The following is a 71,555-nucleotide window of genomic DNA, read 5'->3' on the forward strand; positions in this document are numbered from 1 at the left end:
CACCTCCAGCTCCTTGGGATGCTCCACTGAGTGGTGCTGCATACCAGGACCAACCTGGGATGCTCCATTGCATGATGCTGCACACCAAGACCACTCCAGGCTCTTGATTCCCCACACCTCAGCCAGCCCAGGTGTTCACCAGCCCAGATAAGCTGTTCCCAAAGAGCAGCAAGGTAATTGCTGTCGCTTTATGAGTCATTTAATTACCATGTGTTATGAGGATGATTATATTTGATTTATACAAAAGTGACTCAGATTACACATAAAATTATTAAGTGATAAAATTTGCTGTAATTAAATTTGTACAGCAAGATTTTTAATTTATATTTTTGATGCCTGGCTGATATTCTGCTCTCAAGAAGAACCGAAACAAGCTGAACTGTAACAATGCCCATTCTTTAGCAGCTAAGCCCGTCTCAGAAGCACTGAAGGAGCCGGGGAGGAAGGAGCCATTGGCTTGGGGGAGGATGGAGCAGCCTGGGAGCAGCAGGAGGTGACATTTCCTACTCTTGCCCCCAGGTATTGCCTTCATCCCTGCAGGGTTAGGGCTGCAGGGTGCATTATGTGGGGCTGCTGCTGGGGCAGTGACTGCTGGCTGTGTGCGGGCAGCAGCTGCTGCTGGGTTTCCTGGTGTGTGTGCATTTATCAGAGGCGTTTGTACACGTTTCAAGAAGTAAAAATGATCAAGTGCCGCTCTGCCGGAGATGATAAATGCCTGATGATAAGTGTGCGCCGAGGCCTGCAGCATTTGAATCACTCTGAATAATGAGGAAATACAACTTCATTGCATTCTCTTCCAAAACTGAGAATAACCCATTCCCTTACATGACAACCCAAAACAAAGACATCCAAAATCTTCTTTTATTCAGTACAGAGGAAGGTGGAAACAATAACAACAAGCAATTTTTCATGTAGCAATGTAAGCCAGGCCTTTACCCCAGAATACACCATTGTCAATAACAGCAGAATTGGGTGCACCAAGGCTGCGTGAGACAGGGAGGAAGGTTTTGTTTTCCTACGGGCTGTGAGTGATGCTCCTTGCAGGATGGCAGGGAACTGAGCTTATGTATGAGCACAAAGGAACAACGCTTCCGGGTTTGGCAGCAGCTGTGCAAGGCGCCGGGTTTAATTTCATCAGGGCTGGACAATAGGCAGGATTTTCTCATCTGCAGTTGAGCTCAGATTACTGCTATCTACCCCTGGAGTTATTTCACATGGATGCTCCGTGCAGCATTCATGCAGCACCAGGCGGGAGCTGGGGTTTGTGTGTTGCAGTAAGCAGCTCGGCCAGCTCTGCAGTGACATTCTCAGCCCTGCTCCTCGTGATGCATGGCACACGAGGGAATAAAAAGGAGGATAAATTATATGCCAAGAAGACAGAGGATGATGTAAGCCAAGACTTTTAAGCCTTTTCATAGCACAGGGCACATCTTCGGGGAGACTGTTTTACATTCCATCCATCCCCAGCCCCCATGGCAGCAGGAGCAATTCTATGAATGAGCAATACTAGGAAACTACCAATGCACTCCAGCCACTGGCACAAGTTTGGCCATGGTGAGAGACACTGACAAGAGAAGACCAGGCACAACGCATTGGCATGTCCCAGGTCCCAGAAATCCCATCCCCATTAGGGCTGAAGGTGTAAAACCCTTACACCCTGTGTCAGCATCAGCACATGCGCAGAGATGGGCTCAGCATTTGAGCTGTGCATTGCCGGGCAATACATGAACAAGAAGGAGCCTTTGGTGGGATTTAAAATAGGGTTGCTTATCTATAGAAATGAAGGAAAATGAAGTAAATATTTATCTTGTAGATTTATTAGACTTCCCAGTGACTTGGAACCAAAAGAAGGTTTGAATTGAACTGAAGGAGGAATCACACATCGGCCAAAGCCAAAGGGATGCTCTACATGGGCGCTCAGAAACAGGTAGATTGCAGCTGCACAGGTTGGATCCCACCTACCATTGGTGTGCTGACCAAAAACACCATTAATGCTGGTGTCCAGAATCTCCAGGCAGGACATCACATCAGAGAGCTGTGACGTTTTCTCCAGCATGTGTCTACCAAGCAAGGCGTGCTGTCTGCAGGGCTTAAGGTGAGGTACAAATTGAAAATCACTAATGGAACACTGTGCAGTTTGTTCATGCTATGAGCAGTCAAGAATCATGCATAATGTAACAGTGCAACTGCTAACAGCAGGCTCACACAAGATAATTTAACCATGAGGAAATGGTCTTTGAAGTGGTCCCTGATGAGATTGTGCTTGTTCCTAAGAGAATCCAGATGTATTCCAGAACAGCATTTTAAAACCACTTTCTAAAATTACACCCCCTCCCCGTCATTACGGTGCATTATAGTGACACTCTGCAGTTGGAATTTTACAGGAAAATTACTTCCGAGTCGTGTTTCTGTGCTACATCTCCCCCACCACCCCAGCTCTGCCCCACACCATGCCCAGCCGCGTGCTGCCTCCTGTGAAACCCAATAGAGATTATTAATCCCGGCTTCACTGGGGTTATGCTATGGTAACTGAGGGCAGAAGTTGGCCCCACCAGTTGTAATTCCAGCCTGAAATGTTCACTTGTGGTTTTTACAGCCGCAGAGTGCAGCAAAGGGGAACCGGGCATCCTCCTCTTGGCTGCTGGAAGAGAAGGGAAATGAAGGGATCATTAAAGGGCTCCTTGGTTTTGCACATTGCCGGGTATTTCCCTGAGAAGCCACAGAGCAGACAGCTCGGGAGGCTTGCAAGCAAGGAATATATAATTTGAATATCTGCTCTGTGCATTGCTTTGTCTCAGCAGCAATAGAAACCATGTGCTGGATGGAACAGTTATGTCAGGGATATCAGAGCAGAAACAGGGATGCAGCCAACAGCCACTGTCTGAAGAGTGCCCAGTGCTCTCCAGCCTGGGCTTTAATTAGCGTTCATTAATTTACTGGTGTTTGAAGGACAACACAATGGGCTCCTCCCATTTAATGAAGAGCTGAAATTCCTGCAGCACTGGCGGGGTGCCCCCATAGCGCACCCTACGCCCTGCCAGGAAGGGGCCAAGGCCCTGCAGGTTTATAGTCCTTAAAAGACTTGGCCTGCAGGAGGAAATTCATGGGCAATGCTACCAATAACATGCAAATCTCTGCTAAGTGCTGTGGGAAGCTGTTGAGCTGAGAACATTGATTTCCCCTCAGAAGCGCAAACAGACCCGGAGAGGGATTTTATTTCCTTGTAAGATTCTTATATTCAGTGCCAATATTATTTAAATCCCTTTGAAAGGAGATGCACTCTGCAACGTCTCATTACAGAGCAAAATCACCTGCCTGGCCAAGCTCTGCCCAAACCATTGCTTTGCAGCGTGGTCTCCTTGCAGTCCAGGGTTGGCTGGGAGGGATGCACATCTATCACAGCAGCTCTGCGAGCAGGGGGAAGAAAGGGAGAACAACATGTTGCAACAAATGTGAGTGCTTCTGCCTGCAAAATCCCCAAAGCTGTAAGGGTTCAGCTCAAACACATGGGATTTTGTATTTTCACGCACTGCTTTAGGAGCCTTCAGAGAGTTTCATACATTAAACATAGGTTCCGTGCTTAATCTATTTGCACTGGCTGTTTCCTATCCTTCTGGTACCTGTCAGGATTTTAAAATCATCTGAAATGTGGTCATTTCTTTCCACAGCGCATTACTCAGCACGCGAACAGCACTTATCACCTGCTAACACACCTGCAGGACTGGCACCGCCGCATTTGTGGAACTAAGCACATTTTGCACAAGTGAGTAAGTAACACAGCCTCCTGCAGCTTCCCTCGTGCTTAGCCAAGAAAGCAGCTCCACTGTCGTGTATCTTTTCACTTTTTTCCCCCTGTAAAGTCTTCTGCCAAGCCCCTCCTTCCCGCTGAGCATGGTGCTTGGTGGGCTGGAGGAAAGATTTGTGCCTCCCCTGTTGTGACCCATGGGTGAGTGCTGAGGATTTTATGGCTCCAAGCCGTGCTGCCTCCTTCACATCTCTGTTTGCAGTCCTCCAGCTCAGATGGCAGCAATTAGACAGGTTTTATTTCGTTTTGAGTGCGGGGATCAGGGAAGAAAATATATGATTCTGTGTTACAAAGATCATCATGCCAATGGGAAACAAAGCTTTCACAGGATAACCAAGAAAACATGTTCTTCAGGAGTTACCGCAGCCATGCAATTTGTTCCTTGTCAGGCTTGCAGACAACAAGAGCAATGGGAAGACTGATAAATAACAGGGCAAACTGCCCAGCTGGGAGCACCTCCATCACTCAGCACACCCACACATTAAGAGCACAGACAGCACAGACACCAGGAGTCAGGGCACGTGAGACCCAGCTGAGCACCGGATCAAGTGCTGCTGAGCACAGTGCACCTCTGTGGCCAGCAGTTCTTGGATGCACAAGGAAGGTTAAGAGGAGGGAGGTGAGCTTTGTAAAACTGTTACAGGAAAATCTCCAGCTCCCTTCACCTATAAGGTGCTGGTAGACCAAAGTGGTGCAGTGTTCCCTTCAAAATGCATTTTTATAGCAAAAGACTGAAGCTCAGTAGATAAATCTTCTCATCATGGAAAATGTTAGCAAGTGACCTGGGTATAATCTGCAAGTACTTACCTGGTGCTCTGGAATCTTATAGGAGACCACTCTTCAATCAAGCAGGCAAACTTATCAAGAGTTCTCAGAGCTGGAAGTCAACATTTAGCCTGGCACGATTTAAACTGATTCATTTCCCATCTCAAGAGCTCTTAATAAAGGCAGCAATTTACACAGGATGGCAGTATCTTCTCCATCACTGCAAAAATAAACTTCAGGATATTCTCACCCTAATGTGAACATGTCCCAGACCTGCAGCTCTCCCCAGCTCATGGTATCCATGCCCTGCCTCAAGTCCTGGCTGTAGACAGGGCAGAAGGAAGAAGCTCCACTTCTTCAACTGCCCTGTGGGCAAATAGAGATTTCCAAACTCCTTTCTGCCCTGTCAGCTATTTGTGTGATTAATGGCAGGAGTGAGAAGCTGGACGGGGAGAGCAGAGGAGTCCTGCTTCCTGAAATGCGGCTGCCCTGCTGGCAGATGGATGAGGTTGCAGCACTCCTGCACAGGGAGCCAACAGGCCATGCTGAAATCCCATCCCAAACCAGCGTTTAATATTTATAGCTGGGCTACGGCACCAGGAGGCAAAATCACGCACAGGTTTTGTATTACTCGTGTGTTTTCCCCACTCTGTCCTCTCCCCCTTGATCAGCAGCAGCAGCAGTGCCTCCATATGGAAACATCCCAGCTCGTCATCCAGCCAGAGCTGCAGACAGAAAGCAATTTGCCAGTCAACATATGCATTAACGAGAAAATCCCTCCGGGCAAAATTCCGACATGAGACTCAATGAGCTGCAGATACCGTAACAGAGTCCCCCAGCTCTCCAACGACTACGTTTTAATAACTTTAATAACCCCAATGCTGCAAGCTAAGGTTAAAGATTACTTCTGCAGTTTTTATTGTACTTATTTGGGTGCAGGAGTGTTTTGAATATCCTGCAAACGGCTTTAGTGATTTTCCTTGTCGGGATGCTCACCTTGGGCTCACAGGTCAATGCTCATTGCAGTCGCTTCACCTTAACAATTTATTTCATTTTCCTGACCTCTTTAGTTTTCAAAATAGCCCCAGATTGCAAACTGGAAAATAGAGAAATATCTATTTTAACATGCATTTAAAGTTCACCAGGAGGGAACACTCCCAGCCAACACCAGCCCCTTAGGAGAAGGAAGAGGCAAAGCAAAAGCGAAATGGTAAATTATCTCTATTCTAACATGAACGTGTTGAGTCACACGTTAATTAACAGTACACTGCATGAGAAAACTCCATCATGAGACTTCAGAATCTCTGAGTCAGTCGCCCACAGGGTGGAGGAGGGATGCACAATGGGGGAAAGCAGCTTGCAGAGGAGTGTTGTGAGGAGCGAGTCCTGGAGGAAGCAGCTCTCCACTCATCACACAGCTCCCAAGATGAGCATGATCAGAGATGCCAGTGATCATAAATAAATACATAAGAAAATAATAATAATTTAAAAAAACCCAAACAACACAGAACTTCACAAACAACAGTTTGCCAGAGTGGGTGAAACAGCCCAGAGAGGGAGTAGTCTGATTCACATTTTTTCTCACTTTCTTCATTAATTTTAAATGCCAAAACTTACACAGAGGAAAGACATTAAAGAATAAAAACAGATTAACTCTTTATTTTCTATAGGAATAAAGACAGGGTTTTTTTCTAATGCTGTCTCCATCTCATTTAAGAGGACCTGGCCAGAGGCAGCAGCCTGCTGGAAGAGCAGACACCAGTGACACAGACAGCTGCGGAGACTGACACAGGGAGCTGGGCCAGCCTAGATCAGACTTGGTGCCCAGCACAAGCAATATCTCTGGCTGGGGAGATCTGGGGGAAACCTCAGAATCATCAGATAGCACTTCTTTCCTTCACAGGGTGGCTCAGAGGGCAGTGATAAACTTTTCCTCCCATCACAGATCACTTCATCCACTCACCACACTCCTTTCCTTTCTCTTGTCTCTTCTGTATATGAAGCCCACGGCAGCTGTTTGATTAATGACATCATAAATCACTGGGGTTTATTGCATTCTGCATTTCCCACAGGTGCTGCAGGAGTCGGTCCTGAAGGATTTGCCACCTTCTGCAGGAACAGAGCTCTATAAGATGTCTACCCATCAGTGGAAATGCCAGCAACTGCTACAAGGATGCTCAGACCAAGTGACAGCAGCCAAGGCTATGAGAAATGCCTCAAGCAGTGCCAAGCTGATAAAGATCACCAATGTGAAAATTGCATTTCTTTCACCTAGTCCATGCTGGAAGATGCACTGGTATCTCATAAGGACATTTCTCTTCCTGCTCTGACCCCAGCACACTCTGCCTCGCCCCATGCTGATCATACAGGAGGATTATCATGAAGACGAGACCCACATAACTCCAGCCCATAGAAAGCAGCTGGCTTTCATCTCCCCAACAAGCACTGATCCATACATTCCCAAGTTGTTTTCATGCAAAATTCTCTTTGAGTGAATATAAAGGTACAATGCTCAGAGCCTATCTGAATTCCAGCTGAAACCCATACCAGGGTGCTTCAGGTCATTTATTATGAGACATATAGGCCAGCTGGAACCCTCATCCTGCAGCACCCTTCATTTCAGCCAGTGGCAATGCTCTGATGGAGGCCACGGTCACAGAAGACACTTTTTGTTTCAAAGCCAGAAGGAATTTCCCAAGGATGAACTGAAGGTTTTTTAGTTCCTATTTACACATCCCTACATTAGAAAATGAAGCTGGGAGTGAGCAGTGAGGACACACGCTCCTGGGTGCTCTGGCTTTCGTCTGGACTTTCACATTTTTTTTTCCACCAATGAAAGCATGATGAGAAAAAGGCAGGAAAGAACAATTCCTGTTCAATATCTGTTTCCATAGAAACACTGAAATTAAGAGAAAGAAAAGGCTCCCAACATCATCCTGTCCATACACCTGCCAGCACAGCAGTGAGCAACAGCCCTGGAGTTTCCTTCAGCACCTCTTTTCCATTAAGGTTTATATTTAGTCGGCTCTCCAAAGCCCACAAGGCCACTGCTCTGCTTTCTCTCATATGCAAAGAAGTTATTTATTTCTGCCTGTTAAATCACTGTGGAGTTTGAGTCTGCATTTAAGGAGTGCCAAATCAAAAGCTTCCCATGGCTTATATACCTCCTTTCCTTGCACTTTGCTTATTTCTTGGCATTCTATCAGCACGACTTCTTGTATAGAAGACTTTAAACTTACTAAAAGAAGGCCCTTCTGGAAATTAAGCAGATTTATGCATATCTCATATTGTTTTTTTCCTCCCTGATCCCATTGCATGGGGCAACCAAGGAGAGCACAGATTGCTCCTCTGGCCTCGGCAGAGCCATACACGGCTCCAGATGTGCCATAAAAAGGCTGGGTGATGATTTAGGGAGATGCTCTTCCTGACCCCAGCATCTGAGGCTCAGTCACACCACAGCTGGCAGCTCCGAGGCCTGTTCAACATGGCCCACAGACCCAAAGCCTGCTGACTCTGGCACACAGCCCCAGAACCTGCTCACTATGATGGACAGCCCCAAAGGCTGCTCACCATAATGGACAGCCCTGAGGTTTGCTCACACCACAGCTGGCAGGCCACACTTTGGGGTCATGCCATCCACTGTGTGCACCATTGCCCCCAGGGTGGACCTTCTGTAGGATCTTATCTCAGTCAATGGCTTCCATCCTTTCCGAGTGAGAGATGGGGATTTAAAAAGATTAAGGAGTACATGCACAAATTGCTGCGGATTAATCCCATGGTAATTTTACAGATGTAATCATGAGGCTGACTCGAGACCTGTCCCAAACACCGCTGTGATTTAATCGGGGAGGACACACTTTATGTGACCATTCCTCAAGGACACTTCTTGGGCTCCCAGAGAGCAGTGACAGCACCAGACACCCTCACATGCAGCCTTTGCCTCGGGAGCCCACATATATACTTAACTGACAAGACACATAAAAATCACTCACTGAGCAACGTGAGCATGGGAGTTGTTTGGACAGGGTTAGCAGGTTTTGCAGTCCCCAGATGGAGCACAAAGCTCCTCCAAGAATGTGAATATCATCGGGTTTTTTGAGCAAATTAATACAGGCCACGAGCCAAACTGTGTCAACAAGTACACTCACATACGGGAAGCAACCATGTTGCTGCCCTTTGTCCTAATACACCATCAGAACATTTCCCTTTGCTGATGATTTCAGAGCTAGAGCAAACTTAAAAGGCAGATTACCAGCCTCCTCCTGACACCGAGGCCCAGGGATCTCTGTGGCTATAATACACGTACCCCACTGATGGCTAGGAAGAAGGAATTTCATATTCTCCTTTGCATCTCATGTGAACGCTTGGAAATGAAAACATATGCACCAAGAAATCCCCCAAGCATTAATGAAAACTGGATGCTACTTCTTGTTACTTTCTAAATTTGATATATAACAGGAACACTGAAAAATGTGCAAAGGAATGTTCTTCCCCCTCCGCTCAACGCCAACAAGTTTTCTTCTAGTAGTTTGCAATGCTGTCTCTGTTCCATAAAAACACAATAAAAATCACAGTGAGAAATACTAGATGAGACTGACAGAGTAAAATAGGAACAAAGTACGAAGCTGAAAGCATCAAGGGTAAGCTCTTAAGTCTCTTCTTCCTAATCTGCCCAATGATCTCCTCCACTGCTCCGTTTTATTGCCTCTCAGAAGGGTTTTAGCTTTAATATATATTGGAATTGCTAGGGAAAGGAAACATTTTAAATATATAAGCACCCTAACTCTTTCAAGAGAGCTTTCTTAACCTTTAATCCCCATTCCTCCACCCGCAGGCCATGCGGCATGCACGGCAGAAGGTCAGCAGTGTGGACAAAGCAGAGCAGTCTGAGTTCTGCCTACATTCATTTTATCCATGCAATCTGTTCACAAAACACATCCCCGATGTTTACTGCTGTTAAGGGCCGGCGTGCACAAATTCAAACCCTTGTAATTATTTAAATGACCTAAGGCCTGTATGTATGGGAGCATGCAGGCAGCCCTGGCTCAGCTATAGGGAGAGAAGCACTAAGGGCAGACTGTGGGGCTGGATCTCCTCCCCGGTACCTCACAGCTCACAAACCAGATCCTCAGCTGATGTGACTTTCTGGGGTCTTTGTCTGAGAGGTTGGTTTGTCCGTCATCACTCTGCCCTGAGGTCAGCAGCCCCCGAGCTGCTGGCCAGGCTCATTAGGGGCAAGAGCTGTCATGAATGTGATGATAGCTATGGGGTCTATGCTAGGATGCCTGCTGTGGCACCCTGTCACCGCCGTGCACTGAAACATTTCATCTGTGTTTTTGGATGTTTCCTGTCATGCATTTCGAAAGTAAACATCAGCAGAAAAATCAGTTCCAGACCCTTAAGGCTGGGCAGCTTGATAGAAATGCTTAGCACTTCCACAATAAATATTCAAGAAGTGCTGCAGGGTACAGAGCTTTCATTTCCTCTGCCCTCTCACTCAAGGGATGACAGCCATGGCCACACAGTGCTGCCCTGCACAAACTATGGACACCTTCTGCACATCATCAAGAAGGCCAGAGGGACTGCCAAGCTTAAAGAGAGACTGTCAGGCCATAATGTGGCACAACGAGACAAGCATACACTACAGCCTCCCCGTCTCAGTGACCTTTCAAACTAAATTTACGTTTTCTGTTCCATAATGTCATCCACTTGTGCCCACCCTCACAAGAAATGTTGCTTTCTCCACAAGTCACTTCAGTCCTGACAGATCGCCCAAGGAACGGCATGGATGAGTGAACCAGGTGCACCTGGTGGCAGACAAGAGATGGAGTGGAAGAACCAACTGGCTCCATGCAGCCTGCCACAGAGCTTCTTCCTGATGAAAAACTGAACATAACCAAAGAGAACAAAGCTCAAAGGCCCTTCCCAAAGGAGAGATTCAGCCCATCTGTTGGTTATCCAGTACACCATCACCAAGCTCATTTACTCAGCTGAATATTTTGCCCCAAAGAATTATTCCACCAAGTCTCTCTGCTTTCCCTCGAGCTACACGTTGTTGTACACATTGATCTGAACAGGCCGTGAGTAGCTGCACTGGGTTTGTTGGTGGTTTGTTGCTGTCTTTGGAGAAGCCTTTAATGAGCTCACAACCCACGGAGTAAATCACCATAGTTGGTGATGAGCAACTTTGGAAGCACTGTAGGGAGATGAAAAAAGATACAAACTTGAACATTCAAATACTCGAAGCTATGCTTGATGTTGCCTCCTGTTAGACACCCAGTCATTGATTTGTACTCGCTGTCAAAAGGGAGCTAGAGTTATGAAGACAGAATGAAATGTTGGGTCTGCAGAGTGGATCTTAAATAAAGCTACATGTTCAAGAAAATCATGTGTGTTGCTGTTTCTCTGGGTCTTGATCCACAGATCTTGAACAAACCATCATTCAGCACCAGCTGATAGTTCAGCTGCCATTACACCTACCTCAGATGAAGAGGTGAATGTCAGTGCTGTGCATCAGCTGTGGCCTTGGCCTCCTTGTGAAGTTATGGCAGCTGCAACTGAAGATCCAGCAGGGAATCAGTAAATATGCATCACGAAGGATGACTTCCAAGGTGACACAGCAGCTTTGTCCTCACTAGCCGCATTTCTTCCGGCCAACATTTACCCAAGAGAGGAAAACAGAGTCAACTGACAACCTACACCAAGCTGCCGTTGTTGTTTCTTTAATACACTGACAAACAAAACTGAAAAGAGATCCGTGCTGAGTAAGAGTTAAGCTCTTCTTTGCAGGTTTAACTTCAAAACGCAGCGTGTGGACTCATAGCATTTTATGGTTTTCATCACACGAGCGTTTTCAGCTAACTTTCATTTTCCTTTGATCATCTTACATGTCTCATCTGTTCCTATCTTAACTTTTGAAGAAGACGTCTGATGTTTTCTTCTGAAGTTCATGTAGGAGAGTGAAGAGTCTTTATTTTAGGTTAGCTTTAAAAAGGAAGAGGGTTGACACATGCAAAATGTAGCTTTCAGGCATTTGTTTTAGTCATTTCAACAAGAGAAAACGAATCTGTCAGTGGCAAATTGGTAAGTTGTTTGTTATTCCTAAAATGGTAAAAGAGAATATTAAATCTACCAGCAACGTGATCTGAAAATAAAACAATTTCTTATTTTTTTCTAAAGCACAAATAGATGCTGTGTCATGGAACTAGGCCAAAAATACATTAGCAAAATAGCAAAGTAGGAACAAGGGCTTGGTGACAGAAATATGTAATAGTACCAAGGCAGATTTGTCAGCAGAAGCGTTTTGCTCTAAACAATAAATATGCTCTCAAAGTTAATAGGTTTAGCTCTAGATACATTACAAGGCAAAATGTAATGGCTGGAACGATTATTCATACCACTGCCTCTACCTGAGGCTATTCTACTGAAATAATTTTACCCCCTCAGTACCAGATGGTTTTTGTGGGATCCCGGACAGGAACATCACACCTGGATCCTGTCTCACTTCATGACTCACGTTAAGAAATATCCAGGGAAATGCTGATATAGGACATCTCTTAATGTCTATTTTTTATCTGATTTTTACTAAAGTCATTGGAAGGTCTTCTGTTGACTTTAATAGGCCCTGAATGTGGGTTTAAAACAAACAAACAAACAAACAAACTTTAAAAGAAGTTTTCATGGACTGATCTCTCAAGTTCTGGGCACTACCCATTTCTGTCCATGCAGAACCAAGTTGTGGGTTGCTCACACAGCACAGGACAAAAGAGGCCATGCTTTTAAGCACTCCTGCTATCGTGTGGCAGCAGCGTACCTCATCGTGACTGATTTCTTCAAGCTTCCAGCCAGAAGATTTTTGGTTAAGCTCAGAACATTTTTTATAGGAAGGGCCTCCAACCGTCCTGACTTACTTGTCAAAAGAGATACTTATCACAACATCCATCACACACTCCATCTCCTCAAAGTGGGAAGTTTTGTGATATCTGCTTTTACATCCAGCCAGATGTTGGGCTCTTTCATTCACTGCCAGACAGGAACAGGGTCTAATAATTCATAGGCAACACACGACGCCATAAACCTTTTTGCGAGAGATTCTTCATAACCATGAGGGTTAAAAAGTATGACCCCATATATTTAAAAAACAATAAGCGAGGAATCTCATGGAGTAAGTAGTCCATTAGGGATGGCACTATGGTTAAGCATGAATTTTAACTTCTCAGATTTTCTGAAAGAACAGCTTCCAGGTGGAAAAATATTTACCCAAATAAACATGCCCTATAAAAGCATGGATTTTTATACACTTCTGATGGCAACTTGTCTCCTTCCCTGCCACTTAGCACATCTGGCATGCAGGCCCCAAAGCAAGCGCCCAGAAGACCACATTTCAGAGCAGATGAGGGCTGAGGACCACTGTGGCCAAAAGCCAGGGCTTGGAGCACATCCAGCCCACCGAGCCCACTGTACTCCCACCAGGAGACCTGTAGGGAGAGCTCCAGCCCCTCCTCATCGATTGCTCCATCCAAGACCTGGACAGCTGGACTCCAGTTAAGCAGGACAGCTCTCCATGTGGTCCTGATGCAAAGCTGTCCTTTTTCCAACTTCAGTGCAACAAATCCAGGTCACACAAAATCTACTCCAGGCAAATTAATGGTTTCTCAAAGCTCAGTGTGCCCCTCCTCAATAGAATATTAAAAGCACCAATAAGAACTGAGATGCATTAACACCCACCTGGGCAGCCTCAGGTGGGTTTGGATAACCACATATCCCAGTGTAATAGCATCGACATTTCTCTCTTTGAAGAAAACATAAGCTGGTAGTTGACAGAGAGAGAGGAAAGTATGCTGGGCTATACAGATTTACAGCAAAGCTCCCAACGTTGCAACTGAATTAGACCCAATTTGGCTATCGGGGAAACACTCACTTCCTCCATCTGTTCCCTTCAGAGATGCATTCGGAGCAGGAGAACTGAAAGAGCCACAGAGCAATGCCCAGAGATAAAGGAGGAAATCCCTTTCACGTTCATGGAAACAAATCCTGGGGGTGTCTTTCCAAAAAGAAAACAATCCATGAGAAGATTAATCTCGTGCTTTTGCACCACTTACTAAAAAGTCATTTTCCCAGAGGTAGTGAACAAATCTCCCAGCCTAGTATCTGGAAATGCCAGAAGAAAAGAGATTGTTCATATAAACACACACATTTCCAGGGGAAGTTTACCCTTCCTATAGCCAGAGGATGTTTACTTTTCTAGAAAAAGAGTATGTTAAAACCTTTCCTCCCTTCTGCTTCACCACTATTTCATTAGCACTCAGGAACAGACACTCCTCATTTCAAACACAGGGCTTAGCAGGGCAAGTGAAGGGTGAGCCACGCTTGTATATTCAAGAAAAAATAAATGCAGGGAATTAAGCGAATAAACGAAGAGGCTGAATTAGAACTGAAAGATGAGAAGTTTTCTGCAGAGCAGTGACACACACAGGTGATGCAAAGGGATGGCTGAAGTGCATCAATGCAAAGAGCAGGAGTGCAGGGCTGAGCCTTGCAAGCAGACCCACAGCTCTCCTAACATCAGGGGCTGCAGGTGGGGACCCTCCACCTCCCCCTGCCCTCATTTATGAAATGCATTTGAGGCGTGGGGGAATGGCAGTGAGACCAAGAGCAGGCTGGCTTTTGGTATGCTCAGTTACAGATTTGCTGCGAGCGGGTTTTGGAGATCAAAAATCAATGTCAACGATCTGAACTGCAGTTTAACAAAGTCCTAATGAAGTTTAATGGATGCCATTAGGTAAATTGCAAGCACCGGCCCAGTTCATCATTGCACAGAGCGGAGATACTTTACAGTGCTTTTTAGAGTTTCTTATATAAGTACAATGGGAATAAAGAATGTCTCGTTGTTTTTATGACCACTTAACAAGCTTCTGCAGTATTAAGATAAGCTCCTACAACTGAAACATTACTGCTCTCACAGTCAGGTACATTCTGATGCCTCCAGATGAATTACACCCCATTAAGCACAAGGTGCACTGGGCCATATAAGCAGCAAGGACCAACATAAAGGATGAAACCCCGGCTGTGGGAAAACAGGCATAAAGCTGCAACTCTAATGCTCGTGGACAAATTCCAACGGCCTCTGCTTGAATGGGATTAAAAATATTTAACCTTCCAGCTAATGAATAAAGATGAGGATGAAGAGGTATTGATTACAGTTCTGTTGCTCCGAAAAGTGAGAACAGAAGGTCTCACAACAGGGCTTTCTGTATCAACAAACAGGACAGAAATGGAGGTCCATCACTTGTAACTCAAGGCAGCACGCAGTGCCAGCAGTATCATGGAGCCAAGCAGATTCTGAAGCCACCACATCCAGCCATACCCGTGCAGGTGCTGGCTGGCTCACAGATGCTAAAGCAGCTGGGAGCATTTGATGTTTGTGTGAGAAGTCTGTTGATTTTCATGAGAACAGAAGCACCTGATGACAGGAAATGCAGCATTTCCATTCTGGATGTCTGGAAGCCTCCAGCCCAACCCCAGCAATGCAGACCACCAAGGATAGCGTTTCTTCATTTTCCCTGGGCCCTGGAAAGGGTAAGAAGAGCTGAAGATTCATCCTTGGCTTTCCTTAGCTGCCAAAACTGCTTTTTGGAGGCATTTCTGATTCCTCTGCTTGCAAACCAGAGAATCCAGCAGGTTTGGAGATGGTGAACATCAGCCAGGGCTTGGAGTTCAGGTTTTTGGGCAGAGCAGAGCACTGACTGGGAAGTTTCCCATAATGTGCCTCCTGTTACAACTCTTTCCCAGGCCACATCTTGTCCAAACCACTGAGAAGCCACTGACACCAACCAGCAGGCTGAGAAGGAACAAGACCATCTCAGCACGGAAAGCCAGGCTGTGCATTGCAGGTATCATCATTAAACCTGCTCCAGCTTCCTGGGCAGGCTGAGATTCTCCTGTCTTCATAGAAAGAACAAGTGATCAGTTAATAGAACCTGCACGTATTTTTTTCACCAAAAGAAAAATAAAACAATTAAAATGAGGATTTAGGTATCATCGTGTCTGCATTCCTTTCTCAAACTGAGAAAAGTAATCTCCGAGGGAAGAATTTAATCAAAGCCAGCTGCTAATTACTTTCCTGACACCAGGGAAGAAGAATGTTGGCCTCCAAAAGATCTGGGAGATTTTCATGATTAATATTTGATAAATCTGTAATTGGATCATTTGATTTCATAGTCTCCTTTGAATACAAGTAGAAACTTTATTGAAATTAATGTTTATGAATTCAGGCCACAAACTTCGGGGGATGATAACTCATTGATTGATTGGAGTATCTTGAAGAGCTAACCCAGGAGAGGGAAAATGGGGATTGCTTGAGGACAAGTCAATACAGACTGAATGTAATCCAGACTGTTTTCTTATTAGACCAAACAAATGGCATTCTGCAAATAGTTAAAGTTCTGTTTCTCTAGGATTATTTTTTTTTCCCCAAAGTTCAGCTTCAGCATGAATGTTTAATTTAGACACAAATGAGAACTAAGAGTGCTAGCTTTGAATTCATAGCTGGGATGTGTGAGCAAATAGCTGGCAAGAGTGAGCAAATGTTCCCCATGAAGAAAATCCAAAACATGAAAATTGCAATGCTGTACTCCTCTAATGCAAAAGATTGTCTGCAATTGAATTCTGCCATGCTCTTAAAAGAGAAAGCAGAAATTTATTAAAGTAAGGGCACTGTGGAGCTGAATATTATTTATTATTACTATTAACAAGAAAAAATACTTTCTTGCTCTTATTTTTGTCTATTATGCATTCAGACCTTTAGAACTGGTTTATTTTAGCAACCCAGCTGCAAAGCAGAAACAAATGTTGTCCAGAAAGATGTTTAATAACATATGAAATTACAACAGGGTAAATTAAGCTGTGATTTGAACACTCAGCTTTCTACTTTGAAGGCAAGAGATTAAACTTCCCTTAGCCAACATCACTGCTTTGAACAGGCAGCAAAGAAATGGCAAAAAAAAAAATAAGAAAGAAGGGTCTAATCTTCATGTTCCAGTGCAGCTTGCATGTTTTTCCTCTCCTGCAGAAGCAAACAGCGATACAGCTCTTTTATATTAGCTTTAAAGGAGATCAGGTTTGGGGCACCTCTCCCCTGACTATTTTAATTCAGGCATTTAAATTGTTCCATTAGCATGCACAGCAGTTTGCACGTCTGCAAGTAGGGAGGCTTGCACCTCAAAGAGTTCACGATCTAAATTAAATCGCAATATTGGAAGAAGGATGAAAAAAAAAACAAAAAGGCACCTGAAAACAAAACACTGAGTCTTCAGCTGGCTACAAAGCTCTCCCCCTTCCCTTTTCAGGGGTGATATATGGGCAGTGGGGCTGCTCAGTGGTTGGGCTGACAAGCAAATGTCACCCCAGATCCCAAAAGCTGGGGGCTGGGGAGGAAGGGCTGCTTATAAACATCATAGAATCATAGAATGGCCTGGGTTGCAAAGGCCCACAGTGCTCACCCAGCTCCAACCCACTGCTCGTGTGCTCCCCCAACCTCCCTACTGGCCCCCATAGAGGCCCCACCCCGAGACCCCCCCCATAGAGCCCCATAGAGGCCCCACCCCCAGTGCGCCCCTAGAACCCCTCACCCCCATTCCCGCCCCATAGACCCCTCCCGTGCCCCCCCGCATAGGTGCTGTTATTAGTTGGGGGTCCCGATTCCAACACCCCCCCATAGAGACCCCAACCAGCAGCCCAGGCTGCCCAGAGCCACATCCAGCCTGGCCTTGAATGCCTGCAGGGGGCACTACTGCCCCCTATGGGCCCGACGCGGTACTGCACACCGCCATCACTGATCTATGGCTCAGTAAATGGCTGCTCAGGTCTGTCAGCCCATGGGGTGAGGGCGGGGCGGCAGTGGCCGCCGCCATTTTGTAGGAAGGGCCGTGCTGGGTTTATTGCCGTGTGAGGGGAAGCGGGGGAGCATCCCGGGGCATCAGGGGACGCTGAGTTCGCTTCTCTTGCAGGGGGAGCCGGAGCGCTGGGCGAGGGGTGGCTGAGTGTCTGCCATGGCCAACGTGAGTAACCCAGGCCTGATGCGGGGGGTGCGGCTCAGGTGGTGGTGGGCCCCAGTCGTACTGGCTCTGGTTTTAATGCTGTGAGTTCAATAGGACTCTCAGGCTGAGGGGCAGCGCCCATTGCTGTCCTCGTTTTGCCATACAGGCTGATGGGCAGCACCCGTTGTTGGTGTCGTTTTGCCCCACAGGCCGCTGTAAAACCTTGGTCTCTGGGGTGTTTTTCAGTGCTGCAGTGTCAGGTGTGTAAATATTTGCAGAACTGAGCAGGATCAACACGGCTGTGTCACAATACTGGGTCTATCTGGGTCCCTTCCAGCTTGGGGTGTCCTGTTATGTATGGGTTGTAAAGGCCACAGTGCTCACCCAGCTCCAACCCCCTGCTGTGTGCAGGGTCACCAACCAGCAGCCCAGGCTGCCCAGAGCCACATCCAGCCTGGCCTTGAATGCCTGCAGGGATGGGGCATCCACAGCCTCCTTGGGCAACCTGTTCCTGTCATGAGGTTTCAGAGCTGACTGAATCAGCTTCTGATAGGAGCTGATAGTGATGTTGATGGCATAAGGCCGTGGCATGAAGCAGATTTGCTGGTTTATTGCAGCAGAATTCATAAAGGTTTTATGACTCGTTGGCAGCTTGCCTGGGGTGCTGAACTAATCTGTTTGCAGCAATGCTTGTTTATAAATATGTGAATGCGCTGAATTTGCGAATCTAACGTTGGTTGCACTAGCTTAAGTTTTGCACGTGTTAAATATTTATGGATTTCAAGTGTAAAATACAGAAGTAGAAATTACCATACCCACCTGCTTTCATATGCATGTCTCCTTGAATCCTTTGCTTCGCTGCCAAAGAAGCGTGTGTATGCACATATGTGTGCTCCTAGATTAAAGATACAGGATGTGTCTGTAGTGTTATTATCTGGTGTCTCCACAAGTCTTTTAGGAAGCGTGTATGTGGACCAGCTAATGTTTGTGCTAGCTTTCAAAGCAGAGGTCGTGGATATCAGCACTCAATTAACAGCACTTCTGATCACGATTGAATTGTGATGATCCTGGGAATGAGGCTGGATGCATTATTTTTGTACCTCTATAACTCAGAGCATTTGAGTGGTGCTACAAGGACTTTCACTAAGTGCTTTCAAGGCTTTTCTTTTGCGTAGAAAGCTATTGCTAAGAAAAGATTAAAAAATAATAATGTATTGTTAAAATTCTATGTTATAGAAATAATTGCTGGTAGTTAACTTTACAGTTTTAATTACGGAGTGAAGTTTTATGATATACAGAACTGTGCTTAAACTAGTAATTCTGTTAGCAGTATATAATACTTGCTTTTGTTTTTGTCTTCTCAGGTGCTCTGTAACAGAGCAAGATTGGTCACCTACCTCCCAGGGTTTTATTCCTTAGTCAAAAGAGTTGTAAATCCCAAGGCTTTTTCTACAGCAGGTTCCTCTGGCTCAGACGAGCCTCATGTTGCTGCTACACCTCCTGATTTATGTAAGAACAAGCAAATTCATTTTCTTTGAATTGATGTGCTAATCAGAACTGTACGCTCCATATAAAACTAGGAATTCTGGAGTGTGTCTTTATTATGGCAGGACACTGTGTTCTGCTTGCCTTGGTTTTGTGCTTGTGATCACATAAAGATATTTGAGATTTTCTCTTTTTTAATTCCTTTTTAAATATCACTACAACTAAAGCAAGGCCTTGACTTTTACAGGTCCAAGAACTGTATGGCCCGATGAAGTAATGGGTCCGTTTGGTCCCCAGGACCAGAGATTCCAGTTGCCGGGTAACATTGGTTTTGACTGTCACCTGAATGGTACTGCTGCTCAGAGGAAAAGCCAAGCCTCAAAAAGTCTACCTGATATATTAGCAGAGCCCTCACCGAATGAAAGGCATGAATTTGTAATGGCACAATACATAAATGAATTTCAGGTAAGAACAAGCTTCTGTGCAAAGCTGATGTTTCTCGTCCAGGAGAAATGTAATCATTGTGTCTTCCTTCTGTAAAAAGATATTGCTGATATTTCAGCTGGCTCTGAAAGATGAACTTCAGGTGAGGTAAGGAAGCCGGTGTAGCAACTTTGACTTACATGGATGTGTGAAAACTTCAGTATCAAAATGTACTGCTTGCAAAGTGTCACCACCTTTTATCAAATAAGAGCAGTAGATTCTGACTTAAGTATTTCATTGAATGGATTTGGCCTTGCATAGTTTAGACAGTGTACTCAAACCTGCCTGTTTAATTCTGACTCCCCTGGAGTTCAGACATGACAAGCAGACCAATGTAGCTCAACCTCAAGTCTCAATATGAGGATACATTTTGGCACTGGCAAAACTTGTAGCCACTCAGATGCCTTGTTAATGACAGGCAGGTTGTTAATTACTAGTTTGACTTGCATGCTCAGACTGTTTCAATAAATGTTTATTGCTACCAGCTGCTGACTCAGCTTTCCAATCTCTGAGTTCTTGACATGTTCAGACTTCAGGTGTCAGCTAGTAAATCTCTGTTGTGAAAGTGCCGTGTAGTGTTTTCTTTTTAAATGTAACGTAGGTTTCTGGTGAGTTCCCAAAAGTCTGTTTTCAGTGTGTATGAATCATAACTGAAGTTAAAAAGCCAACAAAAAAAGCCTAGCCTTTGGTTTACTTAACACAAACCAGGTGTATTGGTGGCATGTCTGCATTCTAGAAGGATTGCTTGTATAATAAAGTCATCGATGCACCTGCTGCTGACTGGGTGGAATGGAGAAACTGGAAAGGTTTCACAACTGATATTCAGAAGGCAGTTAACAAGAATCAGCTTGTTTAATACCAGTGTTGCTCAGGAATCTGTGAGCAGTGCTTAGATAGTGAAAATGCTGAACTACTTAAAGAGAAGACCCAAATCTGGACTGAATACAAACTCCTTACATGAGTTGCTACATTAGGCAGGAGAAAAGCTTGGTGCTGCTGAAGCTCAGGTTCCTGTGCTTGAACAGTCAGAGGAATTCTGTTTGCATAAAACTAATATAAATGAACCTACCGACCTATTAATGGGAAAATATGGCATAGCTCTTTGGAAAATGGCTGTAGCCTCTTAATTATAGTGTAGGTGGTAAGTGTGTGTGCTATGAGTTGTCTTTAGCTGAATAGAATGGGAGCAGTGGACAAGAAATCAAGATCAGCCATTGCATTACCATTCTCTGTAAGGGAAACATCCAGTGATTAGGAAGAAATGGTATAGCAGCATAACTGAATGATTTGTCAGGCTTGAAATACCAGCTGATCTGTCCCAACAACTTTACAGTCATAATGTAAAATACAAGTGGGAATGTGTGTACTGAAGTGCAGTTAGTGTCTGGTTTTGGTCTGTGTGTTTGTTTTCTGTTTTCCGCCTACCACTGTTCATATATAGGAGTTTAAAAATAAGTCAGCTATGCTGCGTGTTCAGTGGAATAGTTTCCTCTAGGTAGAACTTGTCGTTACAAACTGGTGCTAGATGGGACTTGATGTACTACGCAACATTAAAGTCTCAAGTTGCTGAAATTGCTTTTAAGCTAAGGCACAGTTATAGCTACTAAAGCTGTTTCTAAGGATTCTGCACCTATGTTACCTAACAGTTACTATCCCGAGCTGCTTTAAGTATCTTCTTAATTATGTTATAAGCTTAAATTCTGTGTATCTGACTGTATCTGCTGGATTTTTAATGTACCCACAAGAATAAGATTTTTTTTAATAGAAACTACAGAAAATAAAACTGGTATTATTGGGAAACAGTTCTGGTTTTCAAGCTGTAACAGTTCTGTCTTAAAGGCTACGAATCAAATGCTTGCAGGCCATTGCTTCAAATGGGTACTTTTCAAAAGCTTCCCTATTGGTTAAGGCTTTGGATGGTGCTGTTTGGAGTTTCTGTTCAGATAATAGACTGTGTGTACTTGTTCTAACTTCAATATGTTAAAATGAGTTGTAAGCAATAGCAAATCATCATCTTTCTGTGAGACTTCTTGGGTGTATCAGTAGGCATACAGTCACAAAAATGCAGTCTGGTGTGCTACTACATGATGTTATTCCTGCTGTATATTAAAGAGTAGGAAAAGTGATCTTTATTTCTTTTTTCCCTCTACAGGGTTCTGATGTTCAACAGAAACAGCAAGTAAATAATGCTGAAACGTATTTTGAAAATGCAAAAGTGGAATGTGCAGTACAAGCTTGTCCTGAGCTGCTACGGAAAGGTATAGCAGAGGTTAACTTTTTTGGATGATTACATAACAAACTGCAAACTTAGAAGTAAAAATATGTAGAGTAAAAGGCTTTAGTGAAATTGACCTCATAGAACATGTCCGAAGTTTGTATTTCACAAAAGAAAAGGGCCTGTAAAACGAAGGCTGAAATTTTGCTGTCGGTGGTGCTTTGAGTTTCATGCTGAACTTAGTGCTCTGCTCTCATAAATGATGTAGTGGAAGAATCATGATGGTTTCGGCCCTTTCTGTGAGTGCTGTTGTGTCCTAGGAGCAGTCAGAAGCAGATCTGCGACGTTTCTACTGGAGGGTTTGAAGTAAGAAATGAATGTGTGTGAAATTTGCTGGCTTAACCAGATCTGTGCACCTCATGCAGTGAACCGGAGTTCATGCATTTCAAAATGAACAATTTTACTAGGTATTATCTTTTTGCAGAGAGAGTTACTTGTTTGCATATTCTAAAATTTACGGAATACTGAGGCCTTAATTAACTTGCAGTTAAAGAGGAGGTCTTGAAATAGCAAATTCCAGTCCATAAGAAGCTGTTCATAGGGCCTTACCAATGTACACTACTTTCCGTGAAGCAGTGTGGGCATTTCACATTTCTTATCTAAATGAATGAAGTGAAGGTTCTCAATTAGGTTTGATAATTTATCTATAACTGAAAAATCTTTAAGAGCAAACTATAAAATCCTGGTTTCTCTTTCAGACTTTGAATCAATGTTTCCAGAAGTGAATGCCAACCATTTAACGGTACTGACTGTTACCCAGAAGACTAAAAATGATATGACTGTATGGAGTCAAGAAGTGGAAGATGAGAGAGAAATGCTGTTAGAAAATGTAAGTAGTTGACATAAGTATCATTTTATTTTTGTAGGTGAATCTTCTGTGTGTTATATGTATATTCTGGTTTATTTCTAGCTCAGGTAGGAATATACCGTATCGCATGTTCTGTCTGATGAAATGGTTACATCTTTTCAACTCCATCATTTTATTCTTCCACTTAAAATTTCTCATAAAACTGTTGGATTCTTTATAGCAGGTGGAGCCAGCTGTGTGTTGCAAAATGGTAAAGCAACACATTAAACACGGTTGTCTTGCAGCTAAAGGGCAGCAAGTATTTTCTCACCTCATTCCCACTTCAGTACACTGTGTTTTGTAGGATTTTTCTGCTCTTTTTTTCTTTGGTGGTGTAATTAAAATTCGAGCATGGACTTTGTGCATCCTCACTTACAGAAGTGGTTGCTCATTTTGGTAGCAGTTGCATCTCTTAGACTGGATATCAGTGACTCTGCGTCCAGTGCTAACCAGCCTCATGAATGCTGTTTTAATGCTCTCTTGCCACTAGATGTCTCTCTGAAAATAGCTTTTTCTCATTCTGTTTTGTACCTCCTCCAGCAGGAGTCGCTGCTCGCCGCTGCTGACATTTCTTTTTCTTGGCACCTTAAAATACAACATCTTGATGTGTTGTAATTTTTCTAAAACTATTAAAGAAAATAATCTGATAAGATTTTCATCTATGTGCTGAGGGTCAGATTCAGCTTTTAATGCCCTTTGCAGTCTCATAAATTGCAGGTGTGGTCTGTAGAAAGCAGTGTTTGGGTTACCACTAAAAGAAACAAGCAGTCTGCAGTATCAACATAAAATTACATGCAAATTAAAATTCCCTTCGTTTTAGTGTGGTGTTCTCTTTGAATTATGTATGGTCTGTTGATCTTTGGCATTGTAATCTGGTCTAATTATATGTTAATTGGCATCTTTCTTCCTTGTGCACCTCCCTGTCAAGTCTAATATAGTCACTGTAGGAGTGTTGGGATGTTAGCTGTAACCTCCTGGCCTAAGGGTTACTAACAGCAAATTCACAGGAAAATGGTCTGTTTGTTTGCTTCATAAATGGTTAGAAGTTACATTAAAAATACTAATTTAATGTGAGAGAGTTGTGCTAAAGTAATGAGGATTAGTTACAGCCAGGTCTAAGCGTTTACAGTGGTGAATCTCAAGTGGTTACCAATGCCACTCTACGAGCTTGTAGTGGGTTTGTTACACTACATCTTTTGATCTAGTGTTGTATCAGAAATGCAATGCTTTAAATGCTGCCTTCAGATAGTTGACTTACACGTATAGCTAATCTTCAGAGCCATCAGGCCTCAAGGTGTAGAACTGGCTACTATAAGGGATAAACTTCCTTATTTTGGATCTCTAAGAAGATGAGGCAAAGTAAAAATAATTATCTTTGTACCTCAAACTTGTCAGGCAACAAAATGAGAATGAATAAAGTATTAATTTATTCTGAAGTTAGAGGCACGTCTTTTTATGAGATTAGGGAAATTCCTTTGCATTTCAAGGGAGCTACATGAATTCTGTTTCTACTTTTCTCCAGATCAGTGCATTTTGCTGTTCAGATTCTTGTACCTGTACATGCTTTCCTCAGCACATGGTCAGTTCTAGAGTCATTGTGTATCTTGAGGCTTTGGGGGGAAGGTTCATATTCACCTTTGCTGACTTCTCAAGAAATTACTCTGTAAATTCCTGTTCACCCTCCTAACATGGTTTGGAAAGTGCAGATCTAGGTGATTAAAATCACATAAGCAAGGTTTTGTGTTCTTATTCATCTGTCCAAAAATGTGCTATTTAATCTATAGGTGATGTAATTTTCTTGTGCCCTGTGTTGTAATGTCAGCTTTAAATTTAGGTGCTCAGTTGCTATAAAAATGTAGTGACTTCTCTAAGATTTTTCTCCAAAAGGAGGTTTGTGGTGAGGCATTAGAGAGTAGGGAACTTCTTGCTGTGTTACTTAATGTGAAATGACATTTTCATAAACAACAGCTGGTATCCTCTGTTGTAAACAATTCAAATTTGATTGTCTAATAGTGAAAGCGTTGTTCATCAAGACCAAGGGTCAAGTACAACAAGAGAATTGGCATAGACTGGTGTTAAATAAATAAAATCAGGTAGTTAAACTGTTTTAGTTCAGCATCATGACAGCAAGTGTTCTGCAAGAATCATTTGCAGTTGTGTGTTTGTACTGCCAGCACTACCCTGGTACTTTCCTGCAAGCTAAGAGCTAATAGCAAAACTGTATTTTTATATAAGTATATAGTGCTATTTTAGCATCAGATTTGTGGAATTCAGGTGAGACTTGTAATCCTGTTGAAGTAATGCTTGACTTATTAGAGAGGGTAGCAGGTATGACTGCAATCTGCATGAATAATCAGAGTAATTACATTATTCCACGCACAAGCTGTTAATACGTTACTGACTGACAGGAGGAACACTTAAAACCTTGTATGATTGGACTAACTTAATATGTGCCATTAGTTTTGATTGCCTTAATATCTTAATATTTTTGTTGAAAATGTGCCAAATCTCTCATTTACTAGCAGAGAACAAGAATTCACTTCCAGTATATTTTGTGTGTTCTGATCTATGTATATCTATCTGTGTATCTGCCTGGATGTAAAACAGTTCTGATCTTCCTTCCTTTTTTATTTTTCTTTTAAGTTCATTAATGGTGCCAAGGAAATCTGCTATGCAATCTGTTCTGAAGGCTACTGGGCTGACTTCATTGATCCTTCCTCAGGACTGGCAGTAAGTTACCTGCTGTGTGGAGCCCTCCTGTCTGAACTAGTAGTGGTGCTGGAGTTCTTCCCTATAGGTTAAATCCAGCTTTTTCCAGCACATGTGTACCAGCATTTTTGTTTGGGAACATACTGTAGTAGAAATCACATACCTGAACATAATCATAGCGAACCTTGTTTTAGTCAGTTGGAAGGGTACATGTCTTAATTTTGCTGTTTTATAGGAGGTTTTTTTTCTTAATATCTGAAGAAGCAGCAGAATTTTTTGATAACACTGAAGTTGTTAACTTCAGGTGTTTTGTGTGCCTGACTTAAGGGACATTCAGACATGCTGAAATGCCCTCTGTCTGTGTTGAAGGTCTAATAAACCCTTAAGTGTGGGTTATCAGTACAGTTGGGGTGCTCTGCCTGCAGATGTCTCCAACAAAACTGCACGTACAGTTCCTTCCAACAGATGTAGTTGGTATTTCTGGATTTAGTTTTGTTGTTGTGTTTTCCTTTTGTGTTTAAAAAGAGGTAATTCTGACACTTAAAAAAAACTTGACCACTTTCTTACTGATCTGTTAACCCTCGTGGTACAAAATGTTCCAAATAATAACATGAAAAATTCTCTTCTTTTCCACCTAGTTTTTTGGACCTTACACAAACAACACTCTGTTTGAAACAGATGAACGCTACCGCCACTTTGGATTCTCTGTGGATGACCTTGGCTGCTGCAAAGTTATTCGTCATAACATCTGGGGTACTCATGTTGTTGTAGGAAGTATTTTCACTAACGCTGAACCTGACAGCCCTATCATGAGGAAACTAAGTGGAAACTAACTGTCAGCAGGGTTTCACAGATCCACGTGACTTTGGCATTCTTTGACTTGGTGATTCTTTGTAAGCGTTGTCAGGAAGTACCACACTTGAAATAATCTTAGGTAATAAAGTACCTGCTATTTATTTTGGTCTCATGGCTGTGCTCATCACGTGTGACTTGAAATGTTATTTGACACTATTTTAACAGATACTTGTATGTGCCACATGAATTTTAAGCTGTGAGTTTCCCTCCTCTTTAATTGGGTTCAAACTTAGTTGACTGAGTACACAGCTATCTGCATAGCCACTCAATATTATCAGCTGTTCTGTCTTTCAATGTCTGACAAGTCTGTGTTCTTGGCATTAAAAATCTTGATGCCACTGAATTTTCTAGGAATTTTGACTGCTTACAGCAGTAAGTTCGTAGCAAAAACAAAAAAAGGGGGGGGAAGAGCAAATAATAGTACTATTCTCCCATAATATACAACTTAATGAAGATTGTAGCAGTGAATACTGGGCTAATTCATTGCTCTAAAAAGAATAAGTTATCCTTTCAGGATTCTCTAACTGCAAGTTGTGCTTCTTTAGAGAAGTGTTGATGTTGTTGCTACATCCAGAGACACAGTAAAAAGTCTTTTAACTCCAGAATCAGTCATCTCTTCATCTTTTTGTCTTCATGTTGCTTGTGATTTTATTTTCTCAGTGTTAGCTAAATATATATATAACTATTTTATATATATAAATGTAATTTAAACTTACTGCTGGAATTTTTTAAGGTCATTAAATACATTGATGCAGGCCAAAAAAAGAAAGATAACAGGGCAATGCTTGGATACCCTCATTGTTTTTTCTTTTACTTGAATGCAACTGAGATTTATCTCTGGAATTTCAAAATGCTTCAGCAAAGAGCAATTATGATCAATTGCTGTAATTACAATCAATTATAGAAAGCATTTCAGCAGGAAGGTTTCTGTAAATAAGTCGGTCTCTTCAGGCGACATAAAAAACCTTCAAATCAATTGAAGTTACTGGAGAGAACAGTGAGGAAAATTCAAGACATCTGAAATTTCAAAGCTGTCAGCTGCCTTGCTATATAAACTAGGTAATTAATGTTGCTCTGTTCACTTTTTAGGGCTGTTTGGTAACATACCACAGCTGTAGCTGTTTATGCAACAATAGGGATCTTTCAGTCTTGACTCAGTCAAAATGTAATGGAACTTTAGTCTGGATAATAGCTGCCAAGAAGATGAGTTCAGAAGTTTAGCTTCATTTGAAGTAGCTTGGGATTTTAGTAACCCATGGCTTTTTTCCTCCAGTATTAATAGTTAGGCTTAACACTTGTTCTGGGTCTGTGCACTGTTTCTATTCCTTATTCAGGTTCTAAGCCAGTCAGTCACCAAAGTCCTTGTGCTGTCATTATTTAGTAGGCTTAGAACCAGCCTCCCTTACCAAGTGCCTGAGAACTTAGTTGGCAAATACTAGGAAACTTCTGTGAAATGCTTCACATAGTTGAACTGCATTGAAGGCTCTTGGTGCTGTCTTTTCCTTTTCTTCAAGTGACTTTGTTGTACCTGCCTTTCTGTTTTTCTTTAACGAAGTGAGGTGCATCTTCAGGCAGCTATCCAAATTAAACTTGGGACACCTGTTTGAGTTCATACCCTGTAAAGTTTCATGCTGGAAAATTGGGAGGGGGGGTGGTGTTTGGTTGTGTTTTTGTTCTGTTTTACAGGAAAAAACCTCACTGAAAACAGTGTGAATTCTGCCTGGACATCACTGATAGTATTTCATGCTAGAATTTTAGGGGAGATATTTTGTGGGTATTTTTCTAACTTAACGTTTTCTTGTACAGAAAAGCTTACTAAAACTCTCAAAAGAGGTTAGAACTATTCCAGTTCTCCTTCCTTCTTATCAGGAGAGATTTATTGTATATTAATTTGCTACTGTGAAATAAAGGGTTTGGAAAACAGTGTGATGAGCTGTACTTCTGATAATAAAAAAGCAACAAACAAAACACTTCTCAGCGTCACAAATGGAGGTCATTTCTATGGTAAATAAATGGAGAGATTTCATGCCATGTTGCATCTGTTCTTAGTGAGGATTAATGTTTTGGGGGAAGTTCTTGTCGTTTTGGAGAGGGTTTCTTAAAGTTTGGTGCCTTTAGTGAAGGGTGAATGAGTTCTGTCAGTGAACTCAAGTTATTTAAAGTGAGGCTGAGCATCACAAGAGCAATGCTGTGACTGTAGTTGTTTGCAGGCATTAACATACGCAGTGAATGGGCCTAAGGTCTATAATTGTACTGGTCAGACAGCTAATACAAAGTGTTATAGGTGAAGTACTTGCCAAGTGCCTTAAGATATAAAAACGGTGCTAAAAGTGTCTTCAAGTAATTCATACTGAAGTTGAGAAATAATCTGGAGTTGTATTTTGTCTTAATTAGCAGAATCTTATGTGAGCTGTTATCCTGGTGAAGTTCTACGCTGCTGTGAAGTAAAGAGCCCTGTTCTCCTTCTACCAGCAGCCACCTGGCTGGAATTGAAGAGCTCAAAGTAATCCACAGGGTCGAAGGTGTCTCTTAGGGCAGAAGGCCCCTTTTTCTTTGACTTGCCATCTCAACTGCAGGCTTGTTGCCCTTTCTTGCTAATTGCAGTGTCACTCAACAGGAGATTGTCTGGTTCATATACATGCAGGGAAGCACGGCTGTAACATTAGACAGCTCCAGGTAGCTGATCCAGAAAGGTAAGGCTGCGAGATGTAAGCTGCTTTGTCACAGTAATAGATGTAAAACTTGGACTGTGAGCTTGTTTGGCTCTAAAAGGGTTCTGCCCAGTCAGGCTAAACTAATTACAGAAATCTTGTAGATAGCAGGGGGGGAAATGCATAAACATGGAAGATCTCGTGTGTGTGTTAACACTTGTTTGAACAACTTGAATGTAGTATGGGGTAGTGATACAATTCTTATACTCTGTGTTCCCTTCAGAGAACACTCACCATGCTCTTTTAGTCTGCTTTCCCCTCAGGCAGCACTAGGGCAGGTCTCTGTGAGGTTTGCCTGCTGGACTGAAGGAAACATGAAGGCTGCTGGATGGAATTGGTTGTCGAGGTACGTGTCCCAACTGAAGCTTCTGAAACATCTGATGGATTCAGATAAGGAGGTGATCTTCTTATGCAATGTAATTCAGATATTCAGCATATTTATTATTGAAATTGACTCTTTGAGAAATTAGATAGCTAATCAAACCATGGTTTTCACACTTAAAAGGCAATTGTGTATTAAATGAATTCCTGCTCTTGCTCCCAAGCTCATGCTTGATAGGCACTGATAACAGCTCTTGAGTTTGGAGATGGCTTGTTAGTATTGCAGCAGGGATGTCAAAGGCTGGCGCATGGAGGAGATATGTGAAGTGGTGAGAGGATAATTGGGGGTTGAAGTACCTCCCTCAATCCCAAACGAAACATCTCATGCTTGTTTTTTGGTGCTCTATTTTGTTAGGAAGAATATTTCTGCACAATTTCCATGTGCTTTGGGGACTTTCTTATGCAAAGTCAATTTATGTATTTATGTTTTGTCTGAATAGCTGTTTTTACTGTGTGTGCTTTAACTTGTATTTTCATTGTGGTGCTTCTAGCGTAGTATTTAGCTTGACATCATGGGCTGTGTGTCTGACCCTGTTACTGAAGCTGCTGCCCAAAAGCTTTCCCCCGTCAATCAGAGACATCTGCAACACCTGAGATTGCTGCACTGATGTCAACCGGGTGTTGTGTTGCTAATGTAGGAGACAGCAGGCTGTTCTGCATCATTTTGTTGTAGCTGGCAGAGCTAATCTCCACCAGGTAAAGGTACGGCTCATCACACTTGAATGCACCAAGGAAGGCTGCACTTTGCCATGCACATGTGCTTTGTGTCTCAGTTTTCGTGCAGGCTGTCACTCACACAGAGGAGCTTTTCTGTGCAGCTGGAAGGTGCCCAGGAGCTACATGCACATATGCACATCCATCCCTGTGCCCGAGGCTTGCAGCAGCTGCTCAGTGACAACAGCAACAGTTTGTATCAGCTGCAGGAACAGCCATGTGTTGGCTTTTTCATAGGATCCTGCCCTATTATAGTTCTCTTTGTTTCTAAGGGAACAACAGCATCTGACAGTGCTTTGTCAGGAGCCAGTCCTCACTGGGGGCTGCGTGCAGCACTGCTTACATCTCCCACTAAGATATCTTTCAGTGACACAGTTTGCTTTTGGCACATGTGGGTTTTCTCTTGCGAGGTCTAACCTTGGTGTATGGATGCTCTGTACGTGGCTGGCATAGAATAGTTTGTTCTTGGTCACATCCCAAACATCTCAAAAGTTTTTATGTTGTGGTGTGATAAACAGAAAAGTCTCCACTGGTTATCAGGGAACACAGGTGGGTAATAGGCTCATTGGGCTGCAGCTGTGCTCACTGTGCCCAGCCTGACCTGGTTTATCCCAGAGCACAGAGCTCCTCTGAGCTGCTGCTCTGCTGAGGTGGTTGGGTACTTGGTGCACCCCTACATTTGTTAAGTTGTACTCTTTAAGATGTGCTTAGCTCTGAAAATAATTAAAGTTGCCATAGAAGTTCATTGCAGGGGGGCTCAGGACTGGTATAGTGGTGTCTGAATCTGGAATGTCTTGAACCAAGTTGTTTTCTAATTTCAGTAGAATTAAAACCTTAGAGTGGGACTGATATGTTTGCATTTATTTCCAAGACTGCTGTGCTTCCCTGCAGGAGTTACGTATGTTTTCCTCAGTGCTGTGTGTGAGGGCAGAGCGTGGTGATGGGGTGGGCAGCTGGTGCAGCCTGTGTGCCAGGAGCAGCAGGGAGCAGCAGTTCTGGGTGTGCTGCAGATACCATCGTTCCCACATTATGTTCTAATGAGTTTTATTGCATTTTTTGGATGATTCATTTCATTAAATTCTTTCTGTGTGTTCAGCTTATTGCTTAACGCTAAAGAAATGGTTGAAAAAAACAAAAATCCCGAGCTATGTCGCTAGCTCTTCTGCTTGCACATCTGCTGCAGGGCCTCTGAAATAGCAGCATTTCCCCTTGGCAGTGCCATTCTGCTCTGTGTTCCAGCAAAGGTTCAGGCTGCTATTTCAGGAGCTGCACAAATACAAAGCTCTGATCAGTGCGGGCTCTGGCGAGAGAGAGAGAGAGCGCTAACAGGATTATGAGACTGAAATTTCATGCAGCTGGGTGTTGTGCTTCAGCTGGAAAGTAATCGCCTCCAAGAGAAGTGCTGCACCAGCCAGGCTGGGAGAGCTTTGGGAAACATGAACGTCTTATGGGGCCGGAGGTTTTGGGGAGCCGTGCCTTCTGATTAATGCAGGATTGTTTCAGTAAAGCTCTTCAGGCTGTGCTGAATGCAGCATTGCTCTGTAATGAGGATATCCATGTTAAGCTGCATGGGGAGGATGTATTATTTTAAGATCAGGTGCAATATGACCATTCAAAGAGCAGACCTGGCGTGGGGGAGATGTGAGGGTCAGTCAGGCCCCAGCTGCATGAAGAGGGACCCAAATAATAACAAAATTCAGCTATTGAACCAGAACGGTGGAACCTGAGGTGGGACTTTGTGATCTTCATGGACCTTTTTCAACTCAGAATGTACAGTGGTTTGTGCTGAGTGGCTGGAAAGCTACATGAAGGAAAAAAGGGACCTGAGAGTGCAGGTCCACAGCTGCTATGAGCTAGCAGCATGCCCAGGTGGCCAAGGGGGCCAACAGCAACCTGGCTTGTGTCAGCATTGTGCACAGGCTGCATGGGAAGTGGAAGGTCTGGGATGGGAAGGGCAGCAGGGATGTTTGCTGGCAGCACTGGGCTGCACTCCATGGCACTGGGCATGTTGCAGCCTACCAGGGCTGTATTTGAGCAAGGAAGTATGGGTCTGTAGCCAGAACCAGCAGGATGCTTATATAGATGAGCATGTCCTGCCTGTATGAGTTCCAAGTTCCATCCATGATGGGCGAGAGATCTGCTGCATCAAACTGAACACAGGGTGAGGAAAACATGTTTTTGTTCAAGGATGGATAGGTGAGAATAACAAGCAGTGTTTGCTTTCATAGGGGGGTGGCTAAACCCCACGACTATCAAAAACAAAGCAGTAAAAAGCATATGCAGAAGGGCTGGGGAGGGCCTAAGAGGAGGGGAGATCCAACCCCACTGTGGGAAGGAAGCAGGAGCACAGGGCAGCAGGCAGCAGTTTTATGAGGGTACACTTATCTGACACATCACCTGTATGATTAAAACATTTATTTATTTGTATAACTGTACAACATTTACAATAGTTAAAAAATTAGGCATTTAAAAGGCATCTCCCAGCCTAAAAATAAATATGGTACAGCTCAGCATTATATGCCCGAAGAGACCCACGAGGAGAGAGCAGAGGGAGATTCATGTGTGGGGGCTCAGCTTCTTCTCCATGGCCTGTCCCCACCCTGTCGTGGGCCTGAGCTGATGCCATTCACCCCATCTCAGTAAAGGAACAAGGCCACTTTTTCCTCCTCTGACTGCAGGAGGAATCAGTGTAGCAATTTTGACTAGGAAATACATAGGTTCGTTAATTAATTAGTTTAAAAAACCCCCCAAAAAAAACAAAAACACACCACCAAAATCCTCACATCAAGAGGTACCAAAGCATCCAGTGTGCTTTCCTACCCCAAAGCCAAAGTGTGAGAGCCCCTCTCCATTCTCCTCCACTAACAGCACTTCAGCAGGGATCACAGCTCTGAAGCCAAAGGGCTGCACACAGCACTGGGAATGCAGCATTTCCTCCTCCTGCCCACACTTTTTGCTGTAGCTCACCCAAAGAAAAGCACAGCAGAGCATAAGCTGTAACTGGGTAAAGCTCCTTGGAGCACGACTGGCCAACCTGAGTTCAGAAAAGAACAATTTGGGAAGTAAGTTGTTCTGTGAAGCTCCTTTAAAACAAGACCATGGACGCCCTGTCAGAGAGCTGAGATTAAGGGAAAAAAGGAGTTGATTTGTTTTCAACAGTGACGCAAAATGTTATATTTTTATATATATATATAGATACTCTTATGATAATTTATATACTACAGGCTCACCCACTTGCACAACCATTTCTTTTTCCCCCAGCAATATCAGCACTAAGAACTTTTTAAATGCTTCAGAGCCTACTCAATATACAGAAATAAATATTGCATATGTGGTGCCCAACCAAACCAAGGACCACAGGGAGCCATCGAGGATCCCCAACCCCACCCCCCCCATGCCCACATCCCTCAGTGCCACATCCATGGCTCTGGGACACCCCCAGTGATGGTGACCCCCCCATCCAGTGCAGTGTCTGACTGTTTTGGGGAAGGAACGGTTCCTAATATCCAACTTTTATCTTTGTTGCTTATCCTGTGTGTTATTCAATGTGTTTTTCCAGACCAGGCAAGCAGGACACTGGGTTGACTGCTGTGACAATGAATGATGCCAACAAGAGCATTCAGAATGAGTGAGCAATGGTAAAAGGAGGTGGCAGCGATGTGGTACTTCTAAATAAGAAAAGTCACAGAGACTAGATAGATAGACATTAGGAAAAATCTAGGCCTGAAATCCGGGCACATCTTGCCTGAGTTTCTTCCAAAACCAGCAGAGAAATGTGGATTTTCCTCCTTTTTGAATCCATCTCCTTACCGGTATCACCAATGAACAGAGTCAGTTTTCAGATGCAGTTCTGAAGCGTGGGTCTGGATCCTGGTCTATGCCATGAGCCCCAGCAGGAGGCACACTGCCGTCAGCACGGCACGACCTGACAGCCCTGGGGTGCTGCTGAGGGGGGACAGGGTGGTGAACACAGCATCACTTGCATTCCTGGGCAGCGGCAGGTTGCAGATGGTGCCTTCACAGCAGGATGTGCAGATCTGAAAGACAGCAGGGGTGAACTTGGTTACTTCTGCTGCCGTGGCTCTGAGGCTGTCTGCACATCTGAGGAAGGAACCAGGGATGTTCAGTGAGTACCTGCCTGGGTTCACACAAAGAAGCAACCCTGGCACTCACCTTGTACTCCTCGTGCTTTATGTATGTGCATCCAGTAGACAGACAGTCCTCCAGGGGCACACAGCGCTTGGTGACGGACACGCTCTCTCCAGTAACTCTCATCATGTGCTGGCTGAAGCAGTACCTCGTACCTAGAAGGAAAAGGGAAATGTGTTTATCTGACAAAGCCAAGGCTTGTGGTGGTGCACAAGCAAGGAGAAAGAAGGGAGGAATCCTTACACTTCAAAAAGAAAAAGAGGATTCTGATGTATTCAATACAACACAACAGGGTAAAGTACCATGTCCAAGCACTAAGACCTCTCTCCAGATCAGCAGTTTGCAGTCAGGTTGGTTCTGATGGTTACTACTGAATGCAGACACTGGGGCCACAACTGTCTCCTTCCACAGTGAGCTGGAGGCTCCACATGCTGGTAATGCTGTCATTAACTGCATAAAATACCACCTACTGCTGTCTAAACAGGGAGTGTCGGGGAACACTGGTCTCATCCCATGCCAACCAGCCTGATCTTTTTTATTATTGTTGATGTTGAACCCATTTGTGCTCTTTAAGCAAATAAATTCTCAAGCAGATTGCGCTCCCTGACAGGCTGCAAGCACAGCTGGTTAGTCTGGAATTCACATGAATGTCTTTTTTTTTCCTTCCAAGACAAATATTTTTTGTGAGGACACTCATAATATCCCACAGGAGACCAGAACAGTGCCAGATAGAGGCAGAGCAGCAGTGCTGAGCCTATGGAAAGCACTGGAACAAACCAGCAGCATCCCAACACAGCTCCCACCTGGCAGTGACGCTGCCCACGTCCCCTGCTCATGAACAGGCTCCATCAGTGGATGGGGACGATCTCAATGTCTCTTAACTGAGACAGGGCAGGTTTAGGTTGGATCTTAGGAGGAAGTTTTCCCCCCAGAGGGTGGTGACGCACTGTTCACAGGTTGCCCAAGGAGGCTGTGGATGCCCCATCCCTGCAGGCATTCAAGGCCAGGCTGGATGTGGCTCTGGGCAGCCTGGGCTGCTGGTTGGTGACCCTGCACACAGCAGGGGGTAGGAGCTGGACGAGCACTGTGGGCCTTTGCAACCCAGGCCATTCTGGGATTCTATGATTACTGATACCTGGTACCCAATGCCCTGAGTTGTCACCATCTACAGACTGATAGGCTCTATGGACCAAAAATAACGCAAAGACCTTGATGCCATCCAAAAAGAAGCAGTTTTAACTCCCCTGAGGAGCATCACCAAAGCATGACCTTGTGCCAGAAGGGATGGAAGTGAACAGAGCAAGGCCTGGGTCCCGTATCATAGAACCACAGAATCACTTATGTTCAAAAAGACCTCTAGGTTCTCCAAGCACAACTCCAATCCACCCCACCATGCCCACTGACCATACCCCTTCAGTGCCACATCCCCACAGCTCTGGGACACCCATAGGAATGGAAACCTCCCACTCCCTGTGCAGCCATTTTTACCACCAGTAAGAAAAGCACAATCCTTAAATATACATCAGCCTGAACCAGTTTCCAACTGAGCTGGAGGAGTACAGGGAGTAAATGGAAGTCCTAAACTTCACCAACTGCAAAGGGACAGAAAACTTAAGGGATTACTTGTATCACTTACATATCCAGAGGCTCACAACTGCTGGCAATTCAGTGCACAGGAAGCACAGCAACTCAGCACTGTCCCTGCAGTTTGGCACTGAGGTGTAGGGTGAAGCGAGACATTGCTGTGTGGCTGCTTACCTCTGGGGCAGTAGACATCCGGAGCCCAGCGGTTGCATTCGTAATTATCTGCTGCCCTTTCACAGGTGAAACATTTAAATCCATGAGGAAATGGGGTGGCTGGAAGGAACAAACTGTATTCAGTTAAAATGACCCAAGCGATCCTCTTCTGCTGTGCTTTTCATAGGCACATGGCAACGTATTCTTTTCTTAGACATCTCTTATTACAACCACAGCTGCCAGCTCCACCAGGATTAGCCCTGCTTTGTAAGAACCCCGCCACCACCACCAGCACCAGCAGGGCTCACGCATCTGCAATAAGGGCTCTGTTCAGCCGTGTTTTCTCCCAGGAAAATTGCCTACTACTCACTTCAAAGGGCAGTAAGGCAAGCAAGGAGTGCTTGTTCTCTTGGAATCAGAGCTCACATCCAGTACTGTTACCTTACCAGGGTTGATAACAAAATATCAGATGGATTAAGTACTTCTGGATGCTGTCCCACCAAAAAAATAAATGGCCACTGTTGAAGGCAGGCTGATGTCCACAAAGGAAAGAAAAATCAATCTGCTGAACCTCCAGTCATTAACAGCAGCCTCCATCCTTGTTTATCTCGCCAAACGAAGAGCACAGCTTCCTAAGTGGTCTCCTGGCAGGACTTCTGTAGCGCATTCAATACGTCTTCAAGGCGCTGCCACCATCTCAGAAGCCAAATGGTGACCAGGTCACCTTTATCTTCACGGGGCAAAGCAAACTGAGCCTCTGCAGCCTTGTGAGCCACATCTTGCTCCTCACCCAGCCCTGGATTGGTGTGAGCCAGCCCCATGAGGTTCACATGGGCCCTCCTCTCAAGCCTGCCCAGGTCCCTCCAAATGGCATCCCCTCCTTAATAAGTAAGTCAGGAACGGTTTATACCAGAGATACACGTGGTCATATTTCACCCACACTCACAACTGATGCGCTTGGACAAACTGCTTGGTCACAGTGGTCAGAAACCCTTGAAGGAAAAAAGTAGAGCAAACCCAATGCCCCTGCCCACCCATCCCCCTAGGAAGCCATGGTCTGGTTTCACCCTGCGGGCCGTGCTTACTGGAGGGGTGGAGGTAGACGATGTCCTTCACCGTGAAGTCGCGGGGCTGTGCAGCCCTCAGCCAGCCGGCCAGGAGGCCCAGCAGCAGGACGTGGGCCAGCCTGGGCTGCGAGGCCATCACCCGCCGCGGCCGTGCTCATGCGGTGGCCCTGGGAGCACAGCAGCGGATGGAAAGCTCACCTAAGGATGGCAAAAACAAAGAAGTGAGCAGAGTGCATGTTGTGAACAAAGCCTGCCTCACCAAACCGCTGGTCCCAACATAGGCAGCGATCACTTCCTCCTTGGAGACACTCAGGAGCCTTCCAGACATGGGCAACCTGCAGTAGGTGGCCCTGCTTGAGCAGGACTTGGTCCAGATGGACCCTGAGATGCCTCCAACTCCAGCCATCCCGGGGACACTTTAGCTCTGCTTCCCAGTCTGGGTAAAGGGAGCTGCCCAAACACCCCAGCCTGTAAATAGCAGGTCTGGGTAGAGACCAAGGAACACTTCATTCTATAATGATGTAATGCTATTTAATAAATCAAAGAATTCTGGAGACACTGCCCAACATGACGTGATCTGCTGCTGCCATCCCCAAACCTTGAGCTGGTGGAGGAGCATTTGCTCAGCACCCACCTGCAATCAGCACTGCAATGGCAACTTGGGGCCTTTCATGCCTTGCTCTTATCTGGAAACAGCTCTTCTATTAAAACCCCATGAAATCCATAAAAATACAGAGGGAAACAGATAACACACAGCGTGGTGCCTCAACCACTGTTATTTTAACAGCACAGAGGAGGAAGTGCCAGTTTCCATCAGGTTTGGTCCACAGGTATATATCAGCCAGGGGAAAATGAAATCACCATTAGAAACAACAGAAATAAAACAAACCTCTCCCAGCCTCATGAAAGCAAAAAGGACGAGGGTGACTTCATACCCACAAACTAATAACAAATAAATGATTGTTTTTCTTTTAAAGGAGACATATATGGGTCACTGCGGATGTGACTTAAAACCTGCAGAATTCTGTGCAGCACCAATTTTCTGTTACCCTCTTCCTCCCCTCCGCATTACACTAACCTGAATTGCAGTTTGGGGGAAGAGTCGCACGGTATTTAGATCATACAGTCTGTTTACCAAAGGTCCGAGGCACTGACACAGAAGCCCCAGTTAACTCAATCTTTCCAGCTTCACCAGCACCTTTCCGATTACTTCTTTCTGCCCTCTGCCCTGACATGCCGCAGTGGAAGTTAACCATTGAGTTCCCCAAGCAGCAGCTCAATGGCCCCTTGTCAGGTCCCATTAGGGCAGTGACATGTCAGCCTTGCCAACACCACTGCTGCAGACAACAGGGGGTCCCCACCCCACTGCCTCCCCTGGCTCCGGGAGAGACACGCTGGGGAAGGAGGCAGCTGGTGTGAGGATGAGTTTGTCTGCTTAGAATGATAGAATCATAGAATCTTTAAGGTTGGAAAGGTATTGAGGCTATGGAGCATCTCCAGAGAGAGGGGCAAAGATGCTGTGTGGGTTTGGGGAGAGGGTCCCTGTCCCACGGGGTGTCCCCAGCGCCACGGGGAGATATGGGCAGTGGGCATGGGGGGTTGGGAATCCTAAGTCTTCTCCAACCATGGTGGTTCTGTGATCATCTAGTCCAACCACAGCCCATCACCACAATACCCACTAAACCACATCTTCCTGCAACCACCCCCTCCTTGCTCTCCAGGCCCCATCTTCAAATTTCTCTTATCTTACATTTCTCTTATGTTACAGCTGTCTTATCTTTCACTTGTAAGATCCTGCATCGCGGTGCCCTAAGGCAATATTTCTGCTGCCAAAGAAATAAAAAAAGCAGAGCAAGTGAAAGCTCCGTCTCCTCAGCAGGATGCATCAGCCCTGAAGTACAAAGCACAGCATGTCAAGGCAGCAGCATCTGTGAGAGCCTGCAGAAAGCACACTGCATGGGGTACACGTGCATGGCCAGTGGTACCAACATGCACCATGCCAAGGTGATGGGTACCAGGGGGAAGCAAAGTCAAAGGAAACACACGCAGTGCAATGCAGCAAGATCTGCTCCTCGATGCAACATAAGCAATTGCTTCTTGTGCACATTAACAACAGAAGAGTTTCCACTACCAAAACTACAATACATACATTAATTTGTATCTCTCTCCAGCTTCACAAACTGACCCCCAATCTCTATCTGTGCAATGTTACCGCTGTCCAAAGACTAATGTGGATGAAAAGTACAGCTGCTGTCTGCCCACAAGCACAGGTCAGCACCAGCATCTTGGCTAAGACCAAGGGAATGGCCAAATGTGCCTTGCTCCATCCGGGATGCAGCTTCCACCTACAGAACCCACAGGAGCTCTTGTGAAGGGTTCACCGGCTCTCCTCAATCCCAGCAAGAAAGAGTAATTAAACAATCAAACACAATTAGTGCCCAAATTACTCCCAGAAACGTGGTCAATCTAATCACCCTGCTGCTAATTACAAAGCCTGGGGTTCATTGAGCTAAAAGCCCTCATCCTGGGGCAGTGCAGAGGGTGCAATATGTTCCTTCCCACCCTCTGCCCTCCTATCCAACCCAATCTTTACCTAAAAATGTAAAACCGAGGTATGTTTTTTAGATGACCTTCATTGCATGTACCTTAATTGTGACCAACGGGAGGCTGAAGTTCCTGGACCTCTGCAAACAGTTGTTTTAATGAGACGTGATAAAACTTCACTTATATCTTTGCATCCCCTGATGCTAGTTCAGATTCAAGGAAGAAAGCTGACTTACTTAGCTGTGTTTTAATTGAATATTTCAGATAATCAGTATTTGACTAAAAAAAATAAAACAACTTAGAATTCAGGCAGATCATAGCATTCACCAGAGAAAACACAATTTATGGAAGTTAAAAGCTGTGAAACCGAGGTGACAAATTCCTGGTGAGGCGTCATTCATCCCCATTTCCCTCCACCTCAAACAACTAATTTATATTTTATCCAGTGCAATGTCCTAGCTGGTGGGTATGGACAATTCCGAATTAGCAGAAAGATGGACAGGAATGATAAATCAATGTGAGATCTAACCTGCAGGTTTGTGCATGGCAGAGGGGCACCCCAAACCCAACGGATCTGTCCTAATTTGGGAATTCCACAGGACGACCTCGCTGCTCCTGGGGCTGGTGCACAGGGCTGACCTCAATGCGTGGCACCCAGACAGCCTGGCTCCACACGGGCGGAGAGAAGGAAACCATGCATGAGCACAGAAATCCTGGGATTTTCCAGCTAATAAAGAAGCAAAAAGGGAAAAAAAACAACCATCCAGCTTTGACCAGGCGTCTGGGCCCCTCTGCAAAGTGGGGCCAGGGTTAGACTGTTAAATTCTCTCCTAAATAAATGCTATATTCACTGGGGGGGCTGCAAGCACTCCCATCTTGGGCTCCTACCTGGTTAAACCATGCACTGGGTGCAGAAAGGCCCCAGCCCCCTAATCTGCTCCAGACGGGCACACAGAGTGAATTTCTGAATGGCAGCAGCCATTGGGAGCCCATCAACCACATCCTTCCTGTTTACATTTTAGGTAAATAAAAAGAGCTGGGAAAGGAGAATGGAAATTTCAACATGTAGTCAACAAAAATTACCCAAATAAATGAAGAGACATGTGAAATAGCAACAGCCAATAGAATTTAAAATATTAAGGCATTTTCTGAAGGTTACGCCTCATAAAGCAGAATAGAAACAAGAGAAGCCCAAAGACTCTCATAAGTCTACAAAATGCAAGTCATGAAATTGCAAGGGGGAAACCCAAAGCCCAGTGAGATAACTGTAAGGACTGATCCGCAACCCGGACATAGCACCCCTCCCAGCACAGATTCCCAGTCCAGGTAGTGGGCAAATACATCTACAGAAGAGTATTTGAAGGAGCAGCTCATCCCTCTGGGCTCTTGGATCACATCTGTATTAACTGTGGAGAACTGGGACAATGCAGGGACCAAGCAGACAGTCGGCACTAACTCCATGTTTTTACCAGATCAAAGGAACCATTGCTTTGCCTGAGGCCAGTCCTGGATCGACTCACAGAGCAGTTTGTTTGTGCTCCGGCAATGGAAGATTCCGGTTGTAGAAACATGCATGAGAGCGGTGGGGAGGGTTTGGTGGAAAATAGGTCTGAGACAAACCCGTCCGTTTGAGATGGGCAGATTTTGGGTCTGGCAGAGAGAGGAGACGGATACATGGAGTAATTGGGGAGAGAGCAAAGCAGCAAGCACCAAGACCTGCTGATCAACGGGCTGAGCTCTGCCCAATTAACAGAGCGTGCTCGGGGAAAATTAAAAAACATCTTAGCAACATCCCGAAATCTAATGGGGAAAACAGAGCATCTTCAAAGGAAAGATGCTTATTTTTAACTCTCTCCAGCAGGGCTGGGTGCACCACTTTTGCACCAGCAATAAGAAACTTCTCTTGCTGATGAAACTCGCCGAGGTACACGATGGCGCGGTATTAACGGCACAGAAGACATTACCGTTAAAGAGCGAGCCACAATGTCTGCCATCGCGCAGCAAACTGTGCCTTAATAAAACCATACATCAATCTGCACCATTGTGTCCTCGCTCTGCTCCTGCCTCCGCCCTCAGATCTTCAGAGCCCGTTGTGACAGTTCTTCTCGTACATCACCTCGCACATTTGACATGCTAGATTAGGCACCAAACCGCGCGCTGCCCAGCATCCATCCAGCGCTGGGATGGAGGGGCTGAGAGATCCACCCTGAAAACCCACTGCTGGGGGATGAAGGCATTTTTTCTTTTTGTTATGAAGTAACTCAGAGCTCGAGCCTTTTTCCCCAACAGAAAGGCTTTTTCAACCAAAATCAATGCAAAAAAACGTCAGCCCGTTGCTACTTCTCACGCAGGGCGAGGTATTAATGAAGGCACCCACTTTGCCCATTCATGCTGCTGTGCCGTATCTTCCTGCTAAACAACCCAGTGTATTTCTTTAGCAGCTAACGACCAGCATGCAGCAGGGCTCTGGGCCATACAGTTCACCCAGAGTTCACACCGCCCTTCAGCTCCCACAAGTGGGTTTTGGCACAGCGCAGCACAAACACAGTCTGGGCACCCAACGCTTTCGCTCGTTCCCAAAGCATGTCCAAAACCGGGCTGCAGAGGAAGATGCTGACACGTGCAGCCAGCACTCAACTGGAAATAATTGGAAACAGGCTATTTCCAGCCCTATGCTGCAGGCACCCAAATAGAGTTTAGTACACAACGAGCTGAGCCTCATATGATTGTCCTTTAGAACAAACTTCCCGTGTTCATTTTTCTCTTGATAGAAAAGCTCGTCCCCATCGAGCCAAGCTAGAGGGGGCACCCAGAGCCCAGTTGCTGCACCCAAATAAACACGACCTTCCTCTCACCCTGTTTTGTTATTAGCACTGTTAAACCCTTTGCTCTGCAGGGACCATAATAGATGCAGTAGGAAATCTTCCCTTGCACAAGTTTCTCTAATTAGTCTTGTTAAAATAAAGTCAAAATTACATCAATTTCCTAATTTCTATCAACATGGAACTGGAATTGAAATGCTTTTCTCATGAAGGTTTTCTAAAAGTTATTCCATTGTAATCCCTAGATATTTATGCATGGGTTTTCTTAAATAAATATTAGAAACATTAGTTACTGTTAAAATCATGTAAAAGAAACTCACATTAGAGGTGACCAATTAGCGCTCTTTAAGCTGTCTGTTCCACACCCGGAGTAAACAAACTACCACTTAGCATCATTAATTCATTCTGGCTTTCAATAGCTTTTCCAGAAAACCACAGCTCAGCAGAACCCAAAGCAAACAACCTTCCTCTGCTCCGCAATGTTTGCAATTACTTGAATTCAGTTAATTATTTGGTCCTCTCTGCTGTGATGGAAACTTTAGACATCATTGAGCAATGTAGGACTTGGTGAGTAGGGATGCTTCCTCTGCCCACCCGTGAGGCTGCACAGTGCTCTTCCATGGGCAGCCCTTTATCCCTATCACTGTCCTCCATCGTTAGCAGCACCAGATACAACGCTCAACAAAAATACTGTTGCTGTATGAGGTGGATCAACAGAAAAGCATTCCCATGATAATTAGTGTTAACATGTCCTAAGGCCAATGCATGCACTTTTCTATTTGTTCTTTTTCACTAACGGTAAATCAAGGCACTACACAGTGGTAAATGCTGCTGCACTAGAGCCAACATCAGTGTTCTCATTCTCCTGGATTTCTCATAAAACCAGACCTATACATTGGTAATTAATGTTGTAGAATGGTTTGTCCTTCTGTCCAACTGTTACCTTAATCTGAAGCTTGTGGGTTATGTATTATGTCAAATCTTGGTTAGCTTCAAGCCCAAACAACGAGTAGGAAAGGTGAATGCTCTGAAAACACAATGCCTTGCTGGCTGACACTTTACCAGAATAACAAAATTATCTTCGTGTGGTCTTTGTGCCTCATGGCAGAAGTAATGCACACACAAATAAATCAACCTAAAGAAAGGACAGGATGACCACTGGAGACCTCAGATGAAGGCTGTGCCAGCCTTGTCATGTCATTCAGCTGACACACTTCAGTGTCACTGGATCACCAGATGCCAATTATTACATAGGATGCTAAATAACATGCCTGGTATCAGTAACTGGTAGCTAAGATACACCTCCTCCATCAAACCTCCCAGAGAGCCCACTGCACTGGAGGCTTCCCTGCTCCTTTGTCAGCCTCTTCATCTGCTTTGCCTTTTGCCAGATCCAAATGCCTCATTATCTTGGCGTTAGAAAGCTGAGTTTCCCAAGGCACACAGTATTTATGGAGTACCATCAGTAATTCCAGTGTCTGCCAGCACAGAGATATTATCTGCAGCAGAGCCAAAGAATGCCTCAAAATCATGCTCCAACTCATCTGCCTTCAACGCTCACCTACAGGATGCACTGAAGAAAAGGGTGTTCTCAAAGCATGCCCCCCTGATTCAACCAGCCACTCAGTTTTTGCACATGAATCATCTGAAATTCTACAGGCCACAATATACAGCTTTCATTATGTCACAGCTGACATTTTCGCTGCTGGAACACCATGATTTACAGGTTCTCATTAGTCCCAATCCCCACTCTCAGTCCTATCCTCAGTTTGTTGGGGAATACTTACCTGATCAGTGAAATGTCGGTCTGACATGAAGATGCACTGCTCTTCATCTCCTAATTTCTCTAACATTGATTTTTCCTGACAACCACTTCCAACGCTGACAGTAAGCACGTACCACCCTAAATACCAACTCTGCAAGGACATCTCCTCCAGTCTCTGGATTAGATAGGCTACTTGCAAAGCTAATCCCACCACTATTGCCTCAACACTGCTGCATTTTTATCACAATGAATACACAGGAATGCCTGACACCTAAGAAAACCATTTAAGTATATATATAATCTGAACTGAGACCTCAAACGAGACCAAGAACAAGACCAATATCAGCATTAGGCAATGGGACTAATACCATCAGAGGGACTAATTTTTCCCACAAAGGCACTATTTGTAGAAATGGGCTCTTTAAACTCATCTAAAAGGCTCCCAAGTCCAGAGCACATGACCTCACATTTTAAACTCTCTCCACTTTCTTCATTATACACATTTACAGTTGCAGGGTTCCATGACGTTTCCCAACAGCCTGCCAAAAAGCAGCCGACCGTACCCACAGGGCTGCTGCCTGGCTCCAGCTATTGCACCTTCTCCCATCATTCTGTTGGCAGCCAAGAATCTCTCATCTGCAGATAATAATGAGATAAAACTCGGAACAGAAATGTTCACAAGCACTGACAACAAACATCTTGGAGCAGTGAGAACAGCTCGGTGCCTAATATAGGTCTTTGTGCTGCTCCTTCTTGGAGATACCACAGCCTGACCCAACCCTCAGGCATCACTCAATAGATAAAAGTTTACTCCCTAAAGCCTGTGGAGAAGCTTGCATGGAGATGGACTGAAAATTCAGTAGTCTTACAGGAGTTAAGGATACATTGGAACACGTTTGATAAGGGGAATTCCACATTGCCTTCTGTGGCACTAATTAATCTCACTTTTACATGGTCTTGTAACATCTTGAAAAATTAAATCAGGCCAAAGTGCTGAGAGAGAATGAAGGCCTCTCCAAAAATACCGTATATCAAATGCAAATTGCTCTATAACATCTACTACCATCACCACCACCATACTCACCAGCAGCTATACATTCCAGCACTGAAACACTGACTTAATTTCCCTGACGTCTGGCTTTGTCACAAGTCATTGGCTATAAAACCACCTACAAGTCTGCGTTATGTTCTTATGGGAAACAGACTCCCTGCAATGCACAGGGACACCCACAGCTCCATCAGGCGCTCAGAGCCCATCCAGCCTGGGTGGGAGGGATGTTGATGGGGCATCACCAACTTTCTAGGCCCCCTTTTCCTCACTGCCCTGATGATAAAAACCTTCTTCCTTATATCCAGTCTGAATCTCCCCTTTTTCAGTCTGAAACCATTTCCTCTTGTACTCTCACAACAGATCCTGCTGAAGAGTCTGCCCCCTTCCCTCTCACAGCCACCCTGTAGGTACTTGAAGGATAAAGCTTCAGTAACTCCAAAAACACGTGGAACCTGAAGTTTCCACAAGCAGACTCTTCCCTGGCCCCATTCTCTGCCGTTCTGGGTCTCGCTGGATGGCATTCAGGTCAGCCTCACGACCAGCAATGCTCAGCAAAACACCCCGCTCAGGGCTGCCTCCCTCCAGCAACCCCACCACAACACAGTGCAGCTGAAAATGTACCTTTCTGCAGAAGGGCAGGTAACTGAAGAGATCTGGGTCTGCTGAGATGCACAGGATAAGGCGTGCAGTAACCAAGGCTCCCGGAGCAGGGCAACAGGATCCCTCCCAGCGCCTCATAAAGTTATACAGCGGCGTGAGAGGCACAGGAATTAATTAGAAAGCGGGTTTCTGTGTCTGATCGTGTGTCTGCTCTTTGTTTACAAGGAGGACGGGCACTGGGCTGACTCCTCTGAAACAGGATGGCCCCTATTGGCCCACTTACGCTCTGATGGAAAGAAAATTGCATTGACGAAGATAAGAATGTCAAAGAAATGACAGAAAAAAAAATTGCTAGACAGCAGTTTGTGGAGCCTGCTCTGCAATTTGTGCCCTGTGGGTCTCCAAAGCCTTCCATGCATTTCCCCCGTGCAGTGTAATCAAGAGTAAGACTTGACTCGCCCACTACGTGAATCTTAAAAACCCTAAGAATTAAATAATAATAATTTTAAAAGTCAGCTTTATACCAGAAATCAAGCAGCTACAGCTCTAAGCTCAGTTCCCATAGGGCTTGGGTTGGTCATCCTCCAGGTCTTCTCTAGCCTTAGTGGTTCTATGAAACTACTTTAAAAGGATTCCTCCTTGGGGCTGAGGCTGTGAGCCCTCCTGCAGGCTGAGTGTGGGACCCAGCTCGTCCCAAAGTGTCAGGAAATTGCCTTTTTTTTCTACAAACAGAAGAGATGAAAAACATGACAAGCAGCCACCCTCTGTTATGACAGAACTGTGTGGATATTCCAGCATCTGATTTATTATCAGAGGGTTTGGCCGCTGCGAAGCTCTGAGCCACGCTGTTGTGCCAGATATATGATGTCACATCACTCCATTCCTGACTCCCTGCCAGTTTGAGCAGTGATGTTAAATGAAGCCAAAATGAGCTTCCTGTGCTGCACTCGAAACAAAAGAGCATTTTTACCACATCGCCCTCAGGGCTGGTAGAAATATATACATCCAGCTCAAGACAGAGTCACCATCTTATCGTATTATCAGCTTCTCCTCGCACAGAGCAAAAATACAACGCGGGATATGACATAATGTCACTATATTTAAGCCAGCACAGACAGACACAGAGAGGTTTCAAAACAGGGCTGGCAATGTCCATGCTTCCACGCTGGGAGCACATGACGTGGGGCAAGGAGATGTAACCTCAGCCCCATTTAGAGACTGAAGAGCTATTATGGGCTCTGAATTACAAGAAGTCATCTGGACCTTGATGTAACACCACTGCCATCCATTCTTCAGCACTGTAGGCACCCAGGGAGTTTAACCATATTAAAGAGTATAATCACTAGCCTGATTTGGAGGCAATCTGCAAGGCAGGTGCTGCAGTTCTGCCAGCCCAGGCCATGGCCACTTACCTTTAAAAGCATTTGGTGTGCCCAGATGCACTCTGCATCTCTCTGAGCAGCAGCCATAGAGGATGCCAGCTCTGAAGGAACAGGCATGGTAGGTTTATCTTGTGCAGTCTGGGTTGGGTTCAGCAGAGCATTTTTGCTTCAAAACATGGCCAAGGATAAAGTGATGGTGATGCTTTCTTTAAGGAATCCCACTATTTAATTTAAAGTATCAGAGTATAAAGAAACATCAGGTCATATGGAAAGTGCTGTACCATATAGCCAAGTCTCACAGCTTGCGTGGTTTACCTATGGGACACTACTCTGGTACTGCAGAAGCAGCACAAGGCAGTGCTGCATACACAACTAAGCATGATCAAAGAACCCAGTAAGGCAGATTCAGACCCCAGAGGATGGAGCAACCAAGGACTGACTGCAAAGACACCTGGACCTCTCTGGATGCCCATGGAGATACCACAGCCAACTGGCTACTGCAGCTACAGCCTCAATCCTGAACGATGAACACATTTTAATCGACCCATTGTGAGATACCGTGCCTCAAAAAACACAAAGTGAATGGACACAGAACATGCTTAGGATTCGAAAAGACCAAGCAGACACTTCATGTATTGAAATGTTGGAGAACAATGAGAAAAAAAATCCAACAAATGGATGGTGATCAGACAGATCTGGTGGCTCAGACCTCTAACTGGCGGCCCTGCCCCGCCAGATGCTGCTGAAAGCACATGCAATCATTTCAAGACAAATCACCTTGAAAGTAATCCTCCCTCAAGAGAGCTTATGATATCCAACAAATGTAAACCGTTTTCAGACACCCATGGAAAGAAGAGGATTGTAAAGGTCTCAAAAGGTCTCAGAGAGGCAATTACGTAGTGAGGACCCTGATCAGAGAGAAAAGCTTTGTCTTTAGACAAAGGCTGGCACCAGTGAATGCAATTATCAAGCATTCTAGACCAAAGAGGACAAGATCAGCTAAGTGGCTTTCATTCTGATGGAATTCTCTGTTCCATCATTCTGATGGAATCCTCCATGCCACCTGGCTGGCAGGTATGGCCCAAGTGTCAGAAATGTGAGCTTCTGTGGCCAAACCCATCAAAATAACACCAAACCAGAAATGCCAGACTGTATCTGGAGACACAACGTACATCCCTCTCCTAGCAACTGATGCTGTCTGAGAATTTGTGAAATGCACTTCCTGCTTACAAACAAGCTACAATGAGCAGAAATGGAAGAACATGCTACAGATACCAACTCTGCTAAAGACCTCATATGAATTTGCTGGGTAACAGCAAGAGCTGAGCTCCCCACTTGGCTCCCTGACTACGTCAGTGCGATGCGTTGGTGTCCCCAGACCTGGGCAGCTTCCCACAGCTCTGTATGAGGGATGGAGAAATGCTTTTGCATAAAGACACTTATCCATTCGCGATAGCAACACAGAAAGCTTGCTGCAAGACCTCAGAACTTCCTCTCATAACACATTCTCTTGATGGACATCTGATAAGAGCCCACTAAATGCACTACAGTTCCAAGTCTGAAGTGCTGGTTACTACCTTGGTCCCAGTTTCTGGAACCTCAATATAATTCTCATTCACTGGCATCACTAGCAAAGCTTTTCATACCCACTTTGACCACCAAGCCAAGCAAGCACCCTCACAGCACAAGAACTGAAAGAAAAAGCCTGACAGAGAACACACCTTGCGTGGTGAACAATTTGGTGTATGGTCCAAAGCACCAAGACCTGTCCTAATCACCTCGAGCTCATTAATTTACAAAGCTTTGGCCCAACTCTAGCAGCTGGCAGATGATCAAGCTTTTAGTTGATGTGATCCAAAGTAATCCACTAAAAGGCATTTAAAAGCTAGCTAGAAAATAAGTATTCTTCATATCATTAGAAGTACTAAAAACTTTTAATGGCACCAAACTGTCAAGGTGAGGGAAACAAGTTTCTTACTTGATTTTTTGTTCATGTGAAATCTTCATCTGAGTGGATTTCCACCCCAGGTACCACCAGCAGTCAATGCACTGAGTCTCCCAAGGCTCACCCAGCACCTCTGAGCCCTTGTGCTGGAGAAAGGCAAACAAACAACCTGATACATCTTGCTGCTTCTCTCCCTTCTTTCCATCGTGTCCTCAAGCACAGCTTCCTGAGGAAAAGAGGCTTTTGCCCTTTCACCAGGGCTTCCTCTCCCTTCCCCACCAAAAGCAGCCCTTATCAGCTCCAAAAAGCCATAGGTTGGCTGTCCTTGCTGCCTAACACCACAGCATCATTCCCAGCTGAACTGTTTTACTGTGTATAAACATCTCCCCTTTTAAAATGGGTAAAGATCTGTTGCTTCAACAGTGCTCCTGGCTGCCTCACCTGAAGGTCAGCCAATAAAGTAGTAGCTCCAAAAATCAATTAGGGGTGTACACAGAGATAGCTTTATAAAACCTCTTTTGATCTGGGGAAAAGTAAAAGATTAATAAAATGATAGCAAGAATTTTTAGAACATTTTAAAGTCACACACCACAGCAGCTGGTAAAGAGCTACGTTGCTTGGAACAAACAAGCTAAACTCTTGTTGAAAACTTTTAATGCTACTAAACAACTTCCAAGGCTTTTCAGTCCTTAAAAGCCAAATGAGTAACCGGGACCAGGTTCTGAGCAACCTGATCAAGCTCTGGATGTCCCCGTTCACCGCAGGGCAGCCAGACTAGATGACCTGTAAAGGTCCAACTCCAAGGTTTCTATGAAACACATACGTGCACTCACCATCCAGCTTAGTAAGTAAGAGGAGGAGGACAAGGGCACTGAGTCATCTCCCTGGTAGGGGGATCAGAGGGGTTCTCACCTCCAGAAAGTGCTTCCCGCAGGCAACTCCCTTGGATGCTCCTTCTCTGAAATTATTGCTCCCACTTGGACCAGCCCCAGCCCTGCAGGGTGAGCCCAGATCCCCACGTCCTGGCACCACGCTCACCTCACTGCGGGAATGGTCCAGTGATTTGGGAGCACGAGGGCACCTGGAGAGATATGCTCTGCTTCTATCTGCAGGCTGGCAGCTGCCTCCTCCACGGCTGAGCCCCAGATGTTCGTCTGGGTAGAGCACTCTAAGACCGGTGGGGATTTCCACCAAATCCAGCCCCCTGCGTGGTGGGTTTTAGGCTCTCTTAACATAAAAATCTATTAGGAATCCCGGGAAAAGAACATTCCTTGGCTAAATGTGAATGCTTCTCACATTTCCTTATCATTGGCCTCCATAAAAACAAGCACTGGATAGGTGTGGTATAAATAAAGTATGTAAAAATAACTTAAACCCCTTTAAATATGGTGTAGTATTAAATATGGAGGTTGGCAGCCCTACCTGCAAGCAGAGGAGTTGGAGCTTGGTATCCTTGAGATCCCCTACAACCCCAGCCATTCCACGATCGTATGAAATATCTACACGGGCAAAATACCACAATAACAGTATTGCTCATACTGGACATGAAAACCCAGCAGTGCTCCTGCCATAACCATACACAGCTCCAGTCTAAACAAGCCTCACATCAAAGCTGTCAGGCCAATATACTGCCTAAACACACCAAAGCTGATCAGTTCAGAGTGAGCACGGCTACAACGCAGGGAGACCTTAGAAGGCAAACCCAAAGATGGTGCATTTCACCCTGAGCACTCACCAGCACAGCTCAGCGGTCGCAGCAGCAGGCAGTTTCCACTTGTTGCATCCAAAACAAAGCCCACACAATGCCGGTCAGACAGGCTCCAGATAGTCAGGGTACCAAAACTGAGCTGCTGCTCCTTGTAACACAACCTTTCGGAGCCAACGAAGCTGTGTGAATGCAGCAGCAGATGGGCACACCCACATCTTAAGATGCTGAATTTTTACAAAGAACTTCCATTATTTTAGAGACAATGGACGTTGTTTCCAGTCGCATCAGGGCTATTTTGGGAAACAGGCTCTCCACACATTGGCCAAAATTAGCTCAAAAAGAACACAAACGCCATTGTTCGAAAAGCAGTATCTGATGAGTAACCCGGCTGAATCTACATTGTTTGCTTCAAAAATCACGCGTGCCAATATGAAGCCACACGCAGATGAAGACGTGCATGGGAAAGCTTGGAACTGGCAAGCACCAAGAAATGCAGCAGTTCTCATTTTGGGTAGATTTCCCTCCTCCTTCTACCAAGCGTATTTCCAGACGGCTGCACGGAACACCCTCACAGCTCCCAAAGCATCGCTGCACACACGTTATGCACACAGAATGCACACCCTGCAGCCCTACAGCCCACGTAGCTCTGAGATGAGCTCTGCAGGAGTCTCCCTAAAGCAGCCCAGCAGAAAGGCAACAGCTCCAGCAGCCACACAAGCACCGTTTCCTACTAACTAATGAGGAGGAAAGAAAATCAAACACTGGCACAGCGGCACTATGCGTAAGTTCCTGCAGTAAATCATAGGCTAATGATCAAACTCAGGCACACAGTTTAGTTTATAGCAATTTTTATAATGTCTTTGGGCATTTGGTGGCCATACCTAATAAGCTCGCACTTAGGCAAGTTCACATGCATGCAGCCTCCAGCATTCCTAGATGTAAAACACCAGCAAAACAGCAGCGTCACATCACCTCCAGCCTTCCAGAGTCAGGTTCCTGACTGCACTATAAACGCATTTCTAACCCCCAATAACTTGGTTCATTAAATTGTTGCACAGCAAATCCCTTAGAATGAAAATGTCTGTCAATGCGAACCTAAGTCATTCTGCAAACTGCTTGACTCCAAAATATTTACTCTCTGGTTTTGCCAGCCAAATACTTTGGCTGTACATAGACCCAGCTGACAGGCAGGCAGCCACCCATGTGCCATCGTTTGTCTGCTCAACAGCTAACCAGCTGGAAGTTGGGGCACACAAAAGCAGTGGGTTGGCTGATATAAAGGAACCGCTGACAGAGTTTGATGACAGAAATTTACATAGTTCTGCTAAAGAAAGGCAGTTGGACAGGAAAGTAACGACAGGCCAAATAAACTCCCCAGAATCTAAACATTATCGATTACATTCAGGTACACGTCGACACATAAAGAAGGAAGAGAAGACAACAACATTTTTACTTATCTTTGTCTCTGTTCCTCCCATCTCTTCCTTCTATATCTAGCACAAACCATCTGCAGGCTATAAAAAGCAGACACTGAGATGTACCCCTGCCACAGCCCACCCCAAAATGCACAACATGCATCGCCTGCACCCCAGGCACACCCCGGTATTTAACTTCCAGGAGGAGCTCTCCATAGAAAACACAGCTTATTGCTGGAGCATATGGCGGCCGAGGGATCAGAGCCACACTGTCCTGTGAGTAGGTCACCCCACACAACAAAGAGCACGGAGAATTCAATGGGGGGAAATAGGGGCATACACAAAAAAATGGCTTCAATGCAGCTATTCTAACAGTCAGCAAAAAGGTGAAGAATATCCAGCTTTTTTTAAGGCATTCCAACAAGCCGGCAGTCTTGTTGTTCAAACTGACCTGTCCTCCCAGAGAAACCGTGGTATCCAGAACAAAGAAAATGATGAAATAAATACAGAATTGATTCGCTCTCACACGTTCTTCTCTAATTATATCACAAGAAGTGATTGTCTAATGAAGCAATCTATCCGTACTGCCAAAAGAAGTAGCAGCAATTCTATCTTACCACCTACTTTGCACTATTCTCACTCAGTAAATGACTTCTTACAAAAGGAAGATGCATATCAGCAATCAAGATACGCAGCATTTTACCCAGCCACCCTAGCATTAAAATAAGCATTTGGTTTCAAGGAAAATGAGCTCATTTTAACTAACGAGGTCTCACTGAGTTTTACCAGGCTCGGCATCGCTGCACCATGAGCTGCCTGCCTCTTCCAACACATCAACCTGTCTGCTGCTGCTGCAGGGCCAGGAAAGGGCTGGGAATGCATCACAGCTTCATGCCATCAGGTCTGTACAACAACATCTTCAGAAAGTCACAGCAACTGAATCAGTGCTGTGCACACCAATCAAGCCAGGGTCTCACAGTGGTGGGAATCCTGGGCCAAATTGGGTTTGCAGTGGAAAGCCCCAGTCCTACTCACGACAAACAGAAAACAAACAAAAGAGCCTATTTCTGAACTACACTGTAACTTCTGCTTTTTTACACCAGAGAGCCCAAGGAAATCGGGCTCCAGATCAAACACCTGAACGCCAGATAATTAAACGAGCGGATCGCTGACGCATAAATAAAGGTTTAGATTCGCGGCAAACAAGTATCCTTCTGTAATCCAACCAGGTCAACTTTTCAGACTTTTTATTATGTCAGCACTGGCCTAAAAACCCAATGGAAACCAGAGGGGTTGGGTTCCCTGCCTGCCAGTGGGGTCAGACCTGGGGAGCATCCCAGTGCGACCTACATGGCCATGTTTGTGCAAAGGGCGATTTCCGCAGCAATAACGGAGAAACCCCACAGGTCCCACTCACACCAAGACCTCCACTGTTGGGACCACTACTCCAGACATGGAAGTTCACAGTCTGTGATTGCCATCTGACCCATGGACATTAATGAGTAACCACAGCCCACAGCACCGCCGGGGCAGCAAGTGCTGCCCAATCAGCAGACATGCACCCAGTAACACGTCGCATTAAACACAATGGGTATTTCTTTAGTTAGTGCCATGATTTGTGCCAGCTTTCATCCCTACCCATGTCCATCACTAAGGAAGAGTTTTCAAGATATAAAAGAAATCAGGTGGTTGTAAGACCGAGCTACATAGTGAGCCTCTCATGTTGGTAAAGCAATGTGTGTTAGTGCTTCCACACCATTCACTGCAAAACACGAACATCCCTAATAAACAGTCAATCCCGCCTCCAACTGAAGCATTTTTTAGCAGAAATAAAGGCATGCATCAGCTACAGCTGTAAACAGTTATTTTCCTAAGAAATTTATTTTTTTCTATAGTGATAGGTGTCTGTTTTTTTCAGTAATATTGATATGTGGAATCTCTTTTACAATGCATTTCTCCCTTGCAGAGTTCTGTACAATCACTGCATTTGCTTTTACTTTGAAATCGGTTTGTGAAGAACCACATTTTCATGGACACAAGGGAATCACATCCACCCTTTGATACCCGGCCAAATCCAAATGAGCCGTGCAGAGCAGCACGAGCCGGGCACGGAATGTGCATCGCTGTAACTATTTGCTCACCCAACCGGCACAAAACATTCACTTTCCCACTGTAATGCAAAATAAGGAAAAGTAGATATCACACACATCACAGGAGCTGTACCTCTGTGCCATGTCCCGTGGTTCAGGGGGCTCCCGTTGGGCTCTCAGTGCGGTGGGGACCTGGCAGCATCCTCATCCTCCTGCTGCTCGCACTGCTGCTGGCCCTGGGCTGGGAGCTCAGCCCTCTCCGTTCTGCGCTGCCGATGGCTCTAGCCTGGCTGGGGAGGGAAGTGGGGATCTCAGCAGGGCACAGCCCGTGCTGAGCTCGGAGTTTCTTTTATGCTTTGTTATGAATGAGATGCTAAGTTAGTTCAGGCACTTATATATACATATGTATGGCATGTATATATATGCACATCTATTGCCTGATTCAGTGGGTGGCAACCCTGCCCAAGGCAGGGGGCTGGAAATGAGTGGTCTTTAAGGTCCCTTCCAACCCAATCATTCTGTGATCTTTAAAGTCCCTTCCAACTCTATGATTCTGTGGCTCTGTGGATCTCTAAGGTCCCTTCCAGTCCAACCATTCTGTGACTCTATGATATATAACCCGACTGATTATTATTTTAATATTCTTACTCTCTCACACAAGTCTTCCCTGTCTTAACAAGGGAACATACATATGGCAAAGTGTAAATTCAAAGCATGTTCCACTGGAAGCAGAAGCCCAACGTGGATAGGTGATACCCTAAGCATGCACAGGTTGCTATATGGGCTAAGGGGGGGGGTCGCAGCAGGCAGAGGGGAGCAGCCCCCGTTGTACTCACCCCAGCAGTTCCAGTGCTGGTGCGGCCGCTCCGGAGGGACGACAGCAAATGCTTTGCTCCGGAGGGAGTGTCCTCCCCGCGGTGAATCAGGCTGCTTTATCCCGGCATAATGTTACAGAACCCTCCGCTCCTGCAAAATCCCGAGCGCCAGGCTGCGGGGTTTCATCTCTTGCCAGTTTCAAGTGGGTTTTGTTATCATGCAAAGAATGTAATTACGTACAGCTCACTGTATTCGGGGCTGTTTCCCAACAGACGGAGCATAAATATCGACACGCATGTAGAGGAGCATGACATCACGTTGTAGTGCAGTTAAGTGGCTTTTAGATGACAAGCAGTGCCCCGTCCTTGACAAAGCAAAGATTAGATAAAGCATTGGACAGGAGCCACGGCTGCCGGCTGCCTGTACCAGCATAGAGTCTAACAACACCATTTATTTCAGAACATTAATTAGTCATGCAGAAAGCATTCAAAACAGATGAGGAGACTCTTCCCCCCCGGAGCACCGGCACTAAGTCAGGCATGGAGGAGCAGCGCAGCCCGTCCCCATCCCCAGCCCTGCACACACCGGTATTTCCTGCTCCTGTTTCCTCCCTGCATGTCATGGGAACACAACCTGCAGATAGCACACTCCTAAGCACCCCATGGACCGGGCCAAGGGTGTTTCTGTCTGTGTTTGGAGCACCACCACGTGTGCACTCCTCTCTGGGATTCCATTTCCCCACACTTTGCCATGTTGGAACAATTTCTGTTCACTCACCAGTGAGGCTGCCAGGTCAGACCCACAGCTTTAGAGGAGATGCTGATTGCTTCCCTACGTGGCACCTTGGAAATGGAGGACGCGTCTTTCTCTTAGGGTTACTGTGGTACGAATGTTGGTTTTGCAGATCCTGTGGTTTTGCAGGGAGAATACTGCACACAGGGCAGTGCATCGCCTGGGGGGAGCACCCAAGGATTACCCTCCTTTCATTAAGTGGCTGTAAAACCGGCTGGGGCACCTCGGGCATTGGGTGCTATCCATGGCCCTATCTGCGATGGCAGCCTCACCCCAACACAGAGAGATAAATCTCCCAGCTAATGAGAACAGAAGGTTGGGAAGGGGGAAGATGCTGAGCGTCAACCACTCTAGGACCAAGTTCTTGACTCAGGTCTTTTAGAATGAAAAAGCCTAATCCAATCAATAGGACTTAATAATTATTTTTGTATCTATTCCCACAAATGTTAATAAGAACAGACTCACCTGGTCGGAGCATCCAGTGTTAATGACCACCCCAGCAGGGCAATGGGGTCAGTGCACAGAGGGCAGAAGGAGCAGCAATGCTATGGCACAGCAGTGGGAAAAGCTGGAAAGGGCCACAACAGAGTGAGGCTACGAGGCTGTAATTGGCACAGAGGGGATCAGAGCTTCTCCAGGGAGAGGGCAAAATAGAAGCAGAAGCTGCTCCTACTCAACAGTACATCCAGGTATAACATGGGAATTTCAAGCAGCCCAGAAATTTTCTTTATAAAGTCATTTTTAAAATAACACATAAAATCGTGCAAGTTACAAAATAAATTGTAAAGCATTTTAAGAGTCCTGTATAGCTTTGGGGATTAAAGAAGTGATTGGTGTTGACCCGAAAGTCTGGGAACTCTGTGAGGGCCATGGGTTCCTCCATGGGTGCCAAGCACCCAATGCATCCCACAGCACAGATATGGGCATGGAAGGGCTACCAGCAGCCATTAACCACAGCCTCCAAGTGGACACTGCACTTTATCACACTGAATTCTGGTTAATCCAGAAGACTCAAAGGCTGGCTATTAGTAGTTCTTATTAATTCCTTAATTTGGAAGCCTATATGGAAGAGTTAGCAATCATGGATAGAAGTAGTCAGTAATGTTGGTTCTGTTGGTCACTGATCCTGTGTTTGTCTGTAGGGTAGATGAACTGCGGGCATCTGTTCCTTCAGAAATGGTTTGGGTGTCTTCTGTAGATGCTGTGACTCCGTCTTTGTGCACTATGTAAAAATAGATCTCCATTTTCATAGATCTTCAGACACTTTCTCATTTCCAGGCATGAGAACACAGTGCTGCTTAACAGCACCATCAGAACATCCTTTCAAAGCAGTTTATTCACTGCTTGCTTGTGATGGTTTCTGAGTGTCCTGTTCACAGCTGGTGAACATGAAAGCTGTTTCTCTGGCTGCAAACAGCTCACATGAACAGCAGCACACATTTTAACAGTGTCAGATCCCTCACTTTCCCTTAAGCACTGGAAAGGAGAGAAGCCAGGACTATTCCCCTACTCCATGGGAGGGTCAGGCTGGTTTTAGGAAGCATTTCTTCTCCAGAGTGCTTGGGCAGTTGCACAGGCTGTCTCTATTTCCAAACATTATGCAAGTTTAATTGTGCTCATCTTATTTGGTATGAGATTCCAGGACAACAGCTTGGAGACATATTCTGAGCTATTGGTATTTTGTAGCTGTATTAAAACCTAAGGCTTAGGTTCCTGCATGCCTGAACAGCCTTTGATTTCACATGCAATTAGTGACATAATTAACAACATTTAATAATATTAACCAGCTATTCAGAGCCAGAAGACTGAATGAGCAGCCTAAATGGGGTGCTCCATGATATCAGCAAGATCACATTTTCCAGTCCTACAAAGGAAGTTAAGGTGCAACCGGTCTCATCTGCTTAGGAATGACTTCCCCAGCAGTGAAAGAAGGGACACACCACTAGATCACAGCATTTCATAAAGAACAGGGCATAATGGGCAGCCCTGTGTCCTCTATGTGACTTGGTTTACATATTGCTTCAGGAGAGAAAAAACATCTGATCAGTTATTTGATCCAAGGACTCTCGGTCTGACACCCCAAACCACAAAGGAATCTCTAAAAGAGAAGGATTCCACACTGACTCAGCATCCACTCATTTTTAATGGCAGCTCTCAAATAGGATTCCTTTTGGACATCTCTTTGAGAAATCATGACTTAATAGAACCAAAAACAACACCTATCTGGTATGAAAAAAAAACAATACTTCAAACAAACACAAGAACATTGTGAGCAAGAAGGAGGTCAGGTCCTAAAAGGAAGGTGGGCATGATGGTAGGCTGGATGAAGAAGAGCTACTGCTTCAAAGACAAGGAGCAGGAGGAGAAATAACAGGAGATTTAAGAAAAAGCAGGGTGAAGTAACAGGTGAAATCCTAATATCTGCAAGGAACTGCTAATAAGAGTATTGAGCCAATATAGGCTTCTGTGCCACAGCAAAACACTGGCATACCCAAAAAGCTCGTTTCCAGATGTTAGGTCATGAAAAACATGAATAAGATATAAAATAAATAGGAAACAAATGTTCAGTTTGCTCCAGAATACAGCAGAGGAGCTCCGGCCAAAGAGCAACAACCAAAGCTCTCACAAACAGCAACACAGCCTCGCATTTCCTGCAGGAGGCTCCACATTTCCCCAGACCTTCCAGCACTGAGTGCTGTGGTTCCCTGCTGTCAGTGTTGGCACCAGGAGGAGATCCCTGGTGGCACCCATTGGAGCTCTACCAACAGAGAGAGCTTCTGGGCCTTTGTCAGCCATAAAAACAGCACCACAAAATAAAGGACTGAAGAAAAAGAGTTAGTGGAGTAAATAGGGGGGGGGTACATTTCCCCCCCACCTCCATGCACTGTTATTTTTTGCAAAGACCAAAGTGACAGCCATGAAAGAGACCCCTCATTGCCCATTGCTGACTGCCAGTAGCACCAGCCATTTATTTACTGGAGTGAAAACTAATAGGGAGACTAATGAGAAGTTTGCTTGGACGCATTGTGGCATTTCATTACAGTCTGGTGGAAAATTGGAAACGAACCCGATCGCTCCGTGCTCTGTCAGCTCTCTCTCTTGGATCTGTGTGAAAATGCAAACACACACGCCTGCATTCAGCCCTACGTACCAGGAGAGCTCCTAATGACTTCTGACAAATGTAATCCCCCCCAGCAGAAGCTTTCTTGTTATGTTTTTTTCCCCCCTCTTGATGTTTCACGTTGCGGTATTACAACATCGCAATTTGTTTCATGTCAAAGATAAACTCAGTCTTGTTGAACTTCATCCCGTTGGCCTCAGCCCCAGCAATCAGCCCATCCAGGTCCTTCTGTAGGCTTTCCTACCCACAGGTAGATCAACACTGCCCCCCAGCTCAGTGCTATCTGTGTGCTTACAGAGGGTGCACTCAGCCCCCTCATCCAGATACAGAACAGAATGAGCCCCACTGCTGACCCCTGGGCAACACCACTCACGCCTGGCTGCTGGCTGGTGTAACTCCATTCACAACCATGACACAAAATACCTGATCCAAAGCCCCCTGATGCCGAACCATGCAAAGCTGACAACTTCCTCACTCTTTATTGGTCCATTAAACAAATATGAATTTATTCTGTAGCTAAATTTCATCAATGGATATTATTAATTATTATTACTATTTGACAAGAGGATATCATGAAGAACATGTTGTTTTTTGCCTCTCTCTCTTTGGTCATACTTACTGTGATAGGTTTGTTATCTCATGCCAGCAACCCAATCTGTCACCCTTGTTTGGCAGATGGAGCTCCTTTTCAGTTAGATACCTTCCTTCCATTCATACATTAAGGAGATAAAACAGGAGATGACAAGCTGATTCATAAATAAAATGATTCTGCAGATGGAAGCAGCAATTGTTTGTGCTAACACACATTTGGGCAGAACTAGGGTATTCGGGGACTGTATGCTTAATACACAAGGTAAAAAAAGCTTTCAGCTTAACAAAATAAGAAAATAAATAAAAGGAGGGAAAAGCCATTGGGAAATACTTTACGTGTCTTTATAGCCAAGATGTTAATGGTCCAAAGCAACATCTGTGCTCTTCCTACATTCTTAAGACAAGCAAAAAAGAGAAGCTCGCTGATTATGTGAGCTTGCTTTGAAAGCCCACAGCAGATTTATTATTTCCTTTGGAAAAAAGTGTACTTTGTTCTTCCTCCAGTATCATTCCCATCAACTTCAGCACGCCTAAAGAAGCAGCTTTGGGAACAAGCCAAAAAGATGGAGACAATGTGGTATGTTCTAAGCACAGACTATTTATGGCTGCAAGAGAAAATCCTTTTGTAATTCTGAAGTCTGCATTTGGTGCAAGTTAATGAGGAAGTTTGGAGAGACTGAGGGGTCTCATTATGATATGTCTCTCCATGATTACATCTGTGTTGTCTTATTTTTCTTTTAAAATGCTCCCAAGCTGGCCAAAGGAATCTTTATGAGGGAGGATGAGATAAACTTAGAGGATCTGAATGAGGAGATGGCCGGTCTGGATCCCACCCAGTTATTTTGCTGTTGTGGTGAGCCATGAGAGTGAAATAACCGAGCTGAACTATAAAATCCCAGCCACGTCCTACTGGCTGGCTGAGCAAGCCCTGGGGTTACAACCAGGGGGGTTTGGAGGGAAGGATGTATGGGACATGTCCTTCAGTGTGATCTTCAGTTCTGTGACCATACCTGGCTCCATGTGCTAAATTCTGGCTCCATGTGAAATTTGCACAATTGAGAGACGGAGAAGCCAATAACAGTGGGTGGCCTCCACGTGCTCACACCTTCTGGCTTCTGGTGCCATGGGTGCATGGAAAGATGGGTAGAAGAGATCCAGAAGTGGTTTGTTTCTCAGTTCAATTGGATAAAATCATTAGGATGGCTACCTGGAATATTGAGAAGTAGCTTTTTTTTCCCAATTTCTTTGGAATTATATAATACTGAATAAAATATATTGCTTCAGTTGGAGAGAAATCAGTGGGAGCTATACCCTTTTCATTAATCATTTTCTGCATATGATTCAATAACTACCACTTGAATGACTCTGTTCAACTACACAAGCACAACTACTGACCCTCTTCAGCCTACTTGCACCACAGACATTTTCATCACGCTTAAACATACACAAACAATTTACATAGTATTTGACTGGGATCCAGTCCAGCTGGCAATGGGAGCAGACTCATTAGTGGGTCACCCAGACTTGCTGCTATGAGGAGAAAAGGGCTCTTATTGTGGTCTCAAGAGACAGAGGAGCCTGGAAGTTCAGGAGGTGAAGTGGCCACGAACCTCAGTACTTTAAATAGTGTTTGTTTGGGTTCTAAGATCTCTTCCAACCCAATCATTCTATAGCTCTATGAAATTGGAGGTCCCTTCCAATGCAACCACTCTGCGGTTCAGTGAGAAGATGGGCATGGTCTGAACATGGCTTTTGCCCCTTGCTCTCACACCAGAGACACGTGTCCTCTCACATCACTGCTTTGGGACCAGCAGCACAGGAATGAGAGAGAAAGAGGAGATATGAGAATCAGAGAAGTGTCAAAGAGAGCAGTGAGAAGGGGCAGAGGTCTAACAGCTGTGACCCGCAGAAGAAGATCAAAGGAATGAGAGCAATTCAACCCAAGGACATTTTCTGGCAGAAAGAAGGGGTGAGTCCATCAGAGATTGCCTGGGGACAACCTGCTCAGCCTGCTGACAGCTGGGGAGCAATACAGCACTTCCATGGCAGCAAAAGCTACTCAAGTTCAAGAGGAGAAAAACCTGAGCAGAGGCAGCAAGGCAATCCTCTGCAAAGGGCACGACGCTGTGCCAGTCCTCTCACCACTCAGGCAGCACCAAACTGCCCCAGTCAGCCTGCCCCAGCCTCTCCCATAAGTGTGGGGTGCTCCAAAAGCACCTGAGAGCTCCAAGTTGCTTTTCTAATTCATGAAAGAATACTTTATCTTGTTAACCTGGAGAGAAGGGTAATTGTCTTTAAGGCTTATAGCAGAAATTTGGGGGAGAAAGAAACACAAGACGGAATTCCTCCAAGCCAAAAGTACATTTTGCTAACGCAATGTGATTAACAACAAGGATGTAATCATATTAATGGAGGAATTTATGAAGAGGACACATGGATAATTTCCCAATTAATTCCCTTCTCATGCACTACAAGTTAAAGGATATTTTCACAGAGTTCCACGAGAGCAAAGCACAAAACCTTGAGACAAGAATGGGCTGCCCCATCATGTGCACTGATGGCTATGGGCCGTCCTTCTGCACATGGCTGTGTCTTCAAAGTGCCTTTAACACACAGAGTAAGGGGGTGCTTATAAAACCCAGATTCACAGGAGTAGATCAGAAGGGGAATCTTCTCTCCCATACAAAGCGAGGGAAACAGAGATTGATCATTTCCTAAACTCAGGAGTTGATCTGAATTTCAGAGCCATGCTTGAGGAGAGGGAAGTCAACAACACTATCTCTACAGGAAAGTTTGGAAGAAAAAAAGGTTGATGCCAAGAGGCGGCTTAGATGAGTTCAGCAGAAACAGCACTTCAGTTCAGCTCCTTATAGATATGCTGGTTACAGCTTCTGTGTCTGATTTTCAGCGTCCATTGGACAGCTTATCAGCTAGAGATGGACCCAGCTTCTCTGTCTGAGGGTGAAAAATCACAGCTTCATTTTTATTCCCCCACCATCTTTCCCTGTGTAAACGATGAAAGGTGCACAGCACTGAATTTCTCAGCCTAGGAAGGCAGGGTGGGGAACCGCTTGGTCCCAGCCGCTGCAGAGCAGCATGAATGCTGCCATTGTTACATGCAGGTCCCTTCCAATGCCAGAGCTGCAGCCTTGGATTGCCCCTCCTGGTGTGTATCAGGTTTATTTTTTAAAAGCATAAACACACCCCAAAACCACAACAGAAAACTAATTTTCTCTATTTGGTATAAAAATAAATACGAATTTTGACTTGATGGCAATGAAGGTAAAAGGCCACCTTTCCCCCAGTAAAACAAAACATCCCGTCCTTCCACATGCATTATCTCCTCATATTTATCAGGTTTAACCTCACAATGGGAATGCTGAGGGAACACAGAGCCATTGAGGGCTGCAGCCTATCGGGGCTCCATCGATCCGCACATCCAATGCCGCATTCTCTGTCTCTTAGATGTCAGCGGATACAAGAAAGAGTTGAGCAAATTTTGTGTAATTGCTGTGCACTTAAGAGCTCCAGAGGAGACTGTGTTTCATATTGAGTTCCTTCACGAGGCACAAAACAAAAGCACACTGTGCTGACAGCCGCCTTATCCGGCCATCAGGACATCTCAGCACTCCATATCAGCCACACAGCACCATCCAACCTTCAGTTATAATAGCCACAAAAAGGACAGCCAGCCTCAGAGATGCTCACCAGCACATGGTGTGTGTGTTGTAGGGGGCTGGGGATCCTTGAGGTCTACTGCAGCCTTAATGGTCCCAAGGTTCAGTGATGGAGGGAGGAGCACAAGCACTGTCCGAGCTGCATTTCACACGAGACAAATGACTCAGTCTGTATTTGCACCAAGAAACGCGTGTTCATGCTGGTTTAGCCAGGATTAGTCATATGATTCAAACACTCAAAAATCCATTCCTTAATGCATTTCTGGCAGCCAGAGCAATGAAACCACAGGGGTTTATTAGCCATAGAAATGATTATGGTTATTGTTCGTGGATAATATTTTAAAAGCGCACTTACTGACTTAACAACCTATTGCCCAGTCTAAAAACCTGGCTTTGATAGTTTTTGGCAAGGTTTGTAGGTATGTTTTAAAACTCCTAAGGAATAGAGATGTTTTCAAAAGCTCTGCTAAGTTCTCAGCTCCAATAACCTGTCCCCAAGGAGCTTGTTTTTAGCATAAGAGCTGCAGCACCAGCTCAGAAAGGACGCATTGGGATGCAATCCCATCATGGAAGGTCTTTCAGCAGCGCACCTGGGTGTGCAGGGATGCAGCACCCTGTGCATTGTTCCACCCTGCAGTACAGACATAGAGATTACTGCTTTCATGAGCCTACGCATATGGGGGAGCTTCCCAGCTAACACGAGAGAGAGCCACAGGGAGATAAGTTGAATGTAGGATTCTTTTCTGCAGAGGGATTTTCCTGCATGACAACCTGTTTTCTGGAGGAGGTTTGGTTGCGTCGGATCTCTTTGCTTTGCTCTGTGAGTGGCGGGGAAATCTGAGCACCTCTTGCCTGGGGCCCCAGGTAAATTCCTCCCTCTGTGACAGATGGCCCTCCAGCTTTTGGACAGCAAAAAAGCACCGAATAAAGCCCACACAGCTCACTACCTTTACTGCCCATGATGTAGATGTCATGGAAATAGTACCTGCAGAGCCCAATGGTGACACTCCATAGAGATTTCATAGAATCACTGAGGTTGGAAAGGACCTCCAAGAGCACCAATTCTAATTGCCACCTGTTGGGCTCCTGTTAAAGTTTCAGCACAGAGGCCACCAGACCCCTCAGCATTTACAACAAGGGGAAAATGACACATCCTCCATTAAAGCCATCAGCCTTTGTATTGGCACTGGATGACCTGTAAGGCCCCTTCCAACCCAAATCACCCTGTGATTCAGAACACAAAGCACATGAATCTACAGGGAACACGTAAATATTCTGCACCTTTATTTGCTGGGTCTGATCAGTGACTGATTTAGGAAAAAGATTCTGACATTTGGCTTTGCTTTCAATTACAGTATTGCCCCCAAATAATTACTTTCTCCATCATTTCGTTTAGTGTAGCAGCTTCTGAATCTATCAAGCACATTAACCCATCAAGCACATCAATCCATCACATTATTCTTTCAACCATATCACTAATGACTATCTTTTTTTCCAAAAAGATGGTGGTACAAATCTTCCTTTTCCACACACACACACACCCTCAAAAAAACAAAGTGGAATTCAGGCAACTCCCCTATCACAGCCATCTCCCCGTGCTGGATTCCTACCAGGCAGATTTACAGGACTTAATGGTGCAGGGGCTTGAGGTCAGGTAGGTTTGCTCTGAAATTACTTGCCTTAGGACAGCAAATTCCAAAGCAGCTACAGCAGAGTGTGGCCATAATGACTGCTGACAGATGGGGGATGTTCTGCAAGAGCACGGTGCCAATGTTCTTAAGCATGGTGTCATTTCCTTCTTGACAACCACCCTGCTCAAGCGAAGCCATCCCAAGGAGCCTCTCTGCCCCAGCTGCACTGACCCCTTAACCAATTGTTATCACAGCCAAAATGGCTTTAGGTTTCACATCAAATCTACCTATTTGCAACTTGCTTAGGGAACCTGATTTAGCAGGGCGATGGGCTGGGGGAATCTCAGGAGACTTCTTCCAGCCCCCACAGTTGTGCTTCTCTATTTACAACCCCAATTAGAAGGGACAAAACATTAGGATGGGAGGTGACAGCCTCATGTTGTGCCTTGTAGGGGGGTCAGGTTGGTATTAGAAACAATTTATTCTCCAAATGGTGGCCAAGCAGTAGCACAGCTGCCCAGGGAGTGCGGGGTCACCATCCCTGGGGTGTTCCAGCACTGTGGGGATGTGACACTAAGGGACATGGGCAGTGGACATGGTAGGGTGGGGTCAGGGATCCTAGAAGTCTTCTCCAACCTTCATGATTCTATGACTTTAAAAACAGCTTTTTGGAAGTTTCTACCACAAACAAGATGTCACATCCTCTCTAAATTTCCTTCTATGAGCATAAAGTTCAATCCTTACACCAGCACAGCAGCTCAGTAGCTGTGTTTGCCCACAGCCACCCATAAATCCTTCGAACCTTCCTGTAAGACTGGTGGTTACCTCCAGTAATACACTAAGCACAGCCCACAGCTTGGAATGTTACAGGCAGAAATGGAAGGGTATATCGTGCTGGTAAGGGAATGCAGAAGAAAGGAGAAAGGGACATTTCCCCTCTGCTGGAATTAATCAGGAGCTCCCTAGGACGGGGCCAGTCTCCCCTTCACTTTAAACAGGTTTTATGTCTATGGAGCCTTTAGAGAACATGTAGACCTCCAATGGTCTGGTCTACAGACACAGGTGGGGAGCAATCATTGCTCCAACAATGCCGACCCAGCATCTTCCTGAGATCCACATCCTATTCCCCAGCAAGGGGAACAGCATGAGGTCTTGGCCAGTCCTCAGCTGCCTTAATGCTCATTTAAACAAAACTTCTATGGTTTAACTTAGCGGAGGGGCAACACTTCAGCTGCCTAACACCCTGAGAATCAGAGGTGTCCCAATGCAATTTGGAGCCTTTGCTCATTAATAGTCCATTAATAGTGTATGTAAGGAAAAGTGGAAGGGCTGCATGCCAGGACAAAGCCTGTGCTTCCTTGACATGTCTTATGTGTATCAGTGGAATCTTTATTTATAGCTGCAACAACAGAAAGGAATAAATTGTGAGCTGAACATCACTCAGCTGAAGCCCCCAGCACTGCTGGCATCTGACAGCTACTGCAGGAGCTGCATTCGATTTATGTTACTCTGGAAGAGGAGCTTACACACTTGGACTTGTCAACACGTTTTCTGATAGAATAAAGGACGCTCCAAAGGCTGAATGTGAGGGATGAAGCCCACTTGCACTGCAGCATCCAAAAGTGATATTCTGGGATCTTAGAAGGCAGTGCCTGGGCAGTCCCACCTCATCCAGGTATGGGTGCTACCAGTGCATGAAAACCAAGGTGATGTTGGCGTCCTCTTTTCAATTACCCTAAGAAGGTCAGCATTCACCCAGCCCACAAATGGAAGATGACTAGAGGTTTGCCAAGCCAACAACTCGTAGTTGGCTGAGACACCCAGGCTCCCGTGGGTGGAAAGGGAGGTCTGGAGCACACAGAAGGTTCTACTCCACAGAAATAGATCATTTTTTGCAAAGACAAGTTTGTTAATTGGCTCAAACTCAGCATCAGAGCAGTGGAGTCCATGATTCCTTGTGCCAAGTGGAACAGGAAGGCAGGCAGTGGCACTGAGCATCTCCAGCATCACAACCTGCAGCCTCACTGCACCTCACAGACCAGACCTGTTCAATGGGCGGATGCTGATTCACCAAAAGCAAAGATAAACACATCGCACAGCAGCTGAATCAAGAGGAGAAGGGGAAAAGGGAGTGGTGTTTCATTTACACAAGCATCAGTGAGGTTTTGCAGTGTGTACACATTTCCCATTAACTGCGTCAGAGGAGGAAGGCTGAAGAAAACAAGCGCTCAACAGAAGGAAAGTAAAAATCTGAGGTAAACCCTCTGGAACTGCCTTAAAAACAGACAAATCCACTTAGATACAGGATTATAATTAAATCTAGTTTTTAAAAAAGAAGAAAAGCAGCTTCCTTTTGAACAACTTTTACTTGAAGTTCTAAGCGATTCAGCAGACAACTCTTGTAAGGAGCTGAAGTACGGTGAGTAAGGAAGGATGCCTCACTTTCAAACAAGCAACAGTCACAATCAACTCAATATCCTGATGTGGTTTTCTGAAGAGCCCCTTCCCCTCTTCTCTCAGTTCAGCCTATGTATATGCTTTTTTATACCTCTAGTGTGAAATAAGAGTAAATTCCCTCACAGGCAACGAGATACTGTCTGGAGACTACAGGCAATCTCATAAACATTGATGCACAATAGAAAAGCTCATTAATAAAACGATGACAAATGTGAGTTCTTGAGTGCTAATAGGCACACACGCAGCTGTGCACGGCAACCACCCCTTGGACCAAACAACAATCCCCAAATGACTGTTTTGCATTTGCACACGTATTGTCCCAGCAAGTCAGGTAGTTTTAGTCCTAAGGCACCAATTATGCCATCCCTACATCCCTACTTGACAGCGTCAGAAGAGATAAAGTGATGCACCAGCCTAGAGCTGGCTTGCTTAATGGAAGAAGTGACATCCCTTATGGAGGACACAGCAAAACTCTCTATTGCTACCTTAGCACATTACCTAGAAGTACATGAGGAAGTTTTGCATACCCATATTCCTTTTGGACAAGAACACAGATTTATTCTCTCCACCACTTCTTGCCCAGGACAAATCCCAGCTCCATTTAACAGCACACGAGGAACCACCAACAGAACCACATTTTGCAATGATTTCTCTAATTCCTCCTCACACCCCAAATAGGATCCCACATTTTTCATTAAGGTAAAATCATTTTCTTTCCAACATTAAAACTAAAATCCCTTTTGTAATGGATCTACTCTGCTTTGAGCCGAGAACAAAGAGAAAATCACTCATTCCAGGAATTCCTTCTCACTGACAACTTTCACAGGCCCCTTTCCAGACTGGAGGAACCATGTCCCACTTTGGGGCTTCTGCAGGGAAAACTCATTAATGAGATGTTCTCTATGAGACCTTCCTACATTTGGATTTGCTGCCAACACGAGCCAACAAGTTGCACAAAAACTGCCCCCTCCAACACAGCTCTTAACTGGCCAGAACAACACATTTTCTGCTCTCAGGTATCCAAGACTGGAGTCCAGTACAGCTCAGTGGGCATCTTCCTTGCTCCCATTTACTTTAATGGTGTTGGCTGCAAGGAACAATTAATTGAGCACGTATCTTAACTGCAGCCGACCTTTTGAAAAGACCCAATGACTTGAGCCCTTCCCATTTATCACGCCACGGGTGATCTCTAGCAGAGCTTACTGCAAACCAGTGTGTGCATTTCCATTATTTACTCCAAATAATAATATAATTACCTAATTGCACACCATCTCTCCATGTGAGCAGTGACCAGGTGAACACTGCTTAAGCTCCCAATGCTACCTGGCACTGTGGTACAACTCCCACCACCTTCAGCGGGCATTCATTCAATGGGCAGCTCATTCATTCACACTAAACACACATGCATGAGTATTTAAATTCCTCACAGGCCATGAAAAATCAAGTATTTACCAACCACATCTCCTGAATTTATCTATAATATGGTTCTTCGGCAATATTTCCTTTTTATCTGCAGTCAAACAGAAAGGAACAAGCTGCAGATCGGACTGGAAATACCAGTCCATCAAAGAAGAATGTATTTAGTGATTGATTTCCTGGTGGTTCCATCTGCACTCATCAAAGGAAAAAAGAAAGAAAAATATATACAGTATCTCTATACATAAATACCTGTTTTGCCCCTGAAGGAAATCAAATAGCTGTCAGTGTGAGATAACTGCTCAGATGTGCATGAGCCAGATAGAATTGCTGAGTGCTTGGAAAAACATCTCAGCTGCACTGCAAGGTGGCTTGTGGTGCAATTCAGATAGGAAACATTCCGGGCTGTCCCTGCCCTTGCTGAAGATCACTTCCCCAATGCCTGCCCATAGTTCCCTCACTCACTCCAGCAAACCCATGCCCCACTGTCCTTCCCCCACAGCACTCTGTGATGAGCACAGGTGTCAGCCCCCAGCCCTGATGGCTCTCACAAAAGCAAAATAGATCCACCTGAAGAACTGCATATGTCTTAAAAAGATACCAAGAAGTGTTTTGCTATAAAGAATATACTGAAACATGTTTACCAGCTGTCTGCAGACAAGTCAGACCAACAAACCTGATCCATCTGAAAACACCTGGCTGTGCCCACACACTGGACTTTGCTCTTATCCTCCTCCAGTGCTGCACTTACAGACTTTATATCCCTTTGCAGACTGTTCACCAACTGTGCTGAAGCACTTCAGGGTCAGTGGTTTTCATCCTTCATCCCACATCCTTAAGGTGCAACGTGGGGACCACATCCTCAACAAATCCCTTACACTGCAACCAAAACCCAACACGTGGCTGCCTGACAGAGGACTTACAGCTTGCAGTAAGCCTGGGGCTGCAGCCCATGTGAGATGAGCCACCTTCTAGAGCAGCACCCTGCAAACAGCAAGGATAAAATAACCTCAAAAGTGCTATAACTTGGCCAAATTAATACAAATGACCTATGATCTTTCAATCCCTCTTTAACAACATCACCTTTTTGTACAAACCATTATTTGAACACCATCCTCAGTTTTCCCACTGTTAATAACCACAGTTTTTTACTATAATACCAACAACAGCATTAGAAGCAACCTTGGCAAATCAACATGAAATCAAAGCAAAAAAAAAAAAAACAAGTCACGATACCCACATCGAGTAGCACATTCCTACCTTCTGCTCTGAGCAGCACAGCAGGCTGACGTCTGAAAATGGAGGAGACACGAGGAGCCCAAGCACACTGCTGTGCTCCAGCACAGGATAGAGTCACCAGGTGCACAGGAATGGAGACTGACTCATTTTCTTAATTGGAGACACCTGCAAGCAGCACAGACTGCAATGCCCTGCACTGCAACAAGGCTCCTTCCTGGCTCAGGACACAGAAGGTGGTTCTGCAGACCTTTGCCTTCTGAAATAACTGGAGGTTTTGTTGATTTTTTGCTCTATACACCTGAAATGAGCACTTGATCCTGTTTAAATGACTGGATTGCATGCCTGCAACCTGCATCAAGACTTCAGTTGTTCTGTTGGGGCCACTCAAGAAGGATGTTTCATTCTTTGATGCTTTTCTGATTATAAGTCATGGCAAAAATTGATTTCCATTTAAATGCCACAAAACCATACTTTTAAAGCTGCATTCTTCCAATTATTTAGTACTTTTCAGAAGTAAAAAAGAAATGCTGCTTGTTCCCTGCTATGTGCCCAGTGGGTCTTCCCTAGATCATCCCATGCAACATTAAACAAATAAAATGATACACACATGTCATCAAACCACCTCATCTTTCCTCCTTAACTGCATCAGATGCTTTATATGACATATTCATGGACAAAAGTGGGATTCTTACTCTGTCCCATGAGTGAGAATGCAGCAGGCTGGATGTATACCCAGAAGTATCAGCACATGCATTTACAGATGAGCACTTATCCAAATGGCACTTCCAAAGCTGCATGGCTACTTGAGGCATTAACACATCACATGGATGTGAAGCAAAACTGAGAATGAATTCTGATACTGGAACATTGATACACTAAAAAATACACCTTCAGCAACACAGAATCCCTTCATTAGCCCAGGCTGCTGTGTCTATAAGAGTTAAAAAGAAGGCAGTTAGAACCAAGCACAGTACTTTGGCACTCTTTATTTTATTTTATAGGCGATTCTTCAGATACATACATTATGTGCACATTCCTTATCTTTTCAGTGTGACAAAGAGAATAAAATTCAGTTCAGCCAAGACAAAGATGAGCAGAGATACACACACATCCCCACGGCCTTTTGGCAGCTGCAGAGAACCTGAAAGTCATTTCTCTGTGCCAGAGCCCACCCCCTGGGCTGCTTTCCAGGGGCTTCCTGGTACTCCTGAATGCTCCAAAATGGCATTTGCAGAGCAAGTATTTACGGTAAACTCAATGTAAGTCTACAGAGCACTTTAATGCCTCATTATGATTGCCATAATTGCTCACAGAAACAACATTATGGAAGTACCTGATGTTCAATGACAAAACCAGGAAAAGATCCATGGTCCCAAACATCACACACAACTGAGAGACTCCCTGAGGAGCACAGAGCAAATCTGGGGTGGTTTTTCCATGGGAGAAAAGTTTGCAAACCCTGTGGGTCACACA

General features: G+C 45.0%; 3 protein-coding genes across 10 annotated transcripts in view; 1 reads left to right on the top strand and 2 right to left on the bottom strand.

The window, feature by feature from the left end:
• Positions 1-17,487: 17,487 nt before the first annotated feature.
• Positions 17,488-28,231, top strand: MMADHC (metabolism of cobalamin associated D). Its single transcript, XM_015869108.2, has 7 exons — positions 17,488-17,628; positions 18,972-19,116; positions 19,340-19,557; positions 21,728-21,833; positions 22,549-22,679; positions 25,341-25,427; positions 26,045-28,231. The coding sequence occupies exons 1-7, from the start codon at positions 17,620-17,622 to the stop codon at positions 26,237-26,239; spliced, it is 891 nt and encodes a 296-aa protein (XP_015724594.1). The 5' UTR covers positions 17,488-17,619; the 3' UTR covers positions 26,240-28,231.
• A 4,236-nt stretch (positions 28,232-32,467) lies between these two features.
• Positions 32,468-55,556, bottom strand: LYPD6 (LY6/PLAUR domain containing 6). 4 transcript variants are annotated; one of them, XM_015869109.2, is made up of 6 exons: positions 55,179-55,553; positions 54,476-54,632; positions 37,039-37,218; positions 35,975-36,073; positions 34,241-34,371; positions 32,468-34,104 (listed from the first exon to the last, which is right to left on the bottom strand). In XM_015869109.2, exons 3-6 carry the CDS (start codon positions 37,154-37,156, stop codon positions 33,943-33,945), a joined length of 510 nt encoding a protein of 169 aa, XP_015724595.1. In that variant the 5' UTR covers positions 37,157-37,218; positions 54,476-54,632; positions 55,179-55,553; the 3' UTR covers positions 32,468-33,942. The 4 variants fall into 4 exon arrangements, with proteins under 4 accessions (XP_015724595.1, XP_015724597.1, XP_015724596.1 ...); XM_015869111.2 differs by lacking the exon at positions 54,476-54,632 and having other exon boundaries at positions 55,179-55,556; XM_015869110.2 differs by lacking the exons at positions 54,476-54,632; positions 55,179-55,553 and adding an exon at positions 50,865-51,478.
• Positions 55,557-71,053: 15,497 nt separating this feature from the next.
• LYPD6B (LY6/PLAUR domain containing 6B) overlaps positions 71,054-71,555 on the bottom strand; it is a 30,926-nt gene continuing 30,424 nt past the window's right edge. For all 5 annotated transcript variants that reach the window (XM_032445921.1, XM_015869229.2, XM_032445920.1 and 2 more), the window contains one exon: positions 71,054-71,555. This exon is cut by the window's right edge and continues 2,362 nt beyond it. The gene's annotated coding sequence lies outside the window, so the exon portion shown is untranslated.

This window comes from Coturnix japonica, chromosome 7, assembly GCF_001577835.2.
Source record: "Coturnix japonica isolate 7356 chromosome 7, Coturnix japonica 2.1, whole genome shotgun sequence".
In the NCBI taxonomy this organism is placed as follows: Eukaryota; Metazoa; Chordata; class Aves; order Galliformes; family Phasianidae; genus Coturnix; species Coturnix japonica.

What these genes read in the sequence shown, in the direction of transcription:
- MMADHC (XM_015869108.2), top strand. An exon ending in TCCTGAGCTGCTACGGAAAG is followed by an intron (nt 21,834 to 22,548) that starts GTATAGCAGAGG and finishes TTTCTCTTTCAG; the next exon opens with ACTTTGAATCAATGTTTCCA. An exon ending in ATCCTTCCTCAGGACTGGCA is followed by an intron (nt 25,428 to 26,044) that starts GTAAGTTACCTG and finishes TTTTCCACCTAG; the next exon opens with TTTTTTGGACCTTACACAAA.
- LYPD6 (XM_015869111.2), bottom strand. Translation starts at nt 37,156, where the DNA reads ATGGCCTCGCAGCCCAGGCTGGCCCACGTCCTGCTGCTGGGCCTCCTG. An exon ending in CGTCTACCTCCACCCCTCCA is followed by an intron (nt 36,074 to 37,038) that starts GTAAGCACGGCC and finishes TGTTCCTTCCAG; the next exon opens with CCACCCCATTTCCTCATGGA. An exon ending in TAAAGCACGAGGAGTACAAG is followed by an intron (nt 34,105 to 34,240) that starts GTGAGTGCCAGG and finishes GCTGTCTTTCAG; the next exon opens with ATCTGCACATCCTGCTGTGA.